This window comes from Cervus elaphus, chromosome 5, assembly GCF_910594005.1.
Source record: "Cervus elaphus chromosome 5, mCerEla1.1, whole genome shotgun sequence".
Taxonomy (NCBI): Eukaryota; Metazoa; Chordata; class Mammalia; order Artiodactyla; family Cervidae; genus Cervus; species Cervus elaphus.
In genome coordinates, this window is record NC_057819.1 from 73,172,518 (window position 1) to 73,239,791 (window position 67,274).

The following is a 67,274-nucleotide window of genomic DNA, read 5'->3' on the forward strand; positions in this document are numbered from 1 at the left end:
CGCTTCGGGGTGGTGCTCTCTCCGGGCCCTTGCCCCTGAGCCTGGGGGCCAGCCAGGGGGTCCAGACTCCCAGGCCAAGGCAGAACCACATGTACACGTCTGTTCCTGCCCCCGGCACCGGCAGAGAGCTCGGGGGAGCCAGAGTCTGTGAGGCAGCTGCTGGGCTGGCCGCCTGTGTGGGAAGGGGCAGAGCCGACCAAGGGGCACAGTGGACCTCTTGCTCTCCCTGCTGCCCTGAGGCTGCTGGGCCAAAGAGGTCTTGGGCATCCAGCCCCTTGCTGGTCCCTTCCCTCTGACGAGGCCCTCTGAGCTCAAGCACCTTGCAGTGTGGAGACAGCCCCTGCCAGCAACCTCCTCTCCAAGGAGGCCTCAAGCGAGGCCTAGGCCCAGGGGAAAGGCACCAGCGGGGATGAGCCTGGGGAGGCGCCCGGGCATGTCTGGACACAGTCCCCGCAGCCTGCCCCTTGGTGGGGCAGTACCCTCGGAGGCCAGGAAGGTCTGGGCAAGGCTGGCCAGGTGCAGGGGCCCTGCTGGGTCCTGCCCCTGGCCTGTGGGGCCTCTGAGCACAACCAGCCCTCTCCCGCTGGAAGACCTCCCCGGCTGCCTCCAAAGGCCGGTTTGCAAGCACTCTCGCCCGCTGTTCCCGCCAGCCGCGCACAATGCTCCCAAGCCCGGGAGAAAAGCGCTTCGGGGTGGTGCTCTCTCCGGGCCCTTGCCCCTGAGCCTGGGGGCCAAGCATGGGGTCCACACTCCCAGGCCAAGGCAGAACCACATGCACACGTCTGTTCCTGCCCCCGCACCGGCAGAGAGCTTGGGGGAGCGGGAGTATTTCAGGCAGCTGCTGGGCTGGCCGCCTGTGTGGGAAGGGGCAGAGCCGACCTAGGGGCACAGTGGACCTCTTGCTCTCCCTGCTGCCCTGAGGCTGCTGGGCCAAAGAGGTCTTGGGCATCCAGCCCCTTGCTGGTCCCTTCCCTCTGACGAGGCCCTCTGAGCTCAAGCACCTTGCAGTGTGGAGACAGCCCCTGCCAGCAACCTCCTCTCCAAGGAGGCCTCAAGCGAGGCCTAGGCCCAGGGGAAAGGCACCAGCGGGGATGAGCCTGGGGAGGCGCCCGGGCATGTCTGGACACAGTCCCCGCAGCCTGACCCTTGGTGGGGCAGTACCCCCGGAGGCCAGGAAGGTCTGGGCAAGGCTGGCCAGGGGCAGGGGCCCTGCTGGGTCCTGCCCCTGGCCTGTGGAGCCTCTGAGCACAACCGGCCCTCTGCCGCTGGAAGACCTCCCCGGCTGCCTCCAAAGGCCGGTTTGCAAGCACTCTCGCCCGCTGTTCCCGCCAGCCGCGCACAATGCTCCCAAGCCCGGGAGAAAAGCGCTTCGGGGTGGTGCTCTCTCCGGGCCCTTGCCCCTGAGCCTGGGGGCCAGCCAGGGGGTCCAGACTCCCAGGCCAAGGCAGAACCACATGCACACGTCTGTTCCTGCCCCCGGCACCGGCAGAGAGCTCGGGGGAGCCAGAGTCTGTCAGGCAGCTGCTGGGCTATCCGCCTGTGTGGGAAGGAGCAGAGCCGACCTAGGGGCACAGTGGAGCTCTTGCTCTCCCTGCTGCCCTGAATCTGATGGGCCAAAGAGGTCTTGGGCATCCAGCCCCTTGCTGGTCCCTTCCCTCTGACGAGGCCCTCTGAGCTCAAGCACCTTGCAGTGTGGAGACAGCCCCTGCCAGCAACCTCCTCTCGAAGGAGGCCTCAAGCAAGGCCTAGGCCCAGGGGAAAGGCACCAGCGGGGATGAGCAAGGGGAGGCGCCCAGTCATGTCTGGACCCAGTACCCGCAGCCTGCCCCTTGGTGGGGCAGTACCCTCGGAGGCCAGGAAGGTCTGGGCAAGGCTGGCCATGTGCAGGGGCCCTGCTGGGTCCTGCCCCTGGCCTGTGGGGCCTCTGAGCACAACCGGCCCTCTCCCGCTGGGAGACCTCCCCGGCTGCCTCCAAAGGCCGGTTTGCAAGCACTCTCGCCCGCTGTTCCCGCCAGCCGCGCACAATGCTCCCAAGCCCGGGAGAAAAGCGCTTCGGGGTGGTGCTCTCTCCGGGCCCTTGCCCCTGAGCCTGGGGGCCAAGCATGGGGTCCACACTCCCAGGCCAAGGCAGAACCACATGCACACGTCTGTTCCTGCCCCCGCACCGGCAGAGAGCTTGGGGGAGCAGGAGTATTTCAGGCAGCTGCTGGGCTGGCCGCCTGTGTGGGAAGGGGCAGAGCCGACCTAGGGGCACAGTGGACCTCTTGCTCTCCCTGCTGCCCTGAGGCTGCTGGGCCAAAGAGGTCTTGGGCATCCAGCCCCTTGCTGGTCCCTTCCCTCTGACGAGGCCCTCTGAGTTCAAGCACCTTGCAGTGTGGAGACAGCCCCTGCCAGCAACCTCCTCTCCAAGGAGGCCTCAAGCGAGGCCTAGGCCCAGGGGAAAGGCACCAGCGGGGATGAGCCTGGGGAGGCGCCCGGGCATGTCTGGACACAGTCCCCGCAGCCTGACCCTTGGTGGGGCAGTACCCCGGGAGGCCAGGAAGGTCTGGGCAAGCCTGGCCAGGGGCAGGGGCCCTGCTGGGTCCTGCCCCTGGCCTGTGGGGCCTCTAAGCACAACCGGCCCTCTCCCGCTGGAAGACCTCCCCGGCTGCCTCCAAAGGCCGGTTTCCAAGCACTCTCGCCCGCTGTTCCCGCCAGCCCCGCACAATGCTCCCAAGCCCGGGAGAAAAGCGCTTCGGGGTGTTGCTCTCTCCGGGCCCTTGCCCCTGAGCCTGGGGGCCACCCAGGGGGTCCAGACTCCCAGGCCAAGCAAGAACCACATGCACACGTCTGTTCCTGCCCCCGGCACCGGCAGAGAGCTCGGGGGAGCCAGAGTCTGTGAGGCAGCTGCTGGGCTGGCCGCCTGTGTGGGAAGGGGCAGAGCCGACCTAGGGGCACAGTGGACCTCTTGCTCTCCCTGCTGCCCTGAGGCTGCTGGGCCAAAGAGGTCTTGGGCATCCAGCCCCTTGTTGGTCCCTTCCCTCTGACGAGGCCCTCTGAGCTCAAGCACCTTGCAGTGTGGAGACAGCCCCTGCCAGCAACCTCCTCTCGAAGGAGGCCTCAAGCAAGGCCTAGGCCCAGGGGAAAGGCACCAGCGGGGATGAGCAAGGGGAGGCGCCCAGGCATGTCTGGACCCAGTACCCGCAGCCTGCCCCTTGGTGGGGCAGTACCCTCGGAGGCCAGGAAGGTCTGGGCAAGGCTGGCCATGTGCAGGGGCCCTGCTGGGTCCTGCCCCTGGCCTGTGGGGCCTCTGAGCACAACCGGCCCTCTCCCGCTGGGAGACCTCCCCGGCTGCCTCCAAAGGCCGGTTTGCAAGCACTCTCGCCCGCTGTTCCCGCCAGCCGCGCACAATGCTCCCAAGCCCGGGAGAAAAGCGCTTCGGGGTGGTGCTCTCTCCGGGCCCTTGCCCCTGAGCCTGGGGGCCAAGCATGGGGTCCACACTCCCAGGCCAAGGCAGAACCACATGCACACGTCTGTTCCTGCCCCCGCACCGGCAGAGAGCTTGGGGGAGCAGGAGCATTTCAGGCAGCTGCTGGGCTGGCCGCCTGTGTGGGAAGGGGCAGAGCCGACCTAGGGGCACAGTGGACCTCTTGCTCTCCCTGCTGCCCTGAGGCTGCTGGGCCAAAGAGGTCTTGGGCATCCAGCCCCTTGCTGGTCCCTTCCCTCTGACGAGGCCCTCTGAGTTCAAGCACCTTGCAGTGTGGAGACAGCCCCTGCCAGCAACCCCCTCTCCAAGGAGGCCTCAAGCGAGGCCTAGGCCCAGGGGAAAGGCACCAGCGGGGATGAGCCTGGGGAGGCGCCCGGGCATGTCTGGACACAGTCCCCGCAGCCTGACCCTTGGTGGGGCAGTACCCCGGGAGGCCAGGAAGGTCTGGGCAAGCCTGGCCAGGGGCAGGGGCCCTGCTGGGTCCTGCCCCTGGCCTGTGGGGCCTCTAAGCACAACCGGCCCTCTCCCGCTGGAAGACCTCCCCGGCTGCCTCCAAAGGCCGGTTTCCAAGCACTCTCGCCCGCCGTTCCCGCCAGCCCCGCACAATGCTCCCAAGCCCGGGAGAAAAGCGCTTCGGGGTGTTGCTCTCTCCGGGCCCTTGCCCCTGAGCCTGGGGGCCACCCAGGGGGTCCAGACTCCCAGGCCAAGCAAGAACCACATGCACACGTCTGTTCCTGCCCCCGGCACCGGCAGAGAGCTCGGGGGAGCCAGAGTCTGTGAGGCAGCTGCTGGGCTGGCCGCCTGTGTGGGAAGGGGCAGAGCCGACCTAGGGGCACAGTGGACCTCTTGCTCTCCCTGTTGCCCTGAGGCTGCTGGGCCAAAGAGGTCTTGGGCATCCAGCCCCTTGCTGGTCCCTTCCCTTTGACGAGGCCCTCTGAGCTCCAGCACCTTGCAGTGTGGAGACAGCCCCTGCCAGCAACCTCCTCTCCAAGGAGGCCTCAAGCGAGGCCTAGGCCCAGGGGAAAGGCACCAGCGGGGATGAGCCTGGGGAGGCGCCCGGGCATGTCTGGACACAGTCCCCGCAGCCTGTCCCTTGGTGGGGCAGTACCCTCGGAGGCCAGGAAGGTCTGGGCAAGGCTGGCCATGTGAAGGGGCGCTGCTGGGTCCTGCCCCTGGCCTGTGGGGCCTCTGAGCACAACCGGCCCTCTCCCGCTGGAAGACCTCCCCGGCTGCCTCCAAAGGCCGGTTTGCAAGCACTCTCGCCCGCTGTTCCCGCCAGCCACGCACAATGCTCCCAAGCCCGGGAGAAAAGCGCTTCGGGGTGGTGCTCTCTCCGGGCCCTTGCCCCTGAGCCTGGGGGACAAGCATGGGGTCCAGGCTCCCAGGCCAAGGCAGAACCACATGCACACGTCTGTTCCTGCCCCCGGCAACGGCAGAGAGCTTGGGGGAGCAGGAGTATTTCAGGCAGCTGCTGGGCTGGCCGCCTGTGTGGGAAGGGGCAGAGCCGACCTAGGGGCACAGTGGGCCTCTTGCTCTCCCTGCTGCCCTGAGGCTGCTGGGCCAAAGAGGTCTTGGGCATCCAGCCCCTTGCTGGTCCCTTCCCTCTGACGAGGCCCTCTGAGCTCAAGCACCTTGCAGTGTGGAGACAGCCCCTGCCAGCAACCTCCTCTCCAAGGAGGCCTCAAGCGAGGCCTAGGCCCAGGGGAAAGGCACCAGCGGGGATGAGCCTGGGGAGGCGCCCGGGCATGTCTGGACATAGTCCCCGCAGCCTGACCCTTGGTGGGGCAGTACCCCCGGAGGCCAGGAAGGTCTGGGCAAGGCTGGCCAGGGGCAGGGGCCCTGCTGGGTCCTGCCCCTGGCCTGTGGGGCCTCAGAGCACAACTGGCCCTCACCCGCTAGAAGACCTCCCCGGCTGCCTCCAAAGGCCGGTTTGCAAGCACTCTCGCCCGCTGTTCCCGCCAGCCGCGCACAATGCTCCCAAGCCCGGGAGAAAAGCGCTTCGGGGTGGTGCTCTCTCCAGGCCCTTGCCCCTGAGCCTGGGGGCCAGCCAGGGGGTCCAGACTCCCAGGCCATGCCAGAACCACATGCACACGTCTGTTCCTGCCCCCGGCACCGGCAGAGAGCTCGGAGAGCCAGAGTATTTCAGGCAGCTGCTGGGCTGGCCGCCTGTGTGGGAAGGGGCAGAGCCGACCTAGGGGCACAGTGAACCTCTTGCTCTCCCTGCTGCCCTGAGGCTGCTGGGCCAAAGAGGTCTTGGGCATCCAGCCCTTTGCTGGTCCCTTCCCTCTGACGAGGCCCTCTGAGCTCCAGCAACTTGCAGTGTGGAGACAGCCCCTGCCAGCAACCTCCTCTCCAAGGAGGCCTCAAGCAAGGCCTAGGCCCAGGGGAAAGGCACCAGCGGGGATGAGACAGGGGAGGCGCCCAGGCATGTCTGGACCCAGTACCCGCAGCCTTGCACCTTTGTGGGGCAGTACCCTCGGAGGCCAGGAAGGTCTGGGCAAGGCTGGCCATGTGCAGGGGCCCTGCTGGGTCCTGCCCCTGGCCTGTGGGGCCTCTGAGCACAACCGGCCCTCTCCCGCTGGAAGACCTCCCCGGCTGCCTCCAAAGGCCGGTTTGCAAGCACTCTCGCCCGCTGTTCCCGCCAGCCGCGCACAATGCTCCCAAGCCCGGGAGAAAAGCGCTTCGGGGTGGTGCTCTCTCCGGGCCCTTGCCTCTGAGTCTGGGGGCCACCCAGGGGGTCCACACTCCCAGGCCAAGGCAGAACCACATGCACACGTCAGTTCCTGCCCCCCGCACCGGCATAGAGCTTGGGGGAGCAGGAGTATTTCAGGCAGCTGCTGGGCTGGCCGCCTGTGTGGGAAGGGGCAGAGCCGACCTAGGGGCACAGTGGACCTCTTGCTCTCCCTGCTGCCCTGAGGCTGCTGGGCCAAAGAGGTCTTGGGCATCCAGCCCCTTGCTGGTCCCTTCCCTCTGACGAGGCCCTCTGAGTTCAAGCACCTTGCAGTGTGGAGACAGCCCCTGCCAGCAACCTCCTCTCCAAGGAGGCCTCAAGCGAGGCCTAGGCCCAGGGGTAAAGCACCAGCGGGGATGAGCCTGGGGAGCGCCCGGGCATGTCTGGACACAGTCCCCGCAGCCTGCCCCTTGGTGGGGCAGTACCCCCGGAGGCCAGGAAGGTCTGGGCAAGGCTGGCCAGGTGCAGGGGCCCTGCTGGGTCCTGCCCCTGGCCTGTGGGGCCTCTAAGCACAACCGGCCCTCTCCCGCTGGAAGATCTCCCCGGCTGCCTCCAAAGGCCGGTTTCCAAGCACTCTCGCCCGCTGTTCCCGCCAGCCCCGCACAATGCTCCCAAGCCCGGGAGAAAAGCGCTTCGGGGTGGTGCTCTCTCCGGGCCCTTGCCCCTGAGCCTGGGGGCCACCCAGGGGGTCCAGACTTCCAGGCCAAGCAAGAACCACATGCACACGTCTGTTCCTGCCGCCGGCACCGGCAGAGAGCTCGGGGGAGCCAGAGTCTGTGAGGCAGCTGCTGGGCTGGCCACCTGTGTGGGAAGGGGCAGAGCCGACCTAGGGGCACAGTGGACCTCTTGCTCTCCCTGCTGCCCTGAGGCTGCTGGGCCAAATAGGACTTGGGCATCCAGCCCCTTGCTGGTCCCTTCCCTCTGACGAGGCCCTCTGAGCTCAAGCACCTTGCAGTGTGGAGACAGCCCCTGCCAGCAACCTCCTCTCGAAGGAGGCCTCAAACGAGGCCTAGGCCCAGGGGAAAGGCACCAGCGGGGATGAGCCTGGGGAGGCGCCCGGGCATGTCTGGACACAGTCCCCGCAGCCTGCCCCTTGGTGGGGCAGTACCCTCGGAGGCCAGGAAGGTCTGGGCAAGGCTGGCCAGGTGCAGGGGCCCTGCTGGGTCCTGCCCCTGGCTTGTGGGGCCTCTGAGCACAACCGGCCCTCTCCCGCTGGAAGACCTCCCCGGCTGCCTCCAAAGGCCGGTTTCCAAGCACTCTCGCCCGCTGTTCCCGCCAGCCCCGCACAATGCTCCCAAGCCCGGGAGAAAAGCGCTTCGGGGTGTTGCTCTCTCCGGGCCCTTGCCCCTGAGCCTGGGGGCCACCCAGGGGGTCCAGACTCCCAGGCCAAGCAAGAACCACATGCACACGTCTGTTCCTGCCCCCGGCACCGGCAGAGAGCTCGGGGGAGCCAGAGTCTGTGAGGCAGCTGCTGGGCTGGCCGCCTGTGTGGGAAGGGGTAGAGCCGACCTAGGGGCACAGTGGACCTCTTGCTCTCCCTGCTGCCCTGAGGCTGATGGGCCAAAGAGGTCTTGGGCATCCAGCCCCTTGCTGGTCCCTTCCCTCTGACGAGGCCCTCTGAGCTCCAGCACCTTGCAGTGTGGAGACAGCCCCTGCCAGCAACCTCCTCTCCAAGGAGGCCTCAAGCGAGGCCTAGGCCCATGGGAAAGGCACCAGCGGGGATGAGCCTGGGGAGGCGCCCGGGCATGTCTGGACACAGTCCCCGCAGCCTGACCCTTGGTGGGGCAGTACCCTCGGAGGCCAGGAAGGTCTGGGCAAGGCTGGCCAGGTGCAGGGGCACTGCTGGGTCCTGCCCCTGGCCTGTGGGGCCTCTGAGCACAACCGGCCCTCTCCCGCTGGAAGACCTCCCCGGCTGCCTCCAAAGGCCGGTTTGCAAGCACTCTCGCCCGCTGTTCCCGCCAGCCGCGCACAATGCTCCCAAGCCCGGGAGAAAAGCGCTTCGGGGTGGTGCTCTCTCCGGGCCCTTGCCCCTGAGCCTGGGGGCCAAGCATGGGGTCCAGACTCCCAGGCCAAGGCAGAACCACATGCACACGTCTGTTCCTGCCCCCGCACCGGCAGAGAGCTTGGGGGAGCAGGAGTATTTCAGGCAGCTGCTGGGCTGGCCGCCTGTGTGGGAAGGGGCAGAGCCGACCTAGGGGCACAGTGGACCTCTTGCTCTCCCTGCTGCCCTGAGGCTGCTGGGCCAAAGAGGTCTTGGGCATCCAGCCCCTTGCTGGTTCCTTCCCTCTGACGAGGCCCTCTGAGCTCAAGCACCTTGCAGTGTGGAGACAGCCCCTGCCAGCAACCTCCTCTCCAAGGAGGCCTCAAGCGAGGCCTAGGCCCAGGGGAAAGGCACCAGCGGGGATGAGCCTGGGGAGGCGCCCGGGCATGTCTGGACACAGTCCCCGCAGCCTGACCCTTGGTGGGGCAGTACCCCCGGAGGCCAGGAAGGTCTGGGCAAGGCTGGCCAGGGGCAGGGGCCCTACTGGTTCCTGCCCCTGGCCTGTGGGGCCTCTGAGCACAACCGGCCCTCTCCCGCTGGAAGACCTCCCCGGCTGCCTCCAAAGGCCGGTTTGCAAGCACTCTCGCCCGCTGTTCCCGCCAGCCGCGCACAATGCTACCAAGCCCGGGAGAAAAGCGCTTCGGGGTGGTGCTCTCTCCGGGCCCTTGCCCCTGAGCTTGGGGGCCACCCAGGGGGTCCAGACTCCCAGGCCAAGCAAGAACCACATGCACACGTCTGTTCCTGCCCCCGCACCGGCAGAGAGCTTGGGGGAGCAGGAGTATTTCAGGCAGCTGCTGGGCTGGCCGCCTGTGTGGGAAGGGGCAGAGCCGACCTAGGGGCACAGTGGACCTCTTGCTCTCCCTGCTGCCCTGAGGCTGATGGGCCAAAGAGGTCTTGGGCATCCAGCCCCTTGCTGGTCCCTTCCCTCTGACGAGGCCCTCTGAGCTCCAGCACCTTGCAGTGTGGAGACAGCCCCTGCCAGCAACCTACTCTCCAAGGAGGCCTCAAGCGAGGCCTAGGCCCAGGGGAAAGGCAGCAGCGGGGATGAGCCTGGGGAGGCGCCCGGGCATGTCTGGACACAGTCCCCGCAGCCTGCCTCTTGGTGGGGCAGTACCCTCGGAGGCCAGGAAGGTCTCGGCAAGGCTGGCCATGTGAAGGGGCGCTGCTGGGTCCTGCCCCTGGCCTGTGGGGCCTCTGAGCACAACCGGCCCTCTCCCGCTGGAAGACCTCCCCGGCTGCCTCCAAAGGCCGGTTTCCAAGCACTCTCGCCCGCTGTTCCCGCCAGTCCCGCACAATGCTCCCAAGCCCGGGAGAAAAGCGCTTCGGGGTGGTGCTCTCTCTGGGCCCTTGCCCCTGAGCCTGGGGGCCAAGCATGGGGTCCACACTCCCAGGCCAAGGCAGAACCACATGCACACGTCTGTTCCTGCCCCCGGCACCGGCAGAGAGCTTGGGGGAGCAGGAGTATTTCAGGCAGCTGCTGGGCTGGCCGCCTGTGTGGGAAGGGGCAGAGCCGACCTAGGGGCACAGTGGGCCTCTTGCTCTCCCTGCTGCCCTGAGGCTGCTGGGCCAAAGAGGTCTTGGGCATCCAGCCCCTTGCTGGTCCCTTCCCTCTGACGAGGCCCTCTGAGCTCAAGCACCTTGCAGTGTGGAGACAGCCCCTGCCAGCAACCTCGTCTCCAAGGAGGCCTCAAGCGAGGCCTAGGCCCAGGGGAAAGGCACCAGCGGGGATGAGCCTGGGGAGGCGCCCGGGCATGTCTGGACATAGTCCCCGCAGCCTGACCCTTGGTGGGGCAGTACCCCCGGAGGCCAGGAAGGTCTGGGCAAGGCTGGCCATGTGCAGGGGCCCTGCTGGGTCCTGTCCCTGGCCTGTGGGGCCTCTGAGCACAACTGGCCCTCACCCGCTGGAAGACCTCCCCGGCTGCCTCCAAAGGCCGGTTTGCAAGCACTCTCGCCCGCTGTTTCCGCCAGCCGCGCACAATGCTCCCAAGCCCGGGAGAAAAGCGCTTCGGGGTGGTGCTCTCTCCGGGCCCTTGCCCCTGAGCCTGGGGGCCAGCCAAGGGGTCCAGACTCCCAGGCCAAGCCAGAACCACATGCACACGTCTGTTCCTGCCCCCGGCACCGGCAGAGAGCTCGGGGAGCCAGAGTATTTCAGGCAGCTGCTGGGCTGGCCGCCTGTGTGGGAAGGGGCAGAGCCGACCTAGGGGCACAGTGGACCTCTTGCTCTCCCTGCTGCCCTGAGGCTGCTGGGCCAAAGAGGTCTTGGGCATCCAGCCCCTTGCTGGTCCCTTCCCTCTGACGAGGCCCTCTGAGTTCAAGCACCTTGCAGTGTGGAGACAACCCCTGCCAGCAACCTCCTCTCCAAGGAGGCCTCAAGCGAGGCCTAGGCCCATGGGAAAGGCACCAGCGGGGATGAGCCTGGGGAGGCGCCCGGGCATGTCTGGACACAGTCCCCGCAGCCTGCCCCTTGGTGGGGAAGTACCCCCGGAGGCCAGGAAGGTCTGGGCAAGGCTGGCCAGGGGCAGGGGCCCTGCTGGGTCCTGCCCCTGGCCTGTGGGGCCTCTGAGCACAACCGGCCCTCTCCCGCTGGAAGACCTCCCCGGCTGCCTCCAAAGGCCGGTTTGCAAGCACTCTCGCTCGCTGTTCCCGCCAGCCGCGCACAATGCTCTCAAGCCCGGGAGAAAAGCGCTTTGGGGTGGTGCTCTCTCCGGGCCCTTGCCCCTGAGCCTGGGGGCCACCCAGGGGGTCCAGACTCCCAGGCCAAGGCAGAACCACATGCACACGTCTGTTCCTGCCCCCGGCACCGGCAGAGAGCTCGGGGGAGCCAGAGTCTGTGAGGCAGCTGCTGGGCTGGCTGCCTGTGTGGGAAGGGACAGAGCCGACCTAGGGGCACAGTGGGCCTCTTGCTCTCCCTGCTGCCCTGAGGCTGCTGGGCCAAAGAGGTCTTGGCCATCCAGCCCCTTGCTGGTCCCTTCCCTCTGACGAGGCCATCTGAGCTCCAGCACCTTGCAGTGTGGAGACAGCTCCTGCCAGCAACCTCCTCTCCAAGGAGGCCTCAAGCGAGGCCTAGGCCCAGGGGAAAGGCACCAGCGAGGATGAGCCAGGGGAGGCGCCCCGGCATGTCTGGACCCAGTAACCGCAGCCTGCCCCTTGGTGGGGCAGTACCCTCGGATGCCAGGAAGGTCTGGGCAAGGCTGGCCATGTGCAGGGGCCCTGCTGGGTCCTGCCCCTGGCCTGTGGGGCCTCTGAGCACAAGCGGCCCTCTCCCGATGGAAGACCTCCCCGGCTGCCTCCAAAGGCCGGTTTGCAAGCACTCTCGCCCGCTGTTCCCGCCAGCCGCGCACAATGCTCCCAAGCGCGGGAGAAAAGCGCTTCGGGGTGTTGCTCTCTCCGGGCCCTTGCCCCTGAGCCTGGGGGCCACCCAGGGGGTCCAGACTCCCAGGCCAAGGCAGAACCACATGCACACGTCTGTTCCTGCCCCCGGCACCGGCAGAGAGCTCGGGGGAGCCAGAGTCTGTGAGGCAGCTGCTGGGCTGGCCGCCTGTGTGGGAAGGGGCAGAGCCGACCAAGGGGCACAGTGGACCTCTTGCTCTCCCTGCTGCCCTGAGGCTGCTGGGCCAAAGAGGTCTTGGGCATCCAGCCCCTTGCTGGTCCCTTCCCTCTGACGAGGCCCTCTGAGCTCAAGCACCTTGCAGTGTGGAGACAGCCCCTGCCAGCAACCTCCTCTCCAAGGAGGCCTCAAGCGAGGCCTAGGCCCAGGGGAAAGGCACCAGCGGGGATAAGCCTGGGGAGGCGCCCGGGCATGTCTGGACACAGTCCCCGCAGCCTGCCCCTTGGTGGGGCAGTACCCTCGGAGGCCAGGAAGGTCTGGGCAAGGCTGGCCAGGTGCAGGGGCCCTGCTGGGTCCTGCCCCTGGCCTGTGGGGCCTCTGAGCACAACCAGCCCTCTCCCGCTGGAAGACCTCCCCGGCTGCCTCCAAAGGCCGGTTTGCAAGCACTCTCGCCCGCTGTTCCCGCCAGCCGCGCACAATGCTCCCAAGCCCGGGAGAAAAGCGTTTCGGGGTGGTGCTCTCTCCGGGCCCTTGCCCCTGAGCCTGGGGGCCAAGCATGGGGTCCACACTCCCAGGCCAAGGCAGAACCACATGCACACGTCTGTTCCTGCCCCCGCACCGGCAGAGAGCTTGGGGGAGCGGGAGTATTTCAGGCAGCTGCTGGGCTGGCCGCCTGTGTGGGAAGGGGCAGAGCCGCCCTAGGGGCACAGTGGACCTCTTGCTCTCCCTGCTGCCCTGAGGCTGCTGGGCCAAAGAGGTCTTGGGCATCCAGCCCCTTGCTGGTCCCTTCCCTCTGACGAGGCCCTCTGAGCTCAAGCACCTTGCAGTGTGGAGACAGCCCCTGCCAGCAACCTCCTCTCCAAGGAGGCCTCAAGCGAGGCCTAGGCCCAGGGGAAAGGCACCAGCGGGGATGAGCCTGGGGAGGCGCCCGGGCATGTCTGGACACAGTCCCCGCAGCCTGACCCTTGGTGGGGCAGTACCCCCGGAGGCCAGGAAGGTCTGGGCAAGGCTGGCCAGGGGCAGGGGCCCTGCTGGGTCCTGCCCCTGGCCTGTGGAGCCTCTGAGCACAACCGGCCCTCTCCCGCTGGAAGACCTCCCCGGCTGCCTCCAAAGGCCGGTTTGCAAGCACTCTCGCCCGCTGTTCCCGCCAGCCGCGCACAATGCTCCCAAGCCCGGGAGAAAAGCGCTTCGGGGTGGTGCTCTCTCCGGGCCCTTGCCCCTGAGCCTGGGGGCCAGCCAGGGGGTCCAGACTCCCAGGCCAAGGCAGAACCACATGCACACGTCTGTTCCTGCCCCCGGCACCGGCAGAGAGCTCGGGCGAGCCAGAGTCTGTCAGGCAGCTGCTGGGCTATCCGCCTGTGTGGGAAGGAGCAGAGCCGACCTAGGGGCACAGTGGACCTCTTGCTCTCCCTGCTGCCCTGAATCTGATGGGCCAAAGAGGTCTTGGGCATCCAGCCCCTTGCTGGTCCCTTCCCTCTGACGAGGCCCTCTGAGCTCAAGCACCTTGCAGTGTGGAGACAGCCCCTGCCAGCAACCTCCTCTCGAAGGAGGCCTCAAGCAAGGCCTAGGCCCAGGGGAAAGGCACCAGCGGGGATGAGCAAGGGGAGGCGCCCAGGCATGTCTGGACCCAGTACCCGCAGCCTGCCCCTTGGTGGGGCAGTACCCTCGGAGGCCAGGAAGGTCTGGGCAAGGCTGGCCATGTGCAGGGGCCCTGCTGGGTCCTGCCCCTGGCCTGTGGGGCCTCTAAGCACAACCGGCCCTCTCCCGCTGGAAGACCTCCCCGGCTGCCTCCAAAGGCCGGTTTCCAAGCACTCTCGCCCGCTGTTCCCGCCAGCCCCGCACAATGCTCCCAAGCCCGGGAGAAAAGCGCTTCGGGGTGGTGCTCTCTCCGGGCCCTTGCCCCTGAGCCTGGGGGCCAAGCATGGGGTCCACACTCCCAGGCCAAGGCAGAACCACATGCACACGTCTGTTCCTGCCCCCGCACCGGCAGAGAGCTTGGGGGAGCAGGAGTATTTCAGGCAGCTGCTGGGCTGGCCGCCTGTGTGGGAAGGGGCAGAGCCGACCTAGGGGCACAGTGGACCTCTTGCTCTCCCTGCTGCCCTGAGGCTGCTGGGCCAAAGAGGTCTTGGGCATCCAGCCCCTTGCTGGTCCCTTCCCTCTGACGAGGCCCTCTGAGTTCAAGCACCTTGCAGTGTGGAGACAGCCCCTGCCAGCAACCTCCTCTCCAAGGAGGCCTCAAGCGAGGCCTAGGCCCAGGGGAAAGGCACCAGCGGGGATGAGCCTGGGGAGGCGCCCGGGCATGTCTGGACACAGTCCCCGCAGCCTGACCCTTGGTGGGGCAGTACCCCGGGAGGCCAGGAAGGTCTGGGCAAGCCTGGCCAGGGGCAGGGGCCCTGCTGGGTCCTGCCCCTGGCCTGTGGGGCCTCTAAGCACAACCGGCCCTCTCCCGCTGGAAGACCTCCCCGGCTGCCTCCAAAGGCCGGTTTCCAAGCACTCTCGCCCGCTGTTCCCGCCAGCCCCGCACAATGCTCCCAAGCCCGGGAGAAAAGCGCTTCGGGGTGGTGCTCTCTCCGGGCCCTTGCCCCTGAGCCTGGGGGCCACCCAGGGGGTCCAGACTCCCAGGCCAAGCAAGAACCACATGCACACGTCTGTTCCTGCCCCCGGCACGGGCAGAGAGCTCGGGGGAGCCAGAGTCTGTGAGGCAGCTGCTGGGCTGGCCGCCTGTGTGGGAAGGGGCAGAGCCGACCTAGGGGCACAGTGGACCTCTTGCTCTCCCTGCTGCCCTGAGGCTGCTGGGCCAAAGAGGTCTTGGGCATCCAGCCCCTTGTTGGTCCCTTCCCTCTGACGAGCCCCTCTGAGCTCCAGCACCTTGCAGTGTGGAGACAGCCCCTGCCAGCAACCTCCTCTCGAAGGAGGCCTCAAGCGAGGCCTAGGCCCAGGGGAAAGGCACCAGCGGGGATGAGCCTGGGGAGGCGCCCGGGCATGTCTGGACACAGTCCCCGCAGCCTGCCCCTTGGTGGGGCAGTACCCTCGGAGGCCAGGAAGGTCTGGGCAAGGCTGGCCAGGTGCAGGGGCCCTGCTGGGTCCTGCCCCTGGCCTGTGGGGCCTCTGAGCACAACCGGCCCTCTCCCGCTGGAAGACCTCCCCGGCTGCCTCCAAAGGCCGGTTTGCAAGCACTCTCGCCCGCTGTTCCCGCCAGCCGCGCACAATGCTCCCAAGCCCGGGAGAAAAGCGCTTCGGGGTGGTGCTCTCTCCGGGCCCTTGCCCCTGAGCCTGGGGGCCAAGCATGGGGTCCACACTCCCAGGCCAAGGCAGAACCACATGCACACGTCTGTTCCTGCCCCCGCACCGGCAGAGAGCTTGGGGGAGCAGGAGTATTTCAGGCAGCTGCTGGGCTGGCCGCCTGTGTGGGAAGGGGCAGAGCCGACCTTGGGGCTAGTGGACCTCTTGCTCTCCCTGCTGCCCTGAGGCTGCTGGGCCAAAGAGGTCTTGGGCATCCAGCCCCTTGCTGGTCCCTACCCTCTGACGAGGCCCTCTGAGCTCCAGCACCTTGCAGTGTGGAGACAGCCCCTGCCAGCAACCTCCTCTCCAAGGAGGCCTCAAGCGAGGCCTAGGCCCATGGGAAAGGCACCAGCGGGGATGAGCCTGGGGAGGCGCCCGGGCATGTCTGGACACAGTCCCCGCAGCCTGACCCTTGGTGGGGCAGTACCCTCGGAGGCCAGGAAGGTCTGGGCAAGGCTGGCCAGGTGCAGGGGCACTGCTGGGTCCTGCCCCTGGCCTGTGGGGCCTCTGAGCACAACCGGCCCTCTCCCGCTGGAAGACCTCCCCGGTTGCCTCCAAAGGCCGGTTTGCAAGCACTCTCGCCCGCTGTTCCCGCCAGCCGCGCACAATGCTCCCAAGCCCGGGAGAAAAGCGCTTCCGGGTGGTGCTCTCTCCGGGCCCTTGCCCCTGAGCCTGGGGGCCAAGCATGGGGTCCACACTCCCAGGCCAAGGCAGAACCACATGCACACGTCTGTTCCTGCCCCCGCACCGGCAGAGAGCTTGGGGGAGCAGGAGTATTTCAGGCAGCTGCTGGGCTGGCCGCCTGTGTGGGAAGGGGCAGAGCCGACCTAGGGGCACAGTGGACTTCTTGCTCTCCCTGCTGCCCTGAGGCTGCTGGGCAAAAGAGGTCTTGGGCATCCAGCCCCTTGCTGGTTCCTTCCCTCTGACGAGGCCCTCTGAGCTCAAGCACCTTGCAGTGTGGAGACAGCCCCTGCCAGCAACCTCCTCTCCAAGGAGGCCTCAAGCGAGGCCTAGGCCCAGGGGAAAGGCACCAGCGGGGATGAGCCTGGGGAGGCGCCCGGGCATGTCTGGACACAGTCCCCGCAGCCTGACCCTTGGTGGGGCAGTACCCCCGGAGGCCAGGAAGGTCTGGGCAAGGCTGGCCAGGGGCAGGGGCCCTACTGGTTCCTGCCCCTGGCCTGTGGGGCCTCTGAGCACACCCGGCCCTCTCCCGCTGGAAGACCTCCCCGGCTGCCTCCAAAGGCCGGTTTGCAAGCACTCTCGCCCGCTGTTCCCGCCAGCCGCGCACAATGCTACCAAGCCCGGGAGAAAAGCGCTTCGGGGTGGTGCTCTCTCCGGGCCCTTGCCCCTGAGCTTGGGGGCCACCCAGGGGGTCCAGACTCCCAGGCCAAGCAAGAACCACATGCACACGTCTGTTCCTGCCCCCGCACCGGCAGAGAGCTTGGGGGAGCAGGAGTATTTCAGGCAGCTGCTGGGCTGGCTGCCTGTGTGGGAAGGGGCAGAGCCGACCTAGGGGCACAGTGGACCTCTTGCTCTCCCTGCTGCCCTGAGGCTGATGGGCCAAAGAGGTCTTGGGCATCCAGCCCCTTGCTGGTCCCTTCCCTCTGACGAGGCCCTCTGAGCTCCAGCACCTTGCAGTGTGGAGACAGCCCCTGCCAGCAACCTCCTCTCCAAGGAGGCCTCAAGCGAGGCCTAGGCACAGGGGAAAGGCAGCAGCGGGGATGAGCCTGGGGAGGCGCCCGGGCATGTCTGGACACAGTCCCCGCAGCCTGCCTCTTGGTGGGGCAGTACCCTCGGAGGCCAGGAAGGTCTGGGCAAGGCTGGCCATGTGAAGGGGCGCTGCTGGGTCCTGCCCCTGGCCTGTGGGGCCTCTGAGCACAACCGGCCCTCTCCCGCTGGAAGACCTCCCCGGCTGCCTCCAAAGGCCGGTTTGCAAGCACTCTCGCCCGCTGTTCCCGCCAGCCGCGCACAATGCTCCCAAGCCCAGGAGAAAAGCGCTTCGGGGTGGTGCTCTCTCTGGGCCCTTGCCCCTGAGCCTGGGGGCCAAGCATGGGGTCCACACTCCCAGGCCAAGGCAGAACCACATGCACACGTCTGTTCCTGCCCCCGGCACCGGCAGAGAGCTTGGGGGAGCAGGAGTATTTCAGGCAGCTGCTGGGCTGGCCGCCTGTGTGGGAAGGGGCAGAGCCGACCTAGGGGCACAGTGGGCCTCTTGCTCTCCCTGCTGCCCTGAGGCTGCTGGGCCAAAGAGGTCTTGGGCATCCAGCCCCTTGCTGGTCCCTTCCCTCTGACGAGGCCCTCTGAGCTCAAGCACCTTGCAGTGTGGAGACAGCCCCTGCCAGCAACCTCCTCTCCAAGGAGGCCTCAAGCGAGGCCTAGGCCCAGGGGAAAGGCACCAGCGGGGATGAGCCTGGGGAGGCGCCCGGGCATGTCTGGACATAGTCCCCGCAGCCTGCCCCTTGGTGGGGCAGTACCCCCGGAGGCCAGGAAGGTCTGGGCAAGGCTGGCCAGGGGCAGGGGCCCTGCTGGGTCCTGCCCCTGGCCTGTGGGGCCTCTGAGCACAACTGGCCCTCACCCGCTGGAAGACCTCCCCGGCTGCCTCCAAAGGCCGGTTTGCAAGCACTCTCGCCCGCTGTTCCCGCCAGCCGCGCACAATGCTCCCAAGCCCGGGAGAAAAGCGCTTCGGGGTGGTGCTCTCTCCGGGCCCTTGCCCCTGAGCCTGGGGACCAGCCAGGGGGTCCAGACTCCCAGGCCAAGCCAGAACCACATGCACACGTCTGTTCCTGCCCCCGGCACCGACAGAGAGCTCGGAGAGCCAGAGTATTTCAGGCAGCTGCTGGGCTGGCCGCCTGTGTGGGAAGGGGCAGAGCTGACCTAGGGGCACAGTGAACCTCTTGCTCTCCCTGCTGCCCTGAGGCTGATGGGCCAAAGAGGTCTTGGGCATCCAGCCCTTTGCTGGTCCCTTCCGTCTGACGAGGCCCTCTGAGCTCCAGCACCTTGCAGTGTGGAGACAGCCCCTGCCAGCAACCTCCTCTCGAAGGAGGCCTCAAGCAAGGCCTAGGCCCAGGGGAAAGGCACCAGCGGTGATGAGCCAGGGGAGGCGCCCCGGCATGTCTGGACCCAGTACCCGCAGCCTGCACCTTTGTGGTTCAGTACCCTCGGAGGCCAGGAAGGTCTGGGCAAGGCTGGCCAGGTGCAGGGGCCCTGCTGGGTCCTACCCCTGGCCTGTGGGGCCTCTGAGCACAACCGGCCCTCTCCCGCTGGAAGACCTCCCCGGCTGCCTCCAAAGGCCGGTTTTCAAGCACTCTCGCCCGCTGTTCCCGCCAGCCGCGCACAATGCTCCCAAGCCCGGGAGAAAAGCGCTTCGGGGTGGTGCTCTCTCCGGGCCCTTGCCCCTGAGTCTGGGGGCCACCCAGGCGGTCCACACTCCCAGGCCAAGGCAGAACCACATGCACACGTCTGTTCCTGCCCCCGGCACCGGCAGAGAGCTTGGGGGAGCCAGAGTCTGTGAGGCAGCTGCTGGGCTGGCCTCCTGTGTGGGAAGGGGCAGAGCCGACCTAGGGGCACAGTGGACCTCTTGCTCTCCCTGCTGCCCTGAGGCTGCTGGGCCAAAGAGGTCTTGGGCATCCAGCCCCTTGCTGGTTCCTTCCCTCTGACGAGGCCCTCTGAGCTCAAGCACCTTGCAGTGTGGAGACAGCCCCTGCCAGCAACCTCCTCTCCAAGGAGGCCTCAAGCGAGGCCTAGGCCCAGGGGAAAGGCACCAGCGGGGATGAGCCTGGGGAGGCGCCCGGGCATGTCTGGACACAGTCCCCGCAGCCTGACCCTTGGTGGGGCAGTACCCTCGGAGGCCAGGAAGGTCTGGGCAAGGCTGGCCAGGGGCAGGGGCCCTGCTGGGTCCTGCCCCTGGCATGTGGGGCCTCTGAGCACAACCGGCCCTCTCCTGCTGGAAGACCTCCCCGGCTGCCTCCAAAGGCCGGTTTCCAAGCACTCTCGCCCGCTGTTCCCGCCAGTCCCGCACAATGCTCCCAAGCCCGGGAGAAAAGCGCTTCGGGGTGTTGCTCTCTCCGGGCCCTTGCCCCTGAGCCTGGGGGCCACCCAGGGGGTCCAGACTCCCAGGCCAAGCAAGAACCACATGCACACGTCTGTTCCTGCCCCCGGCACCGGCAGAGAGCTCGGGGGAGCCAGAGTCTGTGAGGCAGCTGCTGGGCTGGCCGCCTGTGTGGGAAGGGGTAGAGCCGACCTAGGGGCACAGTGGACCTCTTGCTCTCCCTGCTGCCCTGAGGCTGATGGGCCAAAGAGGTCTTGGGCATCCAGCCCCTTGCTGGTCCCTTCCCTCTGACGAGGCCCTCTGAGCTCAAGCACCTGCAGTGTGGAGACAGCCCCTGCCAGCAACCTCCTCTCCAAGGAGGCCTCAAGCGAGGCCTAGGCCCATGGGAAAGGCACCAGCGGGGATGAGCCTGGGGAGGCGCCCGGGCATGTCTGGACACAGTCCCCGCAGCCTGACCCTTGGTGGGGCAGTACCCTCGGAGGCCAGGAAGGTCTGGGCAAGGCTGGCCAGGTGCAGGGGCACTGCTGGGTCCTGCCCCTGGCCTGTGGGGCCTCTGAGCACAACCGGCCCTCTCCCGCTGGAAGACCTCCCCGGCTGCCTCCAAAGGCCGGTTTGCAAGCACTCTCGCCCGCTGTTCCCGCCAGCCGCGCACAATGCTCCCAAGCCCGGGAGAAAAACGCTTCGGGGTGGTGCTCTCTCCGGGCCTTTGCCCCTGAGCCTGGGGGCCAAGCATGGGGTCCACACTCCCAGGCCAAGGCAGAACCACATGCACACGTCTGTTCCTGCCCACGCACCGGTAGAGAGCTTGGGGGAGCAGGAGTATTTCAGGCAGCTGCTGGGCTGGCCGCCTGTGTGGGAAGGGGCAGAGCCGACCTAGGGGCACAGTGGACCTCTTGCTCTCCCTGCTGCCCTGAGGCTGCTGGGCCAAAGAGGTCTTGGGCATCCAGCCCCTTGCTGGTCCCTTCCCTCTGACGAGGCCCTCTGAGTTCAAGCACCTTGCAGTGTGGAGACAACCCCTGCCAGCAACCTCCTCTCCAAGGAGGCCTCAAGCGAGGCCTAGGCCCAGGGGAAAGGCACCAGCGGGGATGAGCCTGGGGAGGCGCCCGGGCATGTATGGACACAGTCCCCGCAGCCTGCCCCTTGGTGGGGCAGTACCCCCGGAGGCCAGGAAGGTCTGGGCAAGGCTGGCCAGGGGCAGGGGCCCTGCTGGGTCCTGCCCCTGGCCTGTGGGGCCTCTAAGCACAACCGGCCCTCTCCCGCTGGAAGACCTCCCCGGCTGCCTCCAAAGGCCGGTTTGCAAGCACTCTCGCCCGCTGTTCCCGCCAGCCGCGCACAATGCTCCCAAGCCCGGGATAAAAGCGTTTCGGGCTGGTGCTCTCTCCGGGCCCTTGCCCCTGAGCCTGGGGGCCACCCAGGGGGTCCAGACTCCCAGGCCAAGCAAGAACCACATGCACACGTCTGTTCCTGCCCCCGGCACCGGCAGAGAGCTCGGGGGAGCCAGAGTCTGTGAGGCAGCTGCTGGGCTGGCCGCCTGTGTGGGAAGGGGCAGAGCCGACCTAGGGGCACAGTGGACCTCTTGCTCTCCCTGCTGCCCTGAGGCTGCTGGGCCAAAGAGGTCTTGGGCATCCAGCCCCTTGCTGGTCCCTTCCCTCTGACGAGGCCCTCTGAGCTCCAGCACCTTGCAGTGTGGAGACAGCCCCTGCCAGCAACCTCCTCTCCAAGGAGGCCTCAAGCGAGGCCTAGGCCCAGGGGAAAGGCACCAGCGGGGGTGAGCCTGGGGAGGCGCCCGGGCATGTCTGGACACAGTCCCCGCAGCCTGCCTCTTGGTGGGGCAGTACCCTCGGAGGCCAGGAAGGTCTGGGCAAGGCTGGCCATGTGAAGGGGCGCTGCTGGGTCCTGCCCCTGGCCCGTGGGGCCTCTGAGCACAACCGGCCCTCTCCCGCTGGAAGACCTCCCCGGCTGCCTCCAAAGGCCGGTTTGCAAGCACTCTCGCCCGCTGTTCCCGCCAGCCGCGCACAATGCTCCCAAGCCCGGGAGAAAAGCGCTTCGGGGTGGTGCTCTCTCCGGGCCCTTGCCCCTGAGCCTGGGGGCCAAGCATGGGGTCCACACTCCCAGGCCAAGGCAGAACCACATGCACACGTCTGTTCCTGCCCCCGGCACCGGCAGAGAGCTTGGGGGAGCAGGAGTCTTTCAGGCAGCTGCTGGGCTGGCCGCCTGTGTGGGAAGGGGCAGAGCCGACCTAGGGGCACAGTGGGCCTCTTGCTCTCCCTGCTGCCCTGAGGCTGCTGGGCCAAAGAGGTCTTGGGCATCCAGCCCCTTGCTGGTCCCTTCCCTCTGACGAGGCCCTCTGAGCTCAAGCACCTTGCAGTGTGGTGACAGCCCCTGCCAGCAACCTCGTCTCCAAGGAGGCCTCAAGCGAGGCCTAGGCCCAGGGGAAAGGCACCAGCGGGGATGAGCCTGGGGAGGCGCCCGGGCATGTCTGGACATAGTCCCCGCAGCCTGACCCTTGGTGGGGCAGTACCCCCGGAGGCCAGGAAGGTCTGGGCAAGGCTGGCCATGTGCAGGGGCCCTGCTGGGTCCTGCCCCTGGCCTGTGGGGCCTCTGAGCACAACTGGCCCTCACCCGCTGGAAGACCTCCCCGGCTGCCTCCAAAGGCCGGTGTGCAAGCACTCTCGCCCGCTGTTCCCGCCAGCCGCGCACAATGCTCCCAAGCCCGGGAGAAAAGCGCTTCGGGGTGGTGCTCTCTCCGGGCCCTTGCCCCTGAGCCTGGGGGCCAGCCAAGGGGTCCAGACTCCCAGGCCAAGCCAGAACCACATGCACACGTCTGTTCCTGCCCCCGGCACCGGCAGAGAGCTCGGGGAGCCAGAGTATTTCAGGCAGCTGCTGGGCTGGCCGCCTGTGTGGAAGGGGCAGAGCCGACCTAGGGGCACAGTGGACCTCTTGCTCTCCCTGCTGCCCTGAGGCTGCTGGGCCAAAGAGGTCTTGGGCATCCAGCCCCTTGCTGGTCCCTTCCCTCTGACGAGGCCCTCTGAGTTCAAGCACCTTGCAGTGTGGAGACAACCCCTGCCAGCAACCTCCTCTCCAAGGAGGCCTCAAGCGAGGCCTAGGCCCAGGGGAAAGGCACCAGCGGGGATGAGCCTGGGGAGGCGCCCGGGCATGTCTGGACACAGTCCCCGCAGCCTGCCCCTTGGTGGGGCAGTACCCCCGGAGGCCAGGAAGGTCTGGGCAAGGCTGGCCAGGGGCAGGGGCCCTGCTGGGTCCTGCCCCTGGCCTGTGGGGCCTCTGAGCACAACCGGCCCTCTCCCGCTGGAAGACCTCCCCAGCTGCCTCCAAAGGCCGGTTTGCAAGCACTCTCGCTCGCTGTTCCCGCCAGCCCCGCACAATGCTCCCAAGCCCGGGAGAAAAGCGCTTTGGGGTGGTGCTCTCTCCGGGCCCTTGCCCCTGAGCCTGGGGGCCACCCAGGGGGTCCAGACTCCCAGGCCAAGGCAGAACCACATGCACACGTCTGTTCCTGCCCCCGGCACCGGCAGAGAGCTCGGGGGAGCCAGAGTCTGTGAGGCAGCTGCTGGGCTGGCTGCCTGTGTGGGAAGGGGCAGAGCCGACCTAGGGGCACAGTGGGCCTCTTGCTCTCCCTGCTGCCCTGAGGCTGCTGGGCCAAAGAGGTCTTGGCCATCCAGCCCCTTGCTGGTCCCTTCCCTCTGACGAGGCCATCTGAGCTCCAGCACCTTGCAGTGTGGAGACAGCTCCTGCCAGCAACCTCCTCTCCAAGGAGGCCTCAAGCGAGGCCTAGGCCCAGGGGAAAGGCACCAGCGAGGATGAGCCAGGGGAGGCGCCCCGGCATGTCTGGACCCAGTAACCGCAGCCTGCCCCTTGGTGGGGCAGTACCCTCGGATGCCAGGAAGGTCTGGGCAAGGCTGGCCATGTGCAGGGGCCCTGCTGGGTCCTGCCCCTGGCCTGTGGGGCCTCTGAGCACAACCGGCCCACTCCCGCTGGAAGACCTCCCCGGCTGCCTCCAAAGGCCGGTTTGCAAGAACTCTCGCCCGCTGTTCCCGCCAGCCGCGCACAATGCTCCCAAGCGCGGGAGAAAAGCGCTTCGGGGTGTTGCTCTCTCCGGGCCCTTGCCCCTGAGCCTGGGGGCCACCCAGGGGGTCCAGACTCCCAGGCCAAGGCAGAACCACATGCACACGTCTGTTCCTGCCCCCGGCACCGGCAGAGAGCTCGGGGGAGCCAGAGTCTGTGAGGCAGCTGCTGGGCTGGCCGCCTGTGTGGGAAGGGGCAGAGCCGACCAAGGGGCACAGTGGACCTCTTGCTCTCCCTGCTGCCCTGAGGCTGCTGGGCCAAAGAGGTCTTGGGCATCCAGCCCCTTGCTGGTCCCTTCCCTCTGACGAGGCCCTCTGAGCTCAAGCACCTTGCAGTGTGGAGACAGCCCCTGCCAGCAACCTCCTCTCCAAGGAGGCCTCAAGCGAGGCCTAGGCCCAGGGGAAAGGCACCAGCGGGGATGAGCCTGGGGAGGCGCCCGGGCATGTCTGGACACAGTCCCCGCAGCCTGCCCCTTGGTGGGGCAGTACCCTCGGAGGCCAGGAAGGTCTGGGCAAGGCTTGCCAGGTGCAGGGGCCCTGCTGGGTCCTGCCCCTGGCCTGTGGGGCCTCTGAGCACAACCAGCCCTCTCCCGCTGGAAGACTTCCCCGGCTGCCTCCAAAGGCCGGTTTGCAAGCACTCTCGCCCGCTGTTCCCGCCAGCCGCGCACAATGCTCCCAAGCCCGGGAGAAAAGCGCTTCGGGGTGGTGCTCTCTCCGGGCCCTTGCCCCTGAGCCTGGGGGCCAGGCATGGGGTCCACACTCCCAGGCCAAGGCAGAACCACATGCACACGTCTGTTCCTGCCCCCGCACCGGCAGAGAGCTTGGGGGAGCGGGAGTATTTCAGGCAGCTGCTGGGCTGGCCGCCTGTGTGGGAAGGGGCAGAGCCGACCTAGGGGCACAGTGGACCTCTTGCTCTCCCTGCTGCCCTGAGGCTGCTGGGCCAAAGAGGTCTTGGGCATCCAGCCCCTTGCTGGTCCCTTCCCTCTGACGAGGCCCTCTGAGCTCAAGCACCTTGCAGTGTGGAGACAGCCCCTGCCAGCAACCTCCTCTCCAAGGAGGCCTCAAGCGAGGCCTAGGCCCAGGGGAAAGGCACCAGCGGGGATGAGCCTGGGGAGGCGCCCGGGCATGTCTGGACACAGTCCCCGCAGCCTGACCCTTGGTGGGGGAGTACCCCCGGAGGCCAGGAAGGTCTGGGCAAGGCTGGCCAGGGTCTGGGGCCCTGCTGGGTCCTGCCCCTGGCCTGTGGGGCCTCTGAGCACAACCGGCCCTCTGCCGCTGGAAGACCTCCCCGGCTGCCTCCAAAGGCCGGTTTGCAAGCACTCTCGCCCGCTGTTCCCGCTAGCCGCGCACAATGCTCCCAAGCCCGGGAGAAAAGTGCTTCGGGGTGGTGCTCTCTCCGGGCCCTTGCCCCTGAGCCTGGGGGCCAGCCAGGGGGTCCAGACTCCCAGGCCAAGGCAGAACCACATGCACACGTCTGTTCCTGCCCCCGGCACCGGCAGAGAGCTCGGGGGAGCCAGAGTCTGTCAGGCAGCTGCTGGGCTATCCGCCTGTGTGGGAAGGAGCAGAGCCGACCTAGGGGCACAGTGGACCTCTTGCTCTCCCTGCTGCCCTGAATCTGATGGGCCAAAGAGGTCTTGGGCATCCAGCCCCTTGCTGGTCCCTTCCCTCTGACGAGGCCCTCTGAGCTCAAGCACCTTGCAGTGTGGAGACAGCCCCTGCCAGCAACCTCCTCTCCAAGGAGGCCTCAAGCAAGGCCTAGGCCCAGGGGAAAGGCACCAGCGGGGATGAGCAAGGGGAGGCGCCCAGGCATGTCTGGACCCAGTACCCGCAGCCTGCCCCTTGGTGGGGCAGTACCCTCGGAGGCCAGGAAGGTCTGGGCAAGGCTGGCCATGTGCAGGGGCCCTGCTGGGTCCTGCCCCTGGCCTGTGGGGCCTCTGAGCACAACCGGCCCTCTCCCGCTGGAAGACCTCCCCGGCTGCCTCCAAAGGCCGGTTTGCAAGCACTCTCGCCCGCTGTTCCCGCCAGCCGCGCACAATGCTCCCAAGCCCGGGAGAAAAGCGCTTCGGGGTGTTGCTCTCTCCGGGCCCTTGCCCCTGAGCCTGGGGGCCACCCAGGGGGTCCAGACTCCCAGGCCAAGGCAGAACCACATGCACACGTCTGTTCCTGCCCCCGGCACCGGCAGAGAGCTCGGGGGAGCCAGAGTCTGTGAGGCAGCTGCTGGGCTGGCCGCCTGTGTGGGAAGGGGCAGAGCCGACCTAGGGGCACAGTGGACCTCTTGCTCTCCCTGCTGCCCTGAGGCTGCTGGGCCAAAGAGGTCTTGGGCATCCAGCCCCTTGCTGGTCCCTTCCCTCTGACGAGGCCCTCTGAGCTCAAGCACCTTGCAGTGTGGAGACAGCCCCTGCCAGCAACCTCCTCTCCAAGGAGGCCTCAAGCGAGGCCTAGGCCCAGGGGAAAGGCACCAGCGGGGATGAGCCTGGGGAGGCGCCCGGGCATGTCTGGACACAGTCCCCGCAGCCTGCCCCTTGGTGGGGCAGTACCCTCGGAGGCCAGGAAGGTCTGGGCAAGGCTGGCCAGGTGCAGGGGCCCTGCTGGGTCCTGCCCCTGGCCTGTGGGGCCTCTGAGCACAACCAGCCCTCTCCCGCTGGAAGACCTCCCCGGCTGCCTCCAAAGGCCGGTTTGCAAGCACTCTCGCCCGCTGTTCCCGCCAGCCGCGCACAATGCTCCCAAGCCCAGGAGAAAAGCGCTTCGGGGTGGTGCTCTCTCCGGGCCCTTGCCCCTGAGCCTGGGGGCCAAGCATGGGGTCCACACTCCCAGGCCAAGGCAGAACCACATGCACACGTCTGTTCCTGCCCCCGCACCGGCAGAGAGATTGGGGGAGCGGGAGTATTTCAGGCAGCTGCTGGGCTGGCCGCCTGTGTGGGAAGGGGCAGAGCCGACCTAGGGGCACAGTGGACCTCTTGCTCTCCCTGCTGCCCTGAGGCTGCTGGGCCAAAGAGGTCTTGGGCATCCAGCCCCTTGCTGGTCCCTTCCCTCTGACGAGGCCCTCTGAGCTCAAGCACCTTGCAGTGTGGAGACAGCCCCTGCCAGCAACCTCCTCTCGAAGGAGGCCTCAAGCGAGGCCTAGGCCCAGGGGAAAGGCACCAGCGGGGATGAGCCTGGGGAGGCGCCCGGGCATGTCTGGACACAGTCCCCGCAGCCTGACCCTTGGTGGGGCAGTACCCCCGGAGGCCAGGAAGGTCTGGGCAAGGCTGGCCAGGGGCAGGGGCCCTGCTGGGTCCTGCCCCTGGCCTGTGGAGCCTCTGAGCACAACCGGCCCTCTCCCGCTGGAAGACCTCCCCGGCTGCCTCCAAAGGCCGGTTTGCAAGCACTCTCGCCCGCTGTTCCCGCCAGCCGCGCACAATGCTCCCAAGCCCGGGAGAAAAGCGCTTCGGGGTGGTGCTCTCTCCGGGCCCTTGCCCCTGAGCCTGGGGGCCAGCCAAGGGGTCCAGACTCCCAGGCCAAGGCAGAACCACATGCACACGTCTGTTCCTGCCCCCGGCACCGGCAGAGAGCTCGGGGGAGCCAGAGTCTGTCAGGCAGCTGCTGGGCTATCCGCCTGTGTGGGAAGGAGCAGAGCCGACCTAGGGGCACAGTGGACCTCTTGCTCTCCCTGCTGCCCTGAATCTGATGGGCCAAAGAGGTCTTGGGCATCCAGCCCCTTGCTGGTCCCTTCCCTCTGACGAGGCCCTCTGAGCTCAAGCACCTTGCAGTGTGGAGACAGCCCCTGCCAGCAACCTCCTCTCGAAGGAGGCCTCAAGCAAGGCCTAGGCCCAGGGGAAAGGCACCAGCGGGGATGAGCAAGGGGAGGCGCCCAGGCATGTCTGGACCCAGTACCCGCAGCCTGCCCCTTCGTGGGGCAGTACCCTCGGAGGCCAGGAAGGTCTGGGCAAGGCTGGCCAGGTGCAGGGGCCCTGCTGGGTCCTGCCCCTAGCCTGTGGGGCCTCTGAGCACAACCGGCCCTCTCCCGCTGGAAGACCTCCCCGGCTGCCTCCAAAGGCCGGTTTTCAAGCACTCTCGCCCGCTGTTCCCGCCAGCCGCGCACAATGCTCCCAAGCGCGGGAGAAAAGCGCTTCGGGGTGGTGCTCTCTCCGGGCCCTTGCCCCTGAGCCTGGGGGCCAAGCATGGGGTCCACACTCCCAGGCCAAGGCAGAACCACATGCACACGTCTGTTCCTGCCCCCGCACCGGCAGAGAGCTTGGGGGAGCAGGAGTATTTCAGGCAGCTGCTGGGCTGGCCGCCTGTGTGGGAAGGGGCAGAGCCGACCTAGGGGCACAGTGGACCTCTTGCTCTCCCTGCTGCCCTGAGGCTGCTGGGCCAAAGAGGTCTTGGGCATCCAGCCCCTTGCTGGTCCCTTCCCTCTGACGAGGCCCTCTGAGCTCCAGCACCTTGCAGTGTGGAGACAGCCCCTGCCAGCAACCTCCTCTCCAAGGAGGCCTCAAGCGAGGCCTAGGCCCAGGGGAAAGGCACCAGCGGGGATGAGCCTGGGGAGGCGCCCGGGCATGTCTGGACACAGTCCCCGCAGCCTGTCCCTTGGTGGGGCAGTACCCTCGGAGGCCAGGAAGGTCTGGGCAAGGCTGGCCATGTGAAGGGGCGCTGCTGGGTCCTGCCCCTGGCCTGTGGGGCCTCTGAGCACAACCGGCCCTCTCCCGCTGGAAGACCTCCCCGGCTGCCTCCAAAGGCCGGTTTGCAAGCACTCTCGCCCGCTGTTCCCGCCAGCCGCGCACAATGCTCCCAAGCCCGGGAGAAAAGCGCTTCGGGGTGGTGCTCTCTCCGGGCCCTTGCCCCTGAGCCTGGGGGCCAAGCATGGGGTCCACACTCCCAGGCCAAGGCAGAACCACATGCACACGTCTGTTCCTGCCCCCGGCACCGGCAGAGAGCTTGGGGGAGCAGGAGTATTTCAGGCAGCTGCTGGGCTGGCCGCCTGTGTGGGAAGGGGCAGAGCCGACCTAGGGGCACAGTGGGCCTCTTGCTCTCCCTGCTGCCCTGAGGCTGCTGGGCCAAAGAGGTCTTGGGCATCCAGCCCCTTGCTGGTCCCTTCCCTCTGACGAGGCCCTCTGAGCTCAAGCACCTTGCAGTGTGGAGACAGCCCCTGCCAGCAACCTCCTCTCCAAGGAGGCCTCAAGCGAGGCCTAGGCCCAGGGGAAAGGCACCAGCGGGGATGAGCCTGGGGAGGCGCCCGGGCATGTCTGGACATAGTCCCCGCAGCCTGCCCCTTGGTGGGGCAGTACCCCCGGAGGCCAGGAAGGTCTGGGCAAGGCTGGCCAGGGGCAGGGGCCCTGCTGGGTCCTGCCCCTGGCCTGTGGGGCCTCTGAGCACAACTGGCCCTCACCCGCTGGAAGACCTCCCCGGCTGCCTCCAAAGGCCGGTTTGCAAGCACTCTCGCCCGCTGTTCCCGCCAGCCGCGCACAATGCTCCCAAGCCCGGGAGAAAAGCGCTTCGGGGTGGTGCTCTCTCCGGGCCCTTGCCCCTGAGCCTGGGGACCAGCCAGGGGGTCCAGACTCCCAGGCCAAGCCAGAACCACATGCACACGTCTGTTCCTGCCCCCGGCACCGACAGAGAGCTCGGAGAACCAGAGTATTTCAGGCAGCTGCTGGGCTGGCCGCCTGTGTGGGAAGGGGCAGAGCTGACCTAGGGGCACAGTGAACCTCTTGCTCTCCCTGCTGCCCTGAGGCTGATGGGCCAAAGAGGTCTTGGGCATCCAGCCCTTTGCTGGTCCCTTCCGTCTGACGAGGCCCTCTGAGCTCCAGCACCTTGCAGTGTGGAGACAGCCCCTGCCAGCAACCTCCTCTCGAAGGAGGCCTCAAGCAAGGCCTAGGCCCAGGGGAAAGGCACCAGCGGTGATGAGCCAGGGGAGGCGCCCCGGCATGTCTGGACCCAGTACCCGCAGCCTGCACCTTTGTGGGGCAGTACCCTCGGAGGCCAGGAAGGTCTGGGCAAGGCTGGCCAGGTGCAGGGGCCCTGCTGGGTCCTGCCCCTGGCCTGTGGGGCCTCTGAGCACAACCGGCCCTCTCCCGCTGGAAGACCTCCCCGGCTGCCTCCAAAGGCCGGTTTTCAAGCACTCTCGCCCGCTGTTCCCGCCAGCCGCGCACAATGCTCCCAAGCCCGGGAGAAAAGCGCTTCGGGGTGGTGCTCTCTCCGGGCCCTTGCCCCTGAGTCTGGGGGCCACCCAGGCGGTCCACACTCCCAGGCCAAGCAAGAACCACATGCACACGTCTGTTCCTGCCCCCGGCACCGGCAGAGAGCTCGGGGGAGCCAGAGTCTGTGAGGCAGCTGCTGGGCTGGCCGCCTGTGTGGGAAGGGGCAGAGCCGACCTAGGGGCACAGTGGGCCTCTTGCTCTCCCTGCTGCCCTGAGGCTGCTGGGCCAAAGAGGTCTTGGGCATCCAGCCCCTTGCTGGTCCCTTCCCTCTGACGAGGCCCTCTGAGCTCAAGCACCTTGCAGTGTGGAGACAGCCCCTGCCAGCAACCTCGTCTCCAAGGAGGCCTCAAGCGAGGCCTAGGCCCAGGGGAAAGGCACCAGCGGGGATGAGCCTGGGGAGGCGCCCGGGCATGTCTGGACATAGTCCCCGCAGCCTGACCCTTGGTGGGGCAGTACCCCCGGAGGCCAGGAAGGTCTGGGCAAGGCTGGCCATGTGCAGGGGCCCTGCTGGGTCCTGTCCCTGGCCTGTGGGGCCTCTGAGCACAACTGGCCCTCACCCGCTGGAAGACCTCCCCGGCTGCCTCCAAAGGCCGGTTTGCAAGCACTCTCGCCCGCTGTTTCCGCCAGCCGCGCACAATGCTCCCAAGCCCGGGAGAAAAGCGCTTCGGGGTGGTGCTCTCTCCGGGCCCTTGCCCCTGAGCCTGGGGGCCAGCCAAGGGGTCCAGACTCCCAGGCCAAGCCAGAACCACATGCACACGTCTGTTCCTGCCCCCGGCACCGGCAGAGAGCTCGGGGAGCCAGAGTATTTCAGGCAGCTGCTGGGCTGGCCGCCTGTGTGGGAAGGGGCAGAGCCGACCTAGGGGCACAGTGGACCTCTTGCTCTCCCTGCTGCCCTGAGGCTGCTGGGCCAAAGAGGTCTTGGGCATCCAGCCCCTTGCTGGTCCCTTCCCTCTGACGAGGCCCTCTGAGTTCAAGCACCTTGCAGTGTGGAGACAACCCCTGCCAGCAACCTCCTCTCCAAGGAGGCCTCAAGCGAGGCCTAGGCCCATGGGAAAGGCACCAGCGGGGATGAGCCTGGGGAGGCGCCCGGGCATGTCTGGACACAGTCCCCGCAGCCTGCCCCTTGGTGGGGAAGTACCCCCGGAGGCCAGGAAGGTCTGGGCAAGGCTGGCCAGGGGCAGGGGCCCTGCTGGGTCCTGCCCCTGGCCTGTGGGGCCTCTGAGCACAACCGGCCCTCTCCCGCTGGAAGACCTCCCCGGCTGCCTCCAAAGGCCGGTTTGCAAGCACTCTCGCTCGCTGTTCCCGCCAGCCGCGCACAATGCTCTCAAGCCCGGGAGAAAAGCGCTTTGGGGTGGTGCTCTCTCCGGGCCCTTGCCCCTGAGCCTGGGGGCCACCCAGGGGGTCCAGACTCCCAGGCCATGCCAGAACCACATGCACACGTCTGTTCCTGCCCCCGGCACCGGCAGAGAGCTCGGAGAGCCAGAGTATTTCAGGCAGCTGCTGGGCTGGCCGCCTGTGTGGGAAGGGGCAGAGCCGACCTAGGGGCACAGTGAACCTCTTGCTCTCCCTGCTGCCCTGAGGCTGCTGGGCCAAAGAGGTCTTGGGCATCCAGCCCTTTGCTGGTCCCTTCCGTCTGACGAGGCCCTCTGAGCTCCAGCACCTTGCAGTGTGGAGACAGCCCCTGCCAGCAACCTCCTCTCGAAGGAGGCCTCAAGCAAGGCCTAGGCCCAGGGGAAAGGCACCAGCGGTGATGAGCCAGGGGAGGCGCCCCGGCATGTCTGGAACCAGTACCCGCAGCCTGCACCTTTGTGGGGCAGTACCCTCGGAGGCCAGGAAGGTCTGGGCAAGGCTGGCCAGGTGCAGGGGCCCTGCTGGGTCCTGCCCCTGGCCTGTGGGGCCTCTGAGCACAACCGGCCCTCTCCCGCTGGAAGACCTCCCCGGCTGCCTCCAAAGGCCGGTTTGCAAGCACTCTCGCCCGCTGTTCCCGCCAGCCGCGCACAATGCTCCCAAGCCCGGGAGAAAAGCGCTTCGGGGTGGTGCTCTCTCCGGGCCCTTGCCCCTGAGTCTGGGGGCCACCCAGGGGGTCCAGACTCCCAGGCCAAGGCAGAACCACATGCACACGTCTGTTCCTGCCCCCGGCACCGGCAGAGAGCTCGGGGGAGCCAGAGTCTGTGAGGCAGCTGCTGGGCTGGCCGCCTGTGTGGGAAGGGGCAGAGCCGACCAAGGGGCACAGTGGACCTCTTGCTCTCCCTGCTGCCCTGAGGCTGCTGGGCCAAAGAGGTCTTGGGCATCCAGCCCCTTGCTGGTCCCTTCCCTCTGACGAGGCCCTCTGAGCTCCAGCACCTTGCAGTGTGGAGACAGCCCCTGCCAGCAACCTCCTCTCCAAGGAGGCCTCAAGCGAGGCCTAGGCCCAGGGGAAAGGCACCAGCGGGGATGAGCCTGGGGAGGCGCCCGGGCATGTCTGGACACAGTCCCCGCAGCCTGTCCCTTGGTGGGGCAGTACCCTCGGAGGCCAGGAAGGTCTGGGCAAGGCTGGCCATGTGAAGGGGCGCTGCTGTGTCCTGCCCCTGGCCTGTGGGGCCTCTGAGCACAACCGGCCCTCTCCCGCTGGAAGACCTCCCCGGCTGCCTCCAAAGGCCGGTTTGCAAGCACTCTCGCCCGCTGTTCCCGCCAGCCGCGCACAATGCTCCCAAGCCCGGGAGAAAAGCGCTTCGGGGTGGTGCTCTCTCCGGGCCCTTGCCCCTGAGCCTGGGGGCCAAGCATGGGGTCCACACTCCCAGGCCAAGGCAGAACCACATGCACACGTCTGTTCCTGCCCCCGGCACCGGCAGAGAGCTTGGGGGAGCAGGAGTATTTCAGGCAGCTGCTGGGCTGGCCGCCTGTGTGGGAAGGGGCAGAGCCGACCTAGGGGCACAGTGGGCCTCTTGCTCTCCCTGCTGCCCTGAGGCTGCTGGGCCAAAGAGGTCTTGGGCATCCAGCCCCTTGCTGGTCCCTTCCCTCTGACGAGGCCCTCTGAGCTCAAGCACCTTGCAGTGTGGAGACAGCCCCTGCCAGCAACCTCCTCTCCAAGGAGGCCTCAAGCGAGGCCTAGGCCCAGGGGAAAGGCACCAGCGGGGATGAGCCTGGGGAGGCGCCCGGGCATGTCTGGACATAGTCCCCGCAGCCTGACCCTTGGTGGGGCAGTACCCCCGGAGGCCAGGAAGGTCTGGGCAAGGCTGGCCAGGGGCAGGGGCCCTGCTGGGTCCTGCCCCTGGCCTGTGGGACCTCTGAGCACAACTGGCCCTCACCCGCTGGAAGACCTCCCCGGCTGCCTCTAAAGGCCGGTTTGCAAGCACTCTCGCCCGCTGTTCCCGCCAGCCGCGCACAATGCTCCCAAGCCCGGGAGAAAAGCGCTTCGGGGTGGTGCTCTCTCCAGGCCCTTGCCCCTAAGCCTGGGGGCCAGCCAGGGGGTCCACACTCCCAGGCCATGCCAGAACCACATGCACACGTCTGTTCCTGCCCCCGGCACCGGCAGAGAGCTCGGAGAGCCAGAGTATTTCAGGCAGCTGCTGGGCTGGCCGCCTGTGTGGGAAGGGGCAGAGCCGACCTAGGGGCACAGTGAACCTCTTGCTCTCCCTGCTGCCCTGAGGCTGCTGGGCCAAAGAGGTCTTGGGCATCCAGCCCTTTGCTGGTCCCTTCCGTCTGACGAGGCCCTCTGAGCTCCAGCACCTTGCAGTGTGGAGACAGCCCCTGCCAGCAACCTCCTCTCGAAGGAGGCCTCAAGCAAGGCCTAGGCCCAGGGGAAAGGCACCAGCGGTGATGAGCCAGGGGAGGCGCCCCGGCATGTCTGGACCCAGTACCCGCAGCCTGCACCTTTGTGGGGCAGTACCCTCGGAGGCCAGGAAGGTCTGGGCAAGGCTGGCCAGGTGCAGGGGCCCTGCTGGGTCCTGCCCCTGGCCTGTGGGGCCTCTGAGCACAACCGGCCCTCTCCCGCTGGAAGACCTCCCCGGCTGCCTTCAAAGGCCGGTTTGCAAGCACTCTCGCCCGCTGTTCCCGCCAGCCGCGCACAATGCTCCCAAGCCCGGGAGAAAAGCGCTTCGGGGTGGTGCTCTCTCCGGGCCCTTGCCCCTGAGTCTGGGGGCCACCCAGGGGGTCCAGACTCCCAGGCCAAGGCAGAACCACATGCACACGTCTGTTCCTGCCCCCGGCACCGGCAGAGAGCTCGGGGGAGCCAGAGTCTGTGAGGCAGCTGCTGGGCTGGCCGCCTGTGTGGGAAGGGGCAGAACCGACCTAGGGGCACAGTGGACCTCTTGCTCTCCCTGCTGCCCTGAGGCTGCTGGGCCAAAGAGGTCTTGGGCATCCAGCCCCTTGCTGGTTCCTTCCCTCTGACGAGGCCCTCTGAGCTCAAGCACCTTGCAGTGTGGAGACAGCCCCTGCCAGCAACCTCCTCTCCAAGGAGGCCTCAAGCGAGGCCTAGGCCCAGGGGAAAGGCACCAGCGGGGATGAGCCTGGGGAGGCGCCCGGGCATGTCTGGACACAGTCCCCGCAGCCTGACCCTTGGTGGGGCAGTACCCCCGGAGGCCAGGAAAGTCTGGGCAAGGCTGGCCAGGGGCAGGGGCCCTGCTGGGTCCTGCCCCTGGCCTGTGGGGCCTCTGAGCACAACCGGCCCTCTCCCGCTGGAAGACCTCCCCGGCTGCCTCCAAAGGCCGGTTTGCAAGCACTCTCGCCCGCTGTTCCCGCCAGCCGCGCACAATGCTCCCAAGCCCGGGAGAAAAGCGCTTCGGGGTGGTGCTCTCTCCGGGCCCTTGCCCCTGAGCCTGGGGGCCAAGCATGGGGTCCACACTCCCAGGCCAAGGCAGAACCACATGCACACGTCTGTTCCTGCCCCCGGCACCGGCAGAGAGCTTGGGGGAGCAGGAGTATTTCAGGCAGCTGCTGGGCTGGCCGCCTGTGTGGGATGGGGCAGAGCCGACCTAGGGGCACAGTGGGCCTCTTGCTCTCCCTGCTGCCCTGAGGCTGCTGGGCCAAAGAGGTCTTGGGCATCCAGCCCCTTGCTGGTCCCTTCCCTCTGACGAGGCCCTCTGAGCTCAAGCACCTTGCAGTGTGGAGACAGCCCCTGCCAGCAACCTCCTCTCCAAGGAGGCCTCAAGCGAGGCCTAGGCCCAGGGGAAAGGCACCAGCGGGGATGAGCCTGGGGAGGCGCCCGGGCATGTCTGGACATAGTCCCCGCAGCCTGACCCTTGGTGGGGCAGTACCCCCGGAGGCCAGGAAGGTCTGGGCAAGGCTGGTCATGTGCAGGGGCCCTGCTGGGTCCTGCCCCTGGCCTGTGGGGCCTCTGAGCACAACTGGCCCTCACCCGCTGGAAGACCTCCCCGGCTGCCTCCAAAGGCCGGTTTGCAAGCACTCTCGCCCGCTGTTCCCGCCAGCCGCGCACAATGCTCCCAAGCCCGGGAGAAAAGCGCTTCGGGGTGGTGCTCTCTCCGGGCCCTTGCCCCTGAGCCTGGGGGCCAGCCAAGGGGTCCAGACTCCCAGGCCAAGCCAGAACCACATGCACACGTCTGTTCCTGCCCCCGGCACCGGCAGAGAGCTCGGGGAGCCAGAGTATTTCAGGCAGCTGCTGGGCTGGCCGCCTGTGTGGGAAGGGGCAGAGCCGACCTAGGGGCACAGTGAAACTCTTGCTCTCCCTGCTGCCCTGAGGCTGATGGGCCAAAGAGGTCTTGGGCATCCAGCCCTTTCCTGGTCCCTTCCGTCTGACGAGGCCCTCTGAGCTCCAGCACCTTGCAGTGTGGAGACAGCCCCTGCCAGCAACCTCCTCTCGAAGGAGGCCTCAAGCAAGGCCTAGGCCCAGGGGAAAGGCACCAGCGGTGATGAGCCAGGGGAGGCGCCCCGGCATGTCTGGACCCAGTACCCGCAGCCTGCACCTTTGTGGGGCAGTACCCTCGGAGGCCAGGAAGGTCTGGGCAAGGCTGGCCAGGTGCAGGGGCCCTGCTGGGTCCTGCCCCTGGCCTGTGGGGCCTCTGAGCACAACCGGCCCTCTCCCGCTGGAAGACCTCCCCGGCTGCCTCCAAAGGCCGGTTTGCAAGCACTCTCGCCCGCTGTTCCCGCCAGCCGCGCACAATGCTCCCAAGCCCGGGAGAAAAGCGCTTCGGGGTGGTGCTCTCTCCGGGCCCTTGCCCCTGAGTCTGGGGGCCACCCAGGGGGTCCAGACTCCCAGGCCAAGGCAGAACCACATGCACACGTCTGTTCCTGCCCCCGGCACCGGCAGAGAGCTCGGGGGAGCCAGAGTCTGTGAGGCAGCTGCTGGGCTGGCCGCCTGTGTGGGAAGGGGCAGAACCGACCTAGGGGCACAGTGGACCTCTTGCTCTCCCTGCTGCCCTGAGGCTGCTGGGCCAAAGAGGTCTTGGGCATCCAGCCCCTTGCTGGTTCCTTCCCTCTGACGAGGCCCTCTGAGCTCAAGCACCTTGCAGTGTGGAGACAGCCCCTGCCAGCAACCTCCTCTCCAAGGAGGCCTCAAGCGAGGCCTAGGCCCAGGGGAAAGGCACCAGCGGGGATGAGCCTGGGGAGGCGCCCGGGCATGTCTGGACACAGTCCCCGCAGCCTGACCCTTGGTGGGGCAGTACCCCCGGAGGCCAGGAAGGTCTGGGCAAGGCTGGCCAGGGGCAGGGGCCCTGCTGGGTCCTGCCCCTGGCCTGTGGGGCCTCTGAGCACAACCGGCCCTCTCCCCCTGGAAGACCTCCCCGGCTGCCTCCAAAGCCCGGTTTGCAAGCACTCTCGCCCGTTGTTATCGCCAGCCCCGCACAATGCTCCCAAGCCCGGGAGAAAAGCCCTTCGGGGTGGTGCTCTCTCCGGGCCCTTGCCCCTGAGCCTGGGGGCCAAGCATGGGGTCCACACTCCCAGGCCAAGGCAGAACCACATGCACACGTCTGTTCCTGCCCCCGGCACCGGCAGAGAGCTTGGGGGAGCAGGAGTCTTTCAGGCAGCTGCTGGGCTGGCCGCCTGTGTGGGAAGGGGCAGAGCCGACCTAGGGGCACAGTGGGCCTCTTGCTCTCCCTGCTGCCCTGAGGCTGCTGGGCCAAAGAGGTCTTGGGCATCCAGCCCCTTGCTGGTCCCTTCCCTCTGACGAGGCCCTCTGAGCTCAAGCACCTTGCAGTGTGGTGACAGCCCCTGCCAGCAACCTCGTCTCCAAGGAGGCCTCAAGCGAGGCCTAGGCCCAGGGGAAAGGCACCAGCGGGGATGAGCCTGGGGAGGCGCCCGGGCATGTCTGGACATAGTCCCCGCAGCCTGACCCTTGGTGGGGCAGTACCCCCGGAGGCCAGGAAGGTCTGGGCAAGGCTGGCCATGTGCAGGGGCCCTGCTGGGTCCTGCCCCTGGCCTGTGGGGCCTCTGAGCACAACTGGCCCTCACCCGCTGGAAGACCTCCCCGGCTGCCTCCAAAGGCCGGTTTGCAAGCACTCTCGCCCGCTGTTCCCGCCAGCCGCGCACAATGCTCCCAAGCCCGGGAGAAAAGCGCTTCGGGGTGGTGCTCTCTCCGGGCCCTTGCCCCTGAGCCTGGGGGCCAGCCAAGGGGTCCAGACTCCCAGGCCAAGCCAGAACCACATGCACACGTCTGTTCCTGCCCCCGGCACCGGCAGAGAGCTCGGGGAGCCAGAGTATTTCAGGCAGCTGCTGGGCTGGCCGCCTGTGTGGGAAGGGGCAGAGCCGACCTAGGGGCACAGTGGACCTCTTGCTCTCCCTGCTGCCCTGAGGCTGCTGGGCCAAAGAGGTCTTGGGCATCCAGCCCCTTGCTGGTCCCTTCCCTCTGACGAGGCCCTCTGAGTTCAAGCACCTTGCAGTGTGGAGACAACCCCTGCCAGCAACCTCCTCTCCAAGGAGGCCTCAAGCGAGGCCTAGGCCCAGGGGAAAGGCACCAGCGGGGATGAGCCTGGGGAGGCGCCCGGGCATGTCTGGACACAGTCCCCGCAGCCTGCCCCTTGGTGGGGCAGTACCCCCGGAGGCCAGGAAGGTCTGGGCAAGGCTGGCCAGGGGCAGGGGCCCTGCTGGGTCCTGCCCCTGGCCTGTGGGGCCTCTGAGCACAACCGGCCCTCTCCCGCTGGAAGACCTCCCCAGCTGCCTCCAAAGGCCGGTTTGCAAGCACTCTCGCTCGCTGTTCCCGCCAGCCCCGCACAATGCTCCCAAGCCCGGGAGAAAAGCGCTTTGGGGTGGTGCTCTCTCCGGGCCCTTGCCCCTGAGCCTGGGGGCCACCCAGGGGGTCCAGACTCCCAGGCCAAGGCAGAACCACATGCACACGTCTGTTCCTGCCCCCGGCACCGGCAGAGAGCTCGGGGGAGCCAGAGTCTGTGAGGCAGCTGCTGGGCTGGCTGCCTGTGTGGGAAGGGGCAGAGCCGACCTAGGGGCACAGTGGGCCTCTTGCTCTCCCTGCTGCCCTGAGGCTGCTGGGCCAAAGAGGTCTTGGCCATCCAGCCCCTTGCTGGTCCCTTCCCTCTGACGAGGCCATCTGAGCTCCAGCACCTTGCAGTGTGGAGACAGCTCCTGCCAGCAACCTCCTCTCCAAGGAGGCCTCAAGCGAGGCCTAGGCCCAGGGGAAAGGCACCAGCGAGGATGAGCCAGGGGAGGCGCCCCGGCATGTCTGGACCCAGTAACCGCAGCCTGCCCCTTGGTGGGGCAGTACCCTCGGATGCCAGGAAGGTCTGGGCAAGGTTGGCCATGTGCAGGGGCCCTGCTGGGTCCTGCCCCTGGCCTGTGGGGCCTCTGAGCACAACCGGCCCACTCCCGCTGGAAGACCTCCCCGGCTGCCTCCAAAGGCCGGTTTGCAAGAACTCTCGCCCGCTGTTCCCGCCAGCCGCGCACAATGCTCCCAAGCGCGGGAGAAAAGCGCTTCGGGGTGTTGCTCTCTCCGGGCCCTTGCCCCTGAGCCTGGGGGCCACCCAGGGGGTCCAGACTCCCAGGCCAAGGCAGAACCACATGCACACGTCTGTTCCTGCCCCCGGCACCGGCAGAGAGCTCGGGGGAGCCAGAGTCTGTGAGGCAGCTGCTGGGCTGGCCGCCTGTGTGGGAAGGGGCAGAGCCGACCAAGGGGCACAGTGGACCTCTTGCTCTCCCTGCTGCCCTGAGGCTGCTGGGCCAAAGAGGTCTTGGGCATCCAGCCCCTTGCTGGTCCCTTCCCTCTGACGAGGCCCTCTGAGCTCAAGCACCTTGCAGTGTGGAGACAGCCCCTGCCAGCAACCTCCTCTCCAAGGAGGCCTCAAGCGAGGCCTAGGCCCAGGGGAAAGGCACCAGCGGGGATGAGCCTGGGGAGGCGCCCGGGCATGTCTGGACACAGTCCCCGCAGCCTGCCCCTTGGTGGGGCAGTACCCTCGGAGGCCAGGAAGGTCTGGGCAAGGCTTGCCAGGTGCAGGGGCCCTGCTGGGTCCTGCCCCTGGCCTGTGGGGCCTCTGAGCACAACCAGCCCTCTCCCGCTGGAAGACCTCCCCGGCTGCCTCCAAAGGCCGGTTTGCAAGCACTCTCGCCCGCTGTTCCCGCCAGCCGCGCACAATGCTCCCAAGCCCGGGAGAAAAGCGCTTCGGGGTGGTGCTCTCTCCGGGCCCTTGCCCCTGAGCCTGGGGGCCAGGCATGGGGTCCACACTCCCAGGCCAAGGCAGAACCACATGCACACGTCTGTTCCTGCCCCCGCACCGGCAGAGAGCTTGGGGGAGCGGGAGTATTTCAGGCAGCTGCTGGGCTGGCCGCCTGTGTGGGAAGGGGCAGAGCCGACCTAGGGGCACAGTGGACCTCTTGCTCTCCCTGCTGCCCTGAGGCTGCTGGGCCAAAGAGGTCTTGGGCATCCAGCCCCTTGCTGGTCCCTTCCCTCTGACGAGGCCCTCTGAGCTCAAGCACCTTGCAGTGTGGAGACAGCCCCTGCCAGCAACCTCCTCTCCAAGGAGGCCTCAAGCGAGGCCTAGGCCCAGGGGAAAGGCACCAGCGGGGATGAGCCTGGGGAGGCGCCCGGGCATGTCTGGACACAGTCCCCGCAGCCTGACCCTTGGTGGGGGAGTACCCCCGGAGGCCAGGAAGGTCTGGGCAAGGCTGGCCAGGGGCTGGGGCCCTGCTGGGTCCTGCCCCTGGCCTGTGGGGCCTCTGAGCACAACCGGCCCTCTGCCGCTGGAAGACCTCCCCGGCTGCCTCCAAAGGCCGGTTTGCAAGCACTCTCGCCCGCTGTTCCCGCTAGCCGCGCACAATGCTCCCAAGCCCGGGAGAAAAGTGCTTCGGGGTGGTGCTCTCTCCGGGCCCTTGCCCCTGAGCCTGGGGGCCAGCCAGGGGGTCCAGACTCCCAGGCCAAGGCAGAACCACATGCACACGTCTGTTCCTGCCCCCGGCACCGGCAGAGAGCTCGGGGGAGCCAGAGTCTGTCAGGCAGCTGCTGGGCTATCCGCCTGTGTGGGAAGGAGCAGAGCCGACCTAGGGGCACAGTGGACCTCTTGCTCTCCCTGCTGCCCTGAATCTGATGGGCCAAAGAGGTCTTGGGCATCCAGCCCCTTGCTGGTCCCTTCCCTCTGACGAGGCCCTCTGAGCTCAAGCACCTTGCAGTGTGGAGACAGCCCCTGCCAGCAACCTCCTCTCCAAGGAGGCCTCAAGCAAGGCCTAGGCCCAGGGGAAAGGCACCAGCGGGGATGAGCAAGGGGAGGCGCCCAGGCATGTCTGGACCCAGTACCCGCAGCCTGCCCCTTGGTGGGGCAGTACCCTCGGAGGCCAGGAAGGTCTGGGCAAGGCTGGCCATGTGCAGGGGCCCTGCTGGGTCCTGCCCCTGGCCTGTGGGGCCTCTGAGCACAACCGGCCCTCTCCCGCTGGAAGACCTCCCCGGCTGCCTCCAAAGGCCGGTTTGCAAGCACTCTCGCCCGCTGTTCCCGCCAGCCGCGCACAATGCTCCCAAGCGCGGGAGAAAAGCGCTTCGGGGTGTTGCTCTCTCCGGGCCCTTGCCCCTGAGCCTGGGGGCCACCCAGGGGGTCCAGACTCCCAGGCCAAGGCAGAACCACATGCACACGTCTGTTCCTGCCCCCGGCACCGGCAGAGAGCTCGGGGGAGCCAGAGTCTGTGAGGCAGCTGCTGGGCTGGCCGCCTGTGTGGGAAGGGGCAGAGCCGACCTAGGGGCACAGTGGACCTCTTGCTCTCCCTGCTGCCCTGAGGCTGCTGGGCCAAAGAGGTCTTGGGCATCCAGCCCCTTGCTGGTCCCTTCCCTCTGACGAGGCCCTCTGAGCTCAAGCACCTTGCAGTGTGGAGACAGCCCCTGCCAGCAACCTCCTCTCCAAGGAGGCCTCAAGCGAGGCCTAGGCCCAGGGGAAAGGCACCAGCGGGGATGAGCCTGGGGAGGCGCCCGGGCATGTCTGGACACAGTCCCCGCAGCCTGCCCCTTGGTGGGGCAGTACCCTCGGAGGCCAGGAAGGTCTGGGCAAGGCTGGCCAGGTGCAGGGGCCCTGCTGGGTCCTGCCCCTGGCCTGTGGGGCCTCTGAGCACAACCAGCCCTCTCCCGCTGGAAGACCTCCCCGGCTGCCTCCAAAGGCCGGTTTGCAAGCACTCTCGCCCGCTGTTCCCGCCAGCCGCGCACAATGCTCCCAAGCCCAGGAGAAAAGCGCTTCGGGGTGGTGCTCTCTCCGGGCCCTTGCCCCTGAGCCTGGGGGCCAAGCATGGGGTCCACACTCCCAGGCCAAGGCAGAACCACATGCACACGTCTGTTCCTGCCCCCGCACCGGCAGAGAGCTTGGGGGAGCGGGAGTATTTCAGGCAGCTGCTGGGCTGGCCGCCTGTGTGGGAAGGGGCAGAGCCGACCTAGGGGCACAGTGGACCTCTTGCTCTCCCTGCTGCCCTGAGGCTGCTGGGCCAAAGAGGTCTTGGGCATCCAGCCCCTTGCTGGTCCCTTCCCTCTGACGAGGCCCTCTGAGCTCAAGCACCTTGCAGTGTGGAGACAGCCCCTGCCAGCAACCTCCTCTCGAAGGAGGCCTCAAGCGAGGCCTAGGCCCAGGGGAAAGGCACCAGCGGGGATGAGCCTGGGGAGGCGCCCGGGCATGTCTGGACACAGTCCCCGCAGCCTGACCCTTGGTGGGGCAGTACCCCCGGAGGCCAGGAAGGTCTGGGCAAGGCTGGCCAGGTGCAGGGGCCCTGCTGGGTCCTGCCCCTGGCCTGTGGAGCCTCTGAGCACAACCGGCCCTCTCCCGCTGGAAGACCTCCCCGGCTGCCTCCAAAGGCCGGTTTGCAAGCACTCTCGCCCGCTGTTCCCGCCAGCCGCGCACAATGCTCCCAAGCCCGGGAGAAAAGCGCTTCGGGGTGGTGCTCTCTCCGGGCCCTTGCCCCTGAGCCTGGGGGCCTGCCAAGGGGTCCAGACTCCCAGGCCAAGGCAGAACCACATGCACACGTCTGTTCCTGCCCCCGGCACCGGCAGAGAGCTCGGGGGAGCCAGAGTCTGTCAGGCAGCTGCTGGGCTATCCGCCTGTGTGGGAAGGAGCAGAGCCGACCTAGGGGCACAGTGGACCTCTTGCTCTCCCTGCTGCCCTGAATCTGATGGGCCAAAGAGGTCTTGGGCATCCAGCCCCTTGCTGGTCCCTTCCCTCTGACGAGGCCCTCTGAGCTCAAGCACCTTGCAGTGTGGAGACAGCCCCTGCCAGCAACCTCCTCTCGAAGGAGGCCTCAAGCAAGGCCTAGGCCCAGGGGAAAGGCACCAGCGGGGATGAGCAAGGGGAGGCGCCCAGGCATGTCTGGACCCAGTACCCGCAGCCTGCCCCTTCGTGGGGCAGTACCCTCGGAGGCCAGGAAGGTCTGGGCAAGGCTGGCCAGGTGCAGGGGCCCTGCTGGGTCCTGCCCCTAGCCTGTGGGGCCTCTGAGCACAACCGGCCCTCTCCCGCTGGAAGACCTCCCCGGCTGCCTCCAAAGGCCGGTTTTCAAGCACTCTCGCCCGCTGTTCCCGCCAGCCGCGCACAATGCTCCCAAGCGCGGGAGAAAAGCGCTTCGGGGTGGTGCTCTCTCCGGGCCCTTGCCCCTGAGCCTGGGGGCCAAGCATGGGGTCCACACTCCCAGGCCAAGGCAGAACCACATGCACACGTCTGTTCCTGCCCCCGCACCGGCAGAGAGCTTGGGGGAGCAGGAGTATTTCAGGCAGCTGCTGGGCTGGCCGCCTGTGTGGGAAGGGGCAGAGCCGACCTAGGGGCACAGTGGACCTCTTGCTCTCCCTGCTGCCCTGAGGCTGCTGGGCCAAAGAGGTCTTGGGCATCCAGCCCCTTGCTGGTCCCTTCCCTCTGACGAGGCCCTCTGAGCTCCAGCACCTTGCAGTGTGGAGACAGCCCCTGCCAGCAACCTCCTCTCCAAGGAGGCCTCAAGCGAGGCCTAGGCCCAGGGGAAAGGCACCAGCGGGGATGAGCCTGGGGAGGCGCCCGGGCATGTCTGGACACAGTCCCCGCAGCCTGTCCCTTGGTGGGGCAGTACCCTCGGAGGCCAGGAAGGTCTGGGCAAGGCTGGCCATGTGAAGGGGCGCTGCTGGGTCCTGCCCCTGGCCTGTGGGGCCTCTGAGCACAACCGGCCCTCTCCCGCTGGAAGACCTCCCCGGCTGCCTCCAAAGGCCGGTTTGCAAGCACTCTCGCCCGCTGTTCCCGCCAGCCGCGCACAATGCTCCCAAGCCCGGGAGAAAAGCGCTTCGGGGTGGTGCTCTCTCCGGGCCCTTGCCCCTGAGCCTGGGGGCCAAGCATGGGGTCCACACTCCCAGGCCAAGGCAGAACCACATGCACACGTCTGTTCCTGCCCCCGGCACCGGCAGAGAGCTTGGGGGAGCAGGAGTATTTCAGGCAGCTGCTGGGCTGGCCGCCTGTGTGGGAAGGGGCAGAGCCGACCTAGGGGCACAGTGGGCCTCTTGCTCTCCCTGCTGCCCTGAGGCTGCTGGGCCAAAGAGGTCTTGGGCATCCAGCCCCTTGCTGGTCCCTTCCCTCTGACGAGGCCCTCTGAGCTCAAGCACCTTGCAGTGTGGAGACAGCCCCTGCCAGCAACCTCCTCTCCAAGGAGGCCTCAAGCGAGGCCTAGGCCCAGGGGAAAGGCACCAGCGGGGATGAGCCTGGGGAGGCGCCCGGGCATGTCTGGACATAGTCCCCGCAGCCTGACCCTTGGTGGGGCAGTACCCCCGGAGGCCAGGAAGGTCTGGGCAAGGCTGGCCAGGGGCAGGGGCCCTGCTGGGTCCTGCCCCTGGCCTGTGGGGCCTCTGAGCACAACTGGCCCTCACCCGCTGGAAGACCTCCCCGGCTGCCTCTAAAGGCCGGTTTGCAAGCACTCTCGCCCGCTGTTCCCGCCAGCCGCGCACAATGCTCCCAAGCCCGGGAGAAAAGCGCTTCGGGGTGGTGCTCTCTCCAGGCCCTTGCCCCTGAGCCTGGGGGCCAGCCAGGGGGTCCAGACTCCCAGGCCATGCCAGTACCACATGCACACGTCTGTTCCTGCCCCCGGCACCGGCAGAGAGCTCGGAGAGCCAGAGTATTTCAGGCAGCTGCTGGGCTGGCCGCCTGTGTGGGAAGGGGCAGAGCCGACCTAGGGGCACAGTGAACCTCTTGCTCTCCCTGCTGCCCTGAGGCTGCTGGGCCAAAGAGGTCTTGGGCATCCAGCCCTTTGCTGGTCCCTTCCGTCTGACGAGGCCCTCTGAGCTCCAGCACCTTGCAGTGTGGAGACAGCCCCTGCCAGCAACCTCCTCTCGAAGGAGGCCTCAAGCAAGGCCTAGGCCCAGGGGAAAGGCACCAGCGGTGATGAGCCAGGGGAGGCGCCCCGGCATGTCTGGAACCAGTACCCGCAGCCTGCACCTTTGTGGGGCAGTACCCTCGGAGGCCAGGAAGGTCTGGGCAAGGCTGGCCAGGTGCAGGGGCCCTGCTGGGTCCTGCCCCTGGCCTGTGGGGCCTCTGAGCACAACCGGCCCTCTCCCGCTGGAAGACCTCCCCGGCTGCCTCCAAAGGCCGGTTTGCAAGCACTCTCGCCCGCTGTTCCCGCCAGCCGCGCACAATGCTCCCAAGCCCGGGAGAAAAGCGCTTCGGGGTGGTGCTCTCTCCGGGCCCTTGCCCCTGAGTCTGGGGGCCACCCAGGGGGTCCAGACTCCCAGGCCAAGGCAGAACCACATGCACACGTCTGTTCCTGCCCCCGGCACCGGCAGAGAGCTCGGGGGAGCCAGAGTCTGTGAGGCAGCTGCTGGGCTGGCCGCCTGTGTGGGAAGGGGCAGAACCGACCTAGGGGCACAGTGGACCTCTTGCTCTCCCTGCTGCCCTGAGGCTGCTGGGCCAAAGAGGTCTTGGGCATCCAGCCCCTTGCTGGTCCCTTCCCTCTGACGAGGCCCTCTGAGCTCCAGCACCTTGCAGTGTGGAGACAGCCCCTGCCAGCAACCTCCTCTCCAAGGAGGCCTCAAGCGAGGCCTAGGCCCAGGGGAAAGGCACCAGCGGGGATGAGCCTGGGGAGGCGCCCGGGCATGTCTGGACACAGTCCCCGCAGCCTGTCCCTTGGTGGGGCAGTACCCTCGGAGGCCAGGAAGGTCTGGGCAAGGCTGGCCATGTGAAGGGGCGCTGCTGGGTCCTGCCCCTGGCCTGTGGGGCCTCTGAGCACAACCGGCCCTCTCCCGCTGGAAGACCTCCCCGGCTGCCTCCAAAGGCCGGTTTGCAAGCACTCTCGCCCGCTGTTCCCGCCAGCCGCGCACAATGCTCCCAAGCCCGGGAGAAAAGCGCTTCGGGGTGGTGCTCTCTCCGGGCCCTTGCCCCTGAGCCTGGGGGCCAAGCATGGGGTCCACACTCCCAGGCCAAGGCAGAACCACATGCACACGTCTGTTCCTGCCCCCGGCACCGGCAGAGAGCTTGGGGGAGCAGGAGTATTTCAGGCAGCTGCTGGGCTGGCCGCCTGTGTGGGAAGGGGTAGAGCCGACCTAGGGGCACAGTGGGCCTCTTGCTCTCCCTGCTGCCCTGAGGCTGCTGGGCCAAAGAGGTCTTGGGCATCCAGCCCCTTGCTGGTCCCTTCCCTCTGACGAGGCCCTCTGAGCTCAAGCACCTTGCAGTGTGGAGACAGCCCCTGCCAGCAACCTCCTCTCCAAGGAGGCCTCAAGCGAGGCCTAGGCCCAGGGGAAAGGCACCAGCGGGGATGAGCCTGGGGAGGCGCCCGGGCATGTCTGGACATAGTCCCCGCAGCCTGACCCTTGGTGGGGCAGTACCCCCGGAGGCCAGGAAGGTCTGGGCAAGGCTGGCCAGGGGCAGGGGCCCTGCTGGGTCCTGCCCCTGGCCTGTGGGACCTCTGAGCACAACTGGCCCTCACCCGCTGGAAGACCTCCCCGGCTGCCTCTAAAGGCCGGTTTGCAAGCACTCTCGCCCGCTGTTCCCGCCAGCCGCGCACAATGCTCCCAAGCCCGGGAGAAAAGCGCTTCGGGGTGGTGCTCTCTCCAGGCCCTTGCCCCTAAGCCTGGGGGCCAGCCAGGGGGTCCACACTCCCAGGCCATGCCAGAACCACATGCACACGTCTGTTCCTGCCCCCGGCACCGGCAGAGAGCTCGGAGAGCCAGAGTATTTCAGGCAGCTGCTGGGCTGGCCGCCTGTGTGGGAAGGGGCAGAGCCGACCTAGGGGCACAGTGAACCTCTTGCTCTCCCTGCTGCCCTGAGGCTGCTGGGCCAAAGAGGTCTTGGGCATCCAGCCCTTTGCTGGTCCCTTCCGTCTGACGAGGCCCTCTGAGCTCCAGCACCTTGCAGTGTGGAGACAGCCCCTGCCAGCAACCTCCTCTCGAAGGAGGCCTCAAGCAAGGCCTAGGCCCAGGGGAAAGGCACCAGCGGTGATGAGCCAGGGGAGGCGCCCCGGCATGTCTGGACCCAGTACCCGCAGCCTGCACCTTTGTGGGGCAGTACCCTCGGAGGCCAGGAAGGTCTGGGCAAGGCTGGCCAGGTGCAGGGGCCCTGCTGGGTCCTGCCCCTGGCCTGTGGGGCCTCTGAGCACAACCGGCCCTCTCCCGCTGGAAGACCTCCCCGGCTGCCTCCAAAGGCCGGTTTGCAAGCACTCTCGCCCGCTGTTCCCGCCAGCCGCGCACAATGCTCCCAAGCCCGGGAGAAAAGCGCTTCGGGGTGGTGCTCTCTCCGGGCCCTTGCCCCTGAGTCTGGGGGCCACCCAGGGGGTCCAGACTCCCAGGCCAAGGCAGAACCACATGCACACGTCTGTTCCTGCCCCCGGCACCGGCAGAGAGCTCGGGGGAGCCAGAGTCTGTGAGGCAGCTGCTGGGCTGGCCGCCTGTGTGGGAAGGGGCAGAACCGACCTAGGGGCACAGTGGACCTCTTGCTCTCCCTGCTGCCCTGAGGCTGCTGGGCCAAAGAGGTCTTGGGCATCCAGCCCCTTGCTGGTTCCTTCCCTCTGACGAGGCCCTCTGAGCTCAAGCACCTTGCAGTGTGGAGACAGCCCCTGCCAGCAACCTCCTCTCCAAGGAGGCCTCAAGCGAGGCCTAGGCCCAGGGGAAAGGCACCAGCGGGGATGAGCCTGGGGAGGCACCCGGGCATGTCTGGACACAGTCCCCGCAGCCTGACCCTTGGTGGGGCAGTACCCCCGGAGGCCAGGAAAGTCTGGGCAAGGCTGGCCAGGGGCAGGGGCCCTGCTGGGTCCTGCCCCTGGCCTGTGGGGCCTCTGAGCACAACCGGCCCTCTCCCGCTGGAAGACCTCCCCGGCTGCCTCCAAAGGCCGGTTTGCAAGCACTCTCGCCCGCTGTTCCCGCCAGCCGCGCACAATGCTCCCAAGCCCGGGAGAAAAGCGCTTCGGGGTGGTGCTCTCTCCGGGCCCTTGCCCCTGAGCCTGGGGGCCAAGCATGGGGTCCACACTCCCAGGCCAAGGCAGAACCACATGCACACGTCTGTTCCTGCCCCCGGCACCGGCAGAGAGCTTGGGGGAGCAGGAGTATTTCAGGCAGCTGCTGGGCTGGCCGCCTGTGTGGGATGGGGCAGAGCCGACCTAGGGGCACAGTGGGCCTCTTGCTCTCCCTGCTGCCCTGAGGCTGCTGGGCCAAAGAGGTCTTGGGCATCCAGCCCCTTGCTGGTCCCTTCCCTCTGACGAGGCCCTCTGAGCTCAAGCACCTTGCAGTGTGGAGACAGCCCCTGCCAGCAACCTCCTCTCCAAGGAGGCCTCAAGCGAGGCCTAGGCCCAGGGGAAAGGCACCAGCGGGGATGAGCCTGGGGAGGCGCCCGGGCATGTCTGGACATAGTCCCCGCAGCCTGACCCTTGGTGGGGCAGTACCCCCGGAGGCCAGGAAGGTCTGGGCAAGGCTGGTCATGTGCAGGGGCCCTGCTGGGTCCTGCCCCTGGCCTGTGGGGCCTCTGAGCACAACTGGCCCTCACCCGCTGGAAGACCTCCCCGGCTGCCTCCAAAGGCCGGTTTGCAAGCACTCTCGCCCGCTGTTCCCGCCAGCCGCGCACAATGCTCCCAAGCCCGGGAGAAAAGCGCTTCGGGGTGGTGCTCTCTCCGGGCCCTTGCCCCTGAGCCTGGGGGCCAGCCAAGGGGTCCAGACTCCCAGGCCAAGCCAGAACCACATGCACACGTCTGTTCCTGCCCCCGGCACCGGCAGAGAGCTCGGGGAGCCAGAGTATTTCAGGCAGCTGCTGGGCTGGCCGCCTGTGTGGGAAGGGGCAGAGCCGACCTAGGGGCACAGTGAAACTCTTGCTCTCCCTGCTGCCCTGAGGCTGATGGGCCAAAGAGGTCTTGGGCATCCAGCCCTTTCCTGGTCCCTTCCGTCTGACGAGGCCCTCTGAGCTCCAGCACCTTGCAGTGTGGAGACAGCCCCTGCCAGCAACCTCCTCTCGAAGGAGGCCTCAAGCAAGGCCTAGGCCCAGGGGAAAGGCACCAGCGGTGATGAGCCAGGGGAGGCGCCCCGGCATGTCTGGACCCAGTACCCGCAGCCTGCACCTTTGTGGGGCAGTACCCTCGGAGGCCAGGAAGGTCTGGGCAAGGCTGGCCAGGTGCAGGGGCCCTGCTGGGTCCTGCCCCTGGCCTGTGGGGCCTCTGAGCACAACCGGCCCTCTCCCGCTGGAAGACCTCCCCGGCTGCCTCCAAAGGCCGGTTTGCAAGCACTCTCGCCCGCTGTTCCCGCCAGCCGCGCACAATGCTCCCAAGCCCGGGAGAAAAGCGCTTCGGGGTGGTGCTCTCTCCGGGCCCTTGCCCCTGAGTCTGGGGGCCACCCAGGGGGTCCAGACTCCCAGGCCAAGGCAGAACCACATGCACACGTCTGTTCCTGCCCCCGGCACCGGCAGAGAGCTCGGGGGAGCCAGAGTCTGTGAGGCAGCTGCTGGGCTGGCCGCCTGTGTGGGAAGGGGCAGAACCGACCTAGGGGCACAGTGGACCTCTTGCTCTCCCTGCTGCCCTGAGGCTGCTGGGCCAAAGAGGTCTTGGGCATCCAGCCCCTTGCTGGTTCCTTCCCTCTGACGAGGCCCTCTGAGCTCAAGCACCTTGCAGTGTGGAGACAGCCCCTGCCAGCAACCTCCTCTCCAAGGAGGCCTCAAGCGAGGCCTAGGCCCAGGGGAAAGGCACCAGCGGGGATGAGCCTGGGGAGGCGCCCGGGCATGTCTGGACACAGTCCCCGCAGCCTGACCCTTGGTGGGGCAGTACCCCCGGAGGCCAGGAAGGTCTGGGCAAGGCTGGCCAGGGGCAGGGGCCCTGCTGGGTCCTGCCCCTGGCCTGTGGGGCCTCTGAGCACAACCGGCCCTCTCCCCCTGGAAGACCTACCCGGCTGCCTCCAAAGCCCGGTTTGCAAGCACTCTCGCCCGTTGTTATCGCCAGCCCCGCACAATGCTCCCAAGCCCGGGAGAAAAGCCCTTCGGGGTGGTGCTCTCTCCGGGCCCTTGCCCCTGAGCCTGGGGGCCACCCAGGGGGTCCAGACTCCCAGGCCAAGCAAGAACCACATGCACACGTCTGTTCCTGCCCCCGGCACCGGCAGAGAGCTCGGGGGAGCCAGAGTCTGTGAGGCAGCTGCTGGGCTGGCCGCCTGTGTGGGAAGGGGTAGAGCCGACCTAGGGGCACAGTGGACCTCTTGCTCTCCCTGCTGCCCTGAGGCTGATGGGCCAAAGAGGTCTTGGGCATCCAGCCCCTTGCTGGTCCCTTCTCTCTGACGAGGCCCTCTGAGCTCCAGCACCTTGCAGTGTGGAGACAGCCCCTGCCAGCAACCTCCTCTCCAAGGAGGCCTCAAGCGAGGCCTAGGCCCAGGGGAAAGGCACCAGCGGGGATGAGCCTGGGGAGGCGCCCGGGCATGTCTGGACACAGTCCCCGCAGCCTGCCCCTTGGTGGGGCAGTACCCTCGGAGGCCAGGAAGGTCTGGGCAAGGCTGCCCAGGTGCAGGGGCCCTGCTGGGTCCTGCCCCTGGCCTGTGGGGCCTCTGAGCACAACCGGCCCTCTCCCGCTGGAAGACCTCCCCGGCTGCCTCCAAAGGCCGGTTTGCAAGCACTCTCGCCCGCTGTTCCCGCCAGCCGCGCACAATGCTCCCAAGCCCGGGAGAAAAACGCTTCGGGGTGGTGCTCTCTCCGGGCCTTTGCCCCTGAGCCTTGGGGCCAAGCATGGGGTCCACACTCCCAGGCCAAGGCAGAACCACATGCACACGTCTGTTCCTGCCCCCGCACCGGCAGAGAGCTTGGGGGAGCAGGAATATTTCAGGCAGCTGCTGGGCTGGCCGCCTGTGTGGGAAGGGGCAGAGCCGACCTAGGGGCACAGTGGACCTCTTGCTCTCCCTGCTGCCCTGAGGCTGCTGGGCCAAAGAGGTCTTGGGCATCCAGCCCCTTGCTGGTCCCTTCCCTCTGACGAGGCCCTCTGAGTTCAAGCACTTTGCAGTGTGGAGACAACCCCTGCCAGCAACCTCCTCTCCAAGGAGGCCTCAAGCGAGGCCTAGGCCCAGGGGAAAGGCACCAGCGGGGATGAGCCAGGGGAGGCGCCCGGGCATGTCTGGACACAGTCCCCGCAGCCTGCCCCTTGGTGGGGCAGTACCCCCGGAGGCCAGGAAGGTCTGGGCAAGGCTGGCCAGGGGCAGGGACCCTGCTGGGTCCTGCCCCTGGCCTGTGGGGCCTCTAAGCAAAACCGGCCCTCTCCCGCTGGAAGACCTCCCTGGCTGCTTCCAAAGGCCGGTTTGCAAGCACTCTCGCCCGCTGTTCCCGCCAGCCGCGCACAATGCTCCCAAGCCCGGGAGAAAAGCGCTTCAGGCTGGTGCTCTCTCCGGGCCCTTGCCGCTGAGCCTGGGGGCCAGCATGGGGTCCACACTCCCAGGCCAAGTCAGAACCACATGCACACGTCTGTTCCTGCCCCCGGCACCGGCAGAGAGCTTGGGGGAGCAGGAGTATTTCAGGCAGCTGCTGGGCTGGCCGCCTGTGTGGGAAGGGGCAGAGCCGACCTAGGGGCACAGTGGGCCTCTTGCTCTCCCTGCTGCCCTGAGGCTGCTGGGCCAAAGAGGTCTTGGGCATCCAGCCCCTTGCTGGTCCCTTCCCTCTGACGAGGCCCTCTGAGCTCCAGCACCTTGCAGTGTGGAGACAGCCCCTGCCAGCAACCTCCTCTCCAAGGAGGCCTCAAGCGAGGCCTAGGCCCAGGGGAAAGGCACCAGCGGGGATGAGCCTGGGGAGGCGCCCGGGCATGTCTGGACACAGTCCCCGCAGCCTGCCCCTTGGTGGGGCAGTACCCTCGGAGGCCAGGAAGGTCTGGGCAAGGCTGGCCAGGTGCAGGGGCCCTGCTGGGTCCTGCCCCTGGCCTGTGGGGCCTCTGAGCACAACCGGCCCTCTCCCGCTGGAAGACCTCCCCGGCTGCCTCCAAAGGCCGGTTTTCAAGCACTCTCGCCCGCTGTTCCCGCCAGCCGCGCACAATGCTCCCAAGCCCGGGAGAAAAGCGCTTCGGGGTGGTGCTCTCTCCGGGCCCTTGCCCCTGAGCCTGGGGGCCAGCCAAGGGGTCCAGACTTCCAGGCCAAGCCAGAACCACATGCACACGTCTGTTCCTGCCCCCGGCACCGGCAGAGAGCTCGGGGAGCCAGAGTATTTCAGGCAGCTGCTGGGCTGGCCGCCTGTGTGGGAAGGGGCAGAGCCGACCTAGGGGCACAGTGAACCTCTTACTCTCCCTGCTGCCCTGAGGCTGATGGGCCAAAGAGGTCTTGGGCATCCAGCCCTTTCCTGGTCCCTTCCGTCTGACGAGGCCCTCTGAGCTCCAGCACCTTGCAGTGTGGAGACAGCCCCTGCCAGCAACCTCCTCTCGAAGGAGGCCTCAAGCAAGGCCTAGGCCCAGGGGAAAGGCACCAGCGGTGATGAGCCAGGGGAGGCGCCCAGGCATGTCTGGACCCAGTACCCGCAGCCTGCACCTTTGTGGGGCAGTACCCTCGGAGGCCAGGAAGGTCTGGGCAAGGCTGGCCATGTGCAGGGGCCCTGCTGGGTCCTGCCCCTGGCCTGTGGGGCCTCTGAGCACAACCGGCCCTCTCCCGCTGGAAGACCTCCCCGGCTGCCTCCAAAGGCCGGTTTGCAAGCACTCTCGCCCGCTGTTCCCGCCAGCCGCGCACAATGCTCCCAAGCCTGGGAGAAAAGCGCTTCGGGGTGGTGCTCTCTCCGGGCCCTTGCCCCTGAGCCTGGGGGCCACCCAGGGGGTCCAGACTCCCAGGCCAAGGCAGAATCACATGCACACGTCTGTTCCTGCCCCCGGCACCGGCAGAGAGCTCGGGGGAGCCAGAGTCTGTGAGGCAGCTGCTGGGCTGGCCGCCTGTGTGGGAAGGGGCAGAGCCGACCAAGGGGCACAGTGGACCTCTTGCTCTCCCTGCTGCCCTGAGGCTGCTGGGCCAAAGAGGTCTTGGGCATCCAGCCCCTTGCTGGTCCCTTCCCTCTGACGAGGCCCTCTGAGCTCAAGCACCTTGCAGTGTGGAGACAGCCCCTGCCAGCAACCTCCTCTCCAAGGAGGCCTCAAGCGAGGCCTAGGCCCAGGGGAAAGGCACCAGCGGGGATGAGCCTGGGGAGGCGCCCGGGCATGTCTGGACACAGTCCCCGCAGCCTGCCCCTTGGTGGGGCAGTACCCTCGGAGGTCAGGAAGGTCTGGGCAAGGCTGGCCAGGTGCAGGGGCCCTGCTGGGTCCTGCCCCTGGCCTGTGGGGCCTCTGAGCATAACCGGCCCTCTCCCGCTGGAAGACCTCCCCGGCTGCCTCCAAAGGCCGGTTTTCAAGCACTCTCGCCCGTTGTTCCCGCCAGCCGCGCACAATGCTCCCAAGCCCGGGAGAAAAGCGCTTCGGGGTGGTGCTCTCTCCGGGCCCTTGCCCCTGAGCCTGGGGGCCAAGCATGGGGTCCACACTCCCAGGCCAAGGCAGAACCACATGCACACGTCTGTTCCTGCCCCCGGCACCGGCAGAGAGCTCGGAGAGCCAGAGTATTTCAGGCAGCTGCTGGGCTGGCCGCCTGTGTGGGAAGGGGCAGAGCTGACCTAGGGGCACAGTGAACCTCTTGCTCTCCCTGCTGCCCTGAGGCTGATGGGCCAAAGAGGTCTTGGGCATCCAGCCCTTTGCTGGTCCCTTCCGTCTGACGAGGCCCTCTGAGCTCCAGCACCTTGCAGTGTGGAGACAGCCCCTGCCAGCAACCTCCTCTCGAAAGAGGCCTCAAGCAAGGCCTAGGCCCAGAGGAAAGGCACCAGCGGTGATGAGCCAGGGGAGGCGCCCAGGCATGTCTGGACCCAGTACCCGCAGCCTGCACCTTTGTGGGGCAGTACCCTCGGAGGCCAGGAAGGTCTGGGCAAGGCTGGCCAGGTGCAGGGGCCCTGCTGGGTCCTGCCCCTGGCCTGTGGGGCCTCTGAGCACAACCGGCCCTCTCCCGCTGGAAGACCTCCCCGGCTGCCTCCAAAGGCCGGTTTGCAAGCACTCTCGCCCGCTGTTCCCGCCAGCCGCGCACAATGCTCCCAAGCCCGGGAGAAAAGCGCTTCGGGGTGGTGCTCTCTCCGGGCCCTTGCCCCTGAGCCTGGGGGCCAAGCATGGGGTCCACACTCCCAGGCCAAGGCAGAACCACATGCACACGTCTGTTCCTGCCCCCGGCACCGGCAGAGAGCTCGGGGAGCCAGAGTATTTCAGGCAGCTGCTGGGCTGGCCGCCTGTGTGGGAAGGGGCAGAGCCGACCTAGGGGCACAGTGGGCCTCTTGCTCTCCCTGCTGCCCTGAGGCTGCTGGGCCAAAGAGGTCTTGGGCATCCAGCCCCTTGCTGGTCCCTTCCCTCTGACGAGGCCCTCTGAGCTCAAGCACCTTGCAGTGTGGAGACAGCCCCTGCCAGCAACCTCCTCTCCAAGGAGGCCTCAAGCGAGGCCTAGGCCCAGGGGAAAGGCACCAGCGGGGATGAGCCTGGGGAGGCGCCCGGGCATGTCTGGACTCAGTCCCCGCAGCCTGTCCCTTGGTGGGGCAGTACCCTCGGAGGCCAGGAAGGTCTGGGCAAGGCTGGCCAGGTGCAGAGGCCCTGCTGGGTCCTGCCCCTGGCCTGTGGGGCCTCTGAGCACAACCGGTCCTCTCCTGCTGGAAGACCTCCCCGGCTGCCTCCAAAGGCCGGTTTTCAAGCACTCTCGCCCGCTGTTCCCGCCAGCCGCGCACAATGCTCCCAAGCCCGGGAGAAAAGCGCTTCGGGGTGGTGCTCTCTCCGGGCCCTTGCCCCTGAGTCTGGGGGCCACCCAGGGGGTCCACACTCCCAGGCCAAGGCAGAACCACATGCACACGTCTGTTCCTGCCCCCGGCACCGGCAGAGAGCTCGGGGGAGCCAGAGTCTGTGAGGCAGCTGCTGGGCTGGCCGCCTGTGTGGGAAGGGGTAGAGCCGACCTAGGGGCACAGTGGACCTCTTGCTCTCCCTGCTGCCCTGAGGCTGCTGGGCCAAAGAGGTCTTGGGCATCCAGCCCCTTGCTGGTCCCTTCCCTCTGACGAGGCCCTCTGAGCTCCAGCACCTTGCAGTGTGGAGACAGCCCCTGCCAGCAACCTCCTCTCCAAGGAGGCCTCAAGCGAGGCCTAGGCCCAGGGGAAAGGCACCAGCGGGGATGAGCCTGGGGAGGCGCCCGGGCATGTCTGGACACAGTCCCCGCAGCCTGCCCCTTGGTGGGGCAGTACCCTCGGAGGCCAGGAAGGTCTGGGCAAGGCTGGCCAGGTGCAGGGGCCCTGCTGGGTCCTGCCCCTGGCCTGTGGGGCCTCTGAGCACAACCGGCCCTCTCCCGCTGGAAGACCTCCCCGGCTGCCTCCAAAGGCCGGTTTGCAAGCACTCTCGCCCGCTGTTCCCGCCAGCCGCGCACAATGCTCCCAAGCCCGGGAGAAAAACGCTTCGGGGTGGTGCTCTCTCCGGGTCTTTGCCCCTGAGCCTGGGGGCCAAGCATGGGGTCCACACTCCCAGGCCAAGGCAGAACCACATGCACACGTCTGTTCCTGCCCCCGCACCGGCAGAGAGCTTGGGGGAGCAGGAGTATTTCAGGCAGCTACTGGGCTGGCCGCCTGTGTGGGAAGGGGCAGAGCCGACCTAGGGGCACAGTGGACCTCTTGCTCTCCCTGCTGCCCTGAGGCTGCTGGGCCAAAGAGGTCTTGGGCATCCAGCCCCTTGCTGGTCCCTTCCCTCTGACGAGGCCCTCTGAGTTCAAGCACCTTGCAGTGTGGAGACAACCCCTGCCAGCAACCTCCTCTCCAAGGAGGCCTCAAGCGAGGCCTAGGCCCAGGGGAAAGGCACCAGCGGGGATGAGCCTGGGGAGGCGCCCGGGCATGTCTGGACACAGTCCCCGCAGCCTGCCCCTTGGTGGGGCAGTACCCCCGGAGGCCAGGAAGGTCTGGGCAAGGCTGGCCAGGGGCAGGGGCCCTGCTGGGTCCTGCCCCTGGCCTGTGGGGCCTCTAAGCACAACCGGCCCTCTCCCGCTGGAAGACCTCCCCGGCTGCCTCCAAAGGCCGGTTTGCAAGCACTCTCGCCCGCTGTTCCCGCCAGCCGCGCACAATGCTCCCAAGCCCGGGAGAAAAGCGCTTCGGGGTGGTGCTCTCTCCGGGCCCTTGCCCCTGAGCCTGGGGGCCACCCAGGGGGTCCAGACTCCCAGGCCAAGCAAGAACCACATGCACACGTCTGTTCCTGCCCCCGGCACCGGCAGAGAGCTCGGGGGAGCCAGAGTCTGTGAGGCAGCTGCTGGGCTGGCCGCCTGTGTGGGAAGGGGCAGAGCCGACCTAGGGGCACAGTGGGCCTCTTGCTCTCCCTGCTGCCCTGAGGCTGCTGGGCCAAAGAGGTCTTGGGCATCCAGCCCCTTGCTGGTCCCTTCCCTCTGACGAGGCCCTCTGAGCTCAAGCACCTTGCAGTGTGGAGACAGCCCCTGCCAGCAACCTCCTCTCCAAGGAGGCCTCAAGCGAGGCCTAGGCCCAGGGGAAAGGCACCAGCGGGGATGAGCCTGGGGAGGCGCCCGGGCATGTCTGGACATAGTCCCCGCAGCCTGACCCTTGGTGGGGCAGTACCCCCGGAGGCCAGGAAGGTCTGGGCAAGGCTGGCCATGTGCAGGGGCCCTGCTGGGTCCTGCCCCTGGCCTGTGGGGCCTCTGAGCACAACTGGCCCTCACCCGCTGGAAGACCTCCCCGGCTGCCTCCAAAGGCCGGTTTGCAAGCACTCTCGCCCGCTGTTCCCGCCAGCCGCGCACAATGCTCCCAAGCCCGGGAGAAAAGCGCTTCGGGGTGGTGCTCTCTCCGGGCCCTTGCCCCTGAGCCTGGGGGCCAGCCAAGGGGTCCAGACTCCCAGGCCAAGCCAGAACCACATGCACACGTCTGTTCCTGCCCCCGGCACCGGCAGAGATCTCGGGGAGCCAGAGTATTTCAGGCAGCTGCTGGGCTGGCCGCCTGTGTGGGAAGGGGCAGAGCCGACCTAGGGGCACAGTGAACCTCTTGCTCTCCCTGCTGCCCTGAGGCTGATGGGCCAAAGAGGTCTTGGGCATCCAGCCCCTTGCTGGTCCCTTCCCTCTGACGAGGCCCTCTGAGCTCAAGCACCTTGCAGTGTGGAGACAGCCCCTGCCAGCAACCTCCTCTCCAAGGAGGCCTCAAGCGAGGCCTAGGCCCAGGGGAAAGGCACCAGCGGGGATGAGCCTGGGGAGGCGCCCGGGCATGTCTGGACACAGTCCCCGCAGCCTGACCCTTGGTGGGGCAGTACCCCCGGAGGCCAGGAAGGTCTGGGCAAGGCTGGCCAGGGGCAGGGGCCCTGCTGGGTCCTGCCCCTGGCCTGTGGGGCCTCTGAGCACAACCGGCCCTCTCCCGCTGGAAGACGTCCCCGGCTGCCTCCAAAGGCCGGTTTGCAAGCACTCTCGCCCGCTTTCCCGCCAGCCGCGCACAATGCTCCCAAGCCCGGGAGAAAAGCGCTTCGGGGTGGTGCTCTCTCCGGGGCCTTGCCCCTGAGCCTGGGGGCCAGCCAGGGGGTCCAGACTCCCAGGCCAAGGCAGAACCACATGCACACGTCTGTTCCTGCCCCCGGCACCGGCAGAGAGCTCGGGGAGCCAGAGTATTTCAGGCAGCTGCTGGGCTGGCCACCTGTGTGGGAAGGGGCAGAGCCGACCTAGGGGCACAGTGGACCTCTTGCTCTCCCTGCTGCCCTGAGGCTGCTGGGCCAAAGAGGTCTTGGGCATCCAGCCCCTTGCTGGTCCCTTCCCTCTGACGAGGCCCTCTGAGCTCCAGCACCTTGCAGTGTGGAGACAGCCCCTGCCAGCAACCTCCTCTCCAAGGAGGCCTCAAGCAAGGCCTAGGCCCAGGGGAAAGGCACCAGCAGTGATGAGCCAGGGGAGGCGCCCACGCATGTCTGGACCCAGTACCCGCAGCCTGCCCCTTTGTGGGGCAGTACCCTCGGAGGCCAGGAAGGTCTGGGCAAGGCTGGCCATGTGCAGGGGCCCTGCTGGGTCCTGCCCCTGGCCTGTGGGGCCTCTAAGCACAACCGGCCCTCTCCCGCTGGTAGACCTCCCCAGCTGCCTCCAAAGGCCGGTTTGCAAGCACTCTCGCCCGCTGTTCCCGCCAGCCCCGCACAATGCTCCCAAGCCCGGGAGAAAAGCGCTTTGGCGTGGTGCTCTCTCCGGGCCCTTGCCCCTGAGCCTGGGGGCCACCCAGGGGGTCCAGACTCCCAGGCCAAGGCAGAACCATATGCACACGTCTGTTCCTGCCCCCGGCACCGGCAGAGAGCTCGGGGGAGCCAGAGTCTGTGAGGCAGCTGCTGGGCTGGCTGCCTGTGTGGGAAGGGGCAGAGCCGACCTAGGGGCACAGTGGGCCTCTTGCTCTCTCTGCTGCCCTGAGGCTGCTGGGCCAAAGAGGTCTTGGGCATCCAGCCCCTTGCTGGTCCCTTCCCTCTGACGAGGCCCTCTGAGCTCCAGCACCTTGCAGTGTGGAGACAGCTCCTGCCAGCAACCTCCTCTCCAAGGAGGCCTCAACCGAGGCCTAGGCCCAGGGGAAAGGCACCAGCGGGGATGAGCCAGGGGAGGCGCCCCGGCATGTCTGGACCCAGTACCCGCAGCCTGCCCCTTGGTGGGGCAGTACCCTCGGAGGCCAGGAAGGTCTGGGCAAGGCTGGCCATGTGCAGGGGCCCTGCTGGGTCCTGCCCCTGGCCTGTGGGGCCTCTGAGCACAACCGGCCCTCTCCCGCTGGAAGACCTCCCCGGCTGCCTCCAAAGGCCGGTTTGCAAGCACTCTCGCCCGCTGTTCCCGCCAGCCACGCACAATGCTCCCAAGCCCGGGAGAAAAGCGCTTTGGGGTGGTGCTCTCTCCGGGCCCTTGCCCCTGAGCCTGGGGGCCACCCAGGGGGTCCAGACTCCCAGGCCAAGCAAGAACCACATGCACACGTCTGTTCCTGCCCCCGCACCGGCAGAGAGCTCGGGGGAGCCAGAGTCTGTGAGGCAGCTGCTGGGCTGGCGGCCTGTGTGGGAAGGGGCAGAGCCGACCAAGGGGCACAGTGGACCTCTTGCTCTCCCTGCTGCCCTGAGGCTGCTGGGCCAAAGCGGTCTTGGGCATCCAGCCCCTTGCTGGTCCCTTCCCTCTGACGAGGCCCTCTGAGCTCAAGCACCTTGCAGTGTGGAGACAGCCCCTGCCAGCAACCTCCTCTCCAAGGAGGCCTCAAGCGAGGCCTAGGCCCAGGGGAAAGGCACCAGCGGGGATGAGCCTGGGGAGGCGCCCGGGCATGTCTGGACACAGTCCCCGCAGCCTGACCCTTGGTGGGGCAGTACCCCCGGAGGCCAGGAAGGTCTGGGCAAGGCTGGCCAGGGGCAGGGGCCCTGCTGGGTCCTGCCCCTGGCCTGTGGGGCCTCTGAGCACAACCGGCCCTCTCCCGCTGGAAGACGTCCCCGGCTGCCTCCAAAGGCCGGTTTGCAAGCACTCTCGCCCGCTGTTCCCGCCAGCCGCGCACAATGCTCCCAAGCCCGGGAGAAAAGCGCTTCGGGGTGGTGCTCTCTCCGGGCCCTTGCCCCTGAGCCTGGGGGTTAGCCAGGGGGTCCAGACTCCCAGGCCAAGGCAGAACCACATGCACACGTCTGTTCCTGCCCCCGGCACCGGCAGAGAGCTCGGGGAGCCAGAGTATTTCAGGCAGCTGCTGGGCTGGCCACCTGTGTGGGAAGGGGCAGAGCCGACCTAGGGGCACAGTGGACCTCTTGCTCTCCCTGCTGCCCTGAGGCTGCTGGGCCAAAGAGGTCTTGGGCATCCAGCCCCTTGCTGGTCCCTTCCCTCTGACGAGGCCCTCTGAGCTCCAGCACCTTGCAGTGTGGAGAGAGCCCCTGCCAGCAACCTCCTCTCCAAGGAGGCCTCAAGCAAGGCCTAGGCCCAGGGGAAAGGCACCAGCAGTGATGAGCCAGGGGAGGCGCCCACGCATGTCTGGACCCAGTACCCGCAGCCTGCCCCTTTGTGGGGCAGTACCCTCGGAGGCCAGGAAGGTCTGAGCAAGGCTGGCCAGGGGCAGGGGCCCTGCTGGGTCCTGCCCCTGGCCTGTGGGGCCTCTGAGCACAACCGGCCGTCTCCCGCTGGAAGACCTCCCCGGCTGCCTCCAAAGGCCGGTTTGCAAGCACTCTCGCCCGCTGTTCCCGCCAGCCGCGCACAATGCTCCCAAGCCCGGGAGAAAAGCGCTTCGGGGTGGTGCTCTCTCCGGGCCCTTGCCCCTGAGCCTGGGGGCCAAGCATGGGGTCCACACTCCCAGGCCAAGGCAGAACCACATGCACACGTCTGTTCCTGCCCCCGCACCGGCAGAGAGCTTGGGGGAGCAGGAGTATTTCAGGCAGCTGCTGGGCTGGCCGCCTGTGTGGAAAGGGGCAGAGCCGACCTAGGGGCACAGTGGACCTCTTGCTCTCCCTGCTGCCCTGAGGCTGCTGGGCCAAAGAGGTCTTGGGCATCCAGCCCCTTGCTGGTCCCTTCCCTCTGACGAGGCCCTCTGAGCTCAAGCACCTTGCAGTGTGGAGACAGCCTCTGCCAGCAACCTCCTCTCCAAGGAGGCCTCAAGCGAGGCCTAGGCCCAGGGGAAAGGCACCAGCGGGGATGAGCCTGGGGAGGCGCCCGGGCATGTCTGGACACAGTCCCTGCAGCCTGCCCCTTGGTGGGGCAGTACCCCCGGAGGCCAGGAAGGTCTGGGCAAGGTTGGCCATGTGCAGGGGCCCTGCTGGGTCCTGCCCCTGGCCTGTGGGGCCTCTGAGCACAACCGGCCCTCTCCCGCTGGAAGACCTCCCCAGCTGCCTCCAAAGGCCGGTTTGCAAGCACTCTCGCCCGCTGTTCCCGCCAGCCCCGCACAATGCTCCCAAGCCCGGGAGATAAGCGCTTTGGGGTGGTGCTCTCTCCGGGCCCTTGCCCCTGAGCCTGGGGGTCACCCAGGGGGTCCAGACTCCCAGGCCAAGGCAGAACCACATGCACACGTCTGTTCCTGCCCCCGGCACCGGCAGAGAGCTCGGGGGAGCCAGAGTCTGTGAGGCAGCTGCTGGGCTGGCTGCCTGTGTGGGAAGGGGCAGAGCCGACCTAGGGGCACAGTGGGCCTCTTGATCTCTCTGCTGCCCTGAGGCTGCTGGGCCAAAGAGGTCTTGGGCATCCAGCCCCTTGCTGGTCCCTTCCCTCTGACGAGGCCCTCTGAGCTCCAGCACCTTGCAGTGTGGAGACAGCTCCTGCCAGCAACCTCCTCTCCAAGGAGGCCTCAACCGAGGCCTAGGCCCAGGGGAAAGGCACCAGCGGGGATGAGCCAGGGGAGGCGCCCCGGCATGTCTGGACCCAGTACCCGCAGCCTGCCCCTTGGTGGGGCAGTACCCTCGGAGGCCAGGAAGGTCTGGGCAAGGCTGGCCATGTGCAGGGGCCCTGCTGGGTCCTGCCCCTGGCCTATGGGGCCTCTGAGCACAACCGGCCCTCTCCCGCTGGAAGACCTCCCCGGCTGCCTCCAAAGGCCGGTTTGCAAGCACTCTCGCCCGCTGTTCCCGCCAGCCGCGCACATTGCTCCCAAGCCCGGGAGAAAAGCGCTTCGGGGTGGTGCTCTCTCCGGGCCATTGCCCCTGAGCCTGGGGGCCACCCACGGGGTCCAGACTCCCAGGCCAAGCAAGAACCACATGCACACGTCTGTTCCTGCCCCCGGCACCGGCAGAGAGCTCGGGGGAGCCAGAGTCTGTGAGGCAGCTGCTGGGCTGGCCGCCTGTGTGGGAAGGGGCAGAGCCGACCAAGGGGCACAGTGGACCTCTTGCTCTCCCTGCTGCCCTGAGGCTGCTGGGCCAAAGAGGTCTTGGGCATCCAGCCCCTTGCTGGTCCCTTCCCTCTGACGAGGCCATCTGAGCTCAAGCACCTTGCAGTGTGGAGACAGCCCCTGCCAGCAACCTCCTCTCGAAGGAGGCCTCAAGCGAGGCCTAGGCCCAGGGGAAAGGCACCAGCGGGGATGAGCCTGGGGAGGCGCCCGGGCATGTCTGGACACAGTCCCCGCAGCCTGCCCCTTGGTGGGGCAGTACCCTCGGAGGCCAGGAAGGTCTGGGCAAGGCTGGCCAGGTGCAGGGGCCCTGCTGGGTCCTGCCCCTGGCCTGTGGGGCCTCTGAGCACAACCGGCCCTCTCCCGCTGGAAGACCTCCCCGGCTGCCTCCAAAGGCCGGTTTTCAAGCACTCTCGCCCGCTGTTCCCGCCAGCCGCGCACAATGCTCCCAAGCCCGGGAGAAAAGCGCTTCGGGGTGGTGCTCTCTCCGGGCCCTTGCCCCTGAGCCTGGGGGCCAAGCATGGGGTCCACACTCCCAGGCCAAGGCAGAACCACATGCACACGTCTGTTCCTGCCCCCGCACCGGCAGAGAGCTTGGGGGAGCAGGAGTATTTCAGGCAGCTGCTGGGCTGGCCGCCTGTGTGGGAAGGGGCAGAGCCGACCTAGGGGCACAGTGGACCTCTTGCTCTCCCTGCTGCCCTGAGGCTGCTGGGCCAAAGAGGTCTTGGGCATCCAGCCCCTTGCTGGTCCCTTCCCTCTGACGAGGCCCTCTGAGCTCAAGCACCTTGCAGTGTGGAGAGAGCCCCTGCCAGCAACCTCCTCTCCAAGGAGGCCTCAAGCGAGGCCTAGGCCCAGGGGAAAGGCACCAGCGGGGATGAGCCTGGGGAGGCGCCCGGGCATGTCTGGACACAGTCCCCGCAGCCTGACCCTTGGTGGGGCAGTACCCCCGGAGGCCAGGAAGGTCTGGCCAAGGCTGGCCAGGGGCAGGGGCCCTGCTGGGTCCTGCCCCTGGCCTGTGGGGCCTCTGAGCACAACCAGCCCTCTGCCTCTGGAAGACCTCCCCGGCTGTCTCCAAAGGCCGGTTTGCAAGCACTCTCGCCCGCTGTTCCCGCCAGCCGCGCACAATGCTCCCAAGCCCGGGAGAAAAGCGCTTCGGGGTTGTGCTCTCTCCGGGCCCTTGCCCCTGAGCCTGGGGGCCAGCCAGGGGGTCCAGACTCCCAGGCCAAGGCAGAACCACATGCACACGTCTGTTCCTGCCCCCGGCACCGGCAGAGAGCTCGGGGGAGCCAGAGTCTGTCAGGCAGCTGCTGGGCTATCCGCCTGTGTGGGAAGGAGCAGAGCCGACCTAGGGGCACAGTGGACCTCTTGCTCTCCCTGCTGCCCTGAGGCTGATGGGCCAAAGAGGTCTTGGGCATCCAGCCCCTTGCTGGTCCCTTCCCTCTGACGAGGCCCTCTGAGCTCAAGCACCTTGCAGTGTGGAGACAGCCCCTGCCAGCAACCTCCTCTCCAAGGAGGCCTCAAGCAAGGCCTAGGCCCAGGGGAAAGGCACCAGCGGGGATGAGCCAGGGGAAGAGCCCAGGCATGTCTGGACCCAGTACCCGCAGCCTGCCCCTTGGTGGGGCAGTACCCCGGGAGGCCAGGAAGGTCTGGGCAAGGCTGGCCAGGGGCAGGGGCCCTGCTGGGTCCTGCCCCTGGCCTGTGGGGCCTCTGAGCACAACCGGCCCTCTCCCGCTGGAAGACCTCCCCGGCTGCCTCCAAAGGCCGGTTTCCAAGCACTCTCGCCCGCTGTTCAGGCCAGCCCCGCACAATGCTCCCAAGCCCGGGAGAAAAGCGCTTCGGGGTGTTGCTCTCTCCGGGCCCTTGCCCCTGAGCCTGGGGGCCACCCAGGGGGTCCAGACTCCCAGGCCAAGCAAGAACCACATGCACACGTCTCTTCCTGCCCCCGGCACCGGCAGAGAGCTCGGGGGAGCCAGAGTCTGTGAGGCAGCTGCTGGGCTGGCCGCCTGTGTGGGAAGGGGCAGAGCCGACCTAGGGGCACAGTGGACCTCTTGCTCTCCCTGCTGCCCTGAGGCTGCTGGGCCAAAGAGGTCTTGGGCATCCAGCCCCTTGTTGGTCCCTTCCCTCTGACGAGGCCCTCTGAGCTCCAGCACCTTGCAGTGTGGAGACAGCCCCTGCCAGCAACCTCCTCTCGAAGGAGGCCTCAAGCGAGGCCTAGGCCCAGGGGAAAGGCACCAGCGGGGATGAGCCTGGGGAGGCGCCCGGGCATGTCTGGACACAGTCCCCGCAGCCTGCCCCTTGGTGGGGCAGTACCCTCGGAGGCCAGGAAGGTCTGGGCAAGGCTGGCCAGGTGCAGGGGCCCTGCTGGGTCCTGCCCCTGGCCTGTGGGGCCTCTGAGCACAACCGGCCCTCTCCCGCTGGAAGACCTCCCCAGCTGCCTCCAAAGGCCGGTTTGCAAGCACTCTCGCCCGCTGTTCCCGCCAGCCGCGCACAATGCTCCCAAGCCCGGGAGAAAAGCGCTTCGGGGTGGTGCGCTCTCCGGGCCCTTGCCCCTGAGCCTGGGGGCCAAGCATGGGGTCCACACTCCCAGGCCAAGGCAGAACCACATGCACACGTCTGTTCCTGCCCCCGCACCGGCAGAGAGCTTGGGGGAGCAGAAGTATTTCAGGCAGCTGCTGGGCTGGCCGCCTGTGTGGGAAGGGGCAGAGCCGACCAAGGGGCACAGTGGACCTCTTGCTCTCCCTGCTGCCCTGAGGCTGCTGGGCCAAAGAGGTCTTGGGCATCCAGCCCCTTGCTGGTCCCTTCCCTCTGACGAGGCCCTCTGAGCTCAAGCACCTTGCAGTGTGGAGACAGCCCCTGCCAGCAACCTCCTCTCCAAGGAGGCCTCAAGCGAGGCCTAGGCCCAGGGGAAAGGCACCAGCGGGGATGAGCCTGGGGAGGCGCCCGGGCATGTCTGGACACAGTCCCCGCAGCCTGCCCCTTGGTGGGGCAGTACCCTCGGAGGCCAGGAAGGTCTGGGCAAGGCTGGCCAGGGGCAGGGGCCCTGCTGGGTCCTGCCCCTGGCCTGTGGGGCCTCTGAGCACAACCGGCCCTCTCCCGCTGGAAGACCTCCCCGGCTGCCTCCAAAGGCCGGTTTGCAAGCACTCTCGCCCGCTGTTCCCGCCAGCCGCACACAATGCTCCCAAGCCCGGGAGAAAAGCGCTTCGGGGTGGTGCTCTCTCCGGGCCCTTGCCCCTGAGCCTGGGGGCCAAGCATGGGGTCCACACTCCCAGGCCAAGGCAGAACCACATGCACACGTCTGTTCCTGCCCCCGCACCGGCAGAGAGCTTGGGGGAGCGTGAGTATTTCAGGCAGCTGCTGGGCTGGCCGCCTGTGTGGGAAGGGGCAGAGCCGACCTAGGGGCACAGTGGACCTCTTGCTCTCCCTGCTGCCCTGAGGCTGCTGGGCCAAAGAGGTCTTGGGCATCCAGCCCCTTGCTGGTCCCTTCCCTCTGACGAGGCCCTCTGAGCTCAAGCACCTTGCAGTGTGGAGAGAGCCCCTGCCAGCAACCTCCTCTCCAAGGAGGCCTCAAGCGAGGCCTAGGCCCAGGGGAAAGGCACCAGCGGGGATGAGCCTGGGGAGGCGCCCGGGCATGTCTGGACACAGTCCCCGCAGCCTGACCCTTGGTGTGGCAGTACCCCCAGAAGCCAGGAAGGTCTGGGCAAGGCTGGCCAGGGGCAGGGGCCCTGCTGGGTCCTGCCCCTGGCCTGTGGGGCCTCTGAGCACAACCAGCCCTCTGCCGCTGGAAGACCTCCCCGGCTGCCTCCAAAGGCCGGTTTGCAAGCACTCTCGCCCGCTGTTCCCGCCAGCCGCGCACAATGCTCCCAAGCCCGGGAGAAAAGCGCTTCGGGGTTGTGCTCTCTCCGGGCCCTTGCCCCTGAGCCTGGGGGCCAGCCAGGGGGTCCAGACTCCCAGGCCAAGGCAGAACCACATGCACACGTCTGTTCCTGCCCCCGGCACCGGCAGAGAGCTCGGGGGAGCCAGAGTCTGTCATTCAGCTGCTGGGCTATCCGCCTGTGTGGGAAGGAGCAGAGCCGACCTAGGGGCACAGTGGACCTCTTGCTCTCCCTGCTGCCCTGAGGCTGATGGGCCAAAGAGGTCTTGGGCATCCAGCCCCTTGCTGGTCCCTTCCCTCTGACGAGGCCCTCTGAGCTCAAGCACCTTGCAGTGTGGAGACAGCCCCTGCCAGCAACCTCGTCTCCAAGGAGGCCTCAAGCGAGGCCTAGGCCCAGGGGAAAGGCACCAGCGGGGATGAGCCAGGGGAGGCGCCCAGGCATGTCTGGACCCAGTACCCGCAGCCTGCCCCTTGGTGGGGCAGTACCCCGGGAGGCCAGGAAGGTCTGGGCAAGGCTGGCCAGGGGCAGGGGCCCTGCTGGGTCCTGCCCCTGGCCTGTGGGGCCTCTAAGCACAACCGGCCCTCTCCCGCTGGAAGACCTCCCCGGCTGCCTCCAAAGGCCGGTTTCCAAGCACTCTCGCCCGCTGTTCAGGCCAGCCCCGCACAATGCTCCCAAGCCCGGGAGAAAAGCGCTTCGGGGTGTTGCTCTCTCCGGGCCCTTGCCCCTGAGCCTGGGGGTCACCCAGGGGGTCCAGACTCCCAGGCCAAGCAAGAACCACATGCACACGTCTGTTCCTGCCCCCGGCACCGGCAGAGAGCTCGGGGGAGCCAGAGTCTGTGAGGCAGCTGCTGGGCTGGCCGCCTGTGTGGGAAGGGGCAGAGCCGACCTAGGGGCACAGTGGACCTCTTGCTCTCCCTGCTGCCCTGAGGCTGCTGGGCCAAAGAGGTCTTGGGCATCCAGCCCCTTGTTGGTCCCTTCCCTCTGACGAGGCCCTCTGAGCTCCAGCACCTTGCAGTGTGGAGACAGCCCCTGCCAGCAACCTCCTCTCGAAGGAGGCCTCAAGCGAGGCCTAGGCCCAGGGGAAAGGCACCAGCGGGGATGAGCCTGGGGAGGCGCCCGGGCATGTCTGGACACAGTCCCCGCAGCCTGCCCCTTGGTGGGGCAGTACCCTCGGAGGCCAGGAAGGTCTGGGCAAGGCTGGCCAGGTGCAGGGGCCCTGCTGGGTCCTGCCCCTGGCCTGTGGGGCCTCTGAGCACAACCGGCCCTCTCCCGCTGGAAGACCTCCCCGGCTGCCTCCAAAGGCCGGTTTGCAAGCACTCTCGCCCGCTGTTCCCGCCAGCCGCGCACAATGCTCCCAAGCCCGGGAGAAAAGCGCTTCGGGGTGGTGCTCTCTCCGGGCCCTTGCCCTGAGCCTGGGGGCCAAGCATGGGGTCCACACTCCCAGGCCAAGGCAGAACCACATGCACACGTCTGTTCCTGCCCCCGCACCGGCAGAGAGCTTGGGGGAGCAGAAGTATTTCAGGCAGCTGCTGGGCTGGCCGACTGTGTGGGAAGGGGCAGAGCCGACCTAGGGGCACAGTGGACCTCTTGCTCTCCCTGCTGCCCTGAGGCTGCTGGGCCAAAGAGGTCTTGGGCATCCAGCCCCTTGCTGGTCCCTTCCCTCTGACGAGGCCCTCTGAGCTCAAGCACCTTGCAGTGTGGAGACAGCCCCTGCCAGCAACCTCCTCTCCAAGGAGGCCTCAAGCGAGGCCTAGGCCCAGGGAAAAGGCACCAGCGGGGATGAGCCTGGGGAGGCGCCCGGGCATGTCTGGACACAGTCCCCGCAGCCTGACCCTTGGTGGGGCAGTACCCCCGGAGGCCAGGAAGGTCTGGGAAAGGCTGGCCAGGGGCAGGGGCCCTGCTGGGTCCTGCCCCTGGCCTGTGTGGCCTCTGAGCACAACTGGCCCTCTCCCGCTGGAAGACCTCCCCAGCTGCCTCCAAAGGCCGGTTTGCAAGCACTCTCGCCCGCTGTTCCCGCCAGCCGCACACAATGCTCCCAAGCCCGGGAGAAAAGCGCTTTTGGGTGGTGCTCTCTCCGGGCCCTTGCCCCTGAGCCTGGGGGCCACCCAGGGGGTCCAGACTCCCAGGCCAAGGCAGAACCACATGCACACGTCTATTCCTGCCCCCCGCGCCGGCAGAGAGCTTGGGGGAGCAGGAGTATTTCAGGCAGCTGCTGGGCTGGCCGCCTGTGTGGGAAGGGGCAGAGCCGACCTAGGGGCACAGTGGGCCTCTTGCTCTCCCTGCTGCCCTGAGGCTGCTGGGCCAAAGAGGTCTTGGGCATCCAGCCCCTTGCTGGTCCCTTCCCTCTGACGATTGCCTCTGAGCTCCAGCACCTTGCAGTGTGGAGACAGCTCCTGCCAGCAACCTCCTCTCCAAGGAGGCCTCAACCGAGGCCTAGGCCCAG